Source organism: Solanum verrucosum, unplaced genomic scaffold (assembly GCF_900185275.1).
Source record: "Solanum verrucosum unplaced genomic scaffold, falcon-dt-bn FXZP01000302.1, whole genome shotgun sequence".
NCBI lineage: Eukaryota > Viridiplantae > Streptophyta > Magnoliopsida > Solanales > Solanaceae > Solanum > Solanum verrucosum.
The window spans coordinates 1,093,231-1,165,319 of record NW_026019914.1 but is presented as its reverse complement, the minus strand read 5'-3'; the positions used below and the strand labels follow the sequence as shown (position 1 = coordinate 1,165,319).

The following is a 72,089-nucleotide window of genomic DNA, read 5'->3' as shown; positions in this document are numbered from 1 at the left end:
GTGTATTCTTATTAATTAGATAATAATACACAATATTGATAACTAACTCAAACTTTTTGAATTAATAAATGTTGATTAAAAAAATAAAAAACATAGTCTGACCCGGCCCGTTAGCCTGGCTAGCCAAAATTTAGAACCAACCCAATAGGCCCATAAGCATTGGCTCATGATTCATAGGCCGTTATTTTTCTCTCAAAATAATGCTCAGATCGGTACATACCCCACCGTTTAGTGGGGAACCCGATCCGATAAATCTGTAAGACACAGCCCTAAAGCAAGGGAATCCGCTCTGAACCACCACCCTGGAAGGAATTGCCAGATTTACAGTTAATGAATCCTTGAAATACAAGTTCTTTCCTCTAAGGATGGCTACGATCTATGCGAACTGAACTGTCAAGGCTTTCAAACCAAGACTGAGAAAGCTCAATCAATAAAGAGTATTTTAGTGGAATGGCTTAACTTAACAATCAATTTTTTTATTTTTCATTTTTGAATATTCATGTTTGAATCGAAGTAAGATTCATATGACTTCTGACCGCATTTAAGTTGATCATGGTGGTATTCAACATATGTATCATTTTAGTTTTTACTTTTATGCATAATAGTTAATTTAGCATCAAATTTGCAACATGTTTTAGTATCAACTTAAAAGCTGTTACTTTTTCTTTTGTATGTTTTGATTTTATTTTAATAGTACAAATAAATTTGAATAGTATATGTCCCATTTAAATTTATCATTTGCAATAGAAACATTAAATCAAGTATTTTAAGCTAAACATGCAACGAACGTTATGAGAAACTAGTTTATTGATACGTTCAAACTTACACTTCAATAAAGAAGTGTAAACGGTCGATATCAATTTATAGAACTCAACATAGTTGAAGTCGATCCCATAGAAAATTTGCTTACAAAATAGCTTTACTAATGCTTTTAGTCAATTGTTGTCAGTATTTCCAAAGAAAAGTAGTTGTTGAAAGTAAACATGGGATTTATTGTTGTTATGAGTAACTAATGTTTAACTTAATGATCATGTAAACAGGCGTAACAATCTGTTAACTTCAAGATTTTATTAATTAATGAATGAAACAAGGATTGTGTTTCCCATGATGTCTCTTAAGTGTTGGATCGTAAGCAAATAATGATTAATTATTAACATTGCATGTTCCTAGCAAGTTAAGTGCATCTAAACACTTCTCAATCTTATTAGATGATTTTCACTCTATTCCTCTCGGTCTTAGAGTGTATTAAATTTTACCTTGCATGTTTGTTATTGAAAATCTCTTCTCTCAAACATGACCTTTCATTACAAACTGATGGAATTTGACTTTACTTTTTCCTAATTACCACTTTTCTCTCGAACAAGTGGTAAGTACATGCAAGTTCCAATTCGTGCACACACTAAAAAGAACGAAAAACAAAAGAATCGCATGCGCAGTTACCAATCGTACTTTACTTAAATTTCGAATTCATAACTAGATTTTCGTCATGGTTCCCACAACCCTAGTTGTGGTGTTTAGCTACTCATGTTTTCACGAAAATAAGCAATAACTATCATTGAAAGCATAAAAGAAATCACTTATAATAACTGCAAATTCCAAAGAAAGATTGATTATCAAAAGCTTAATCACAATCTCGAAGTCTTGATCCGTAAATAGTCAACAAAACCAAAGATAAAATATAGAAATTATCGCTTCCTCCCATACAATGACAACTAGTCTTCCAAAATATACCTAATTAATTCAAATAGTCTAGAAAAACAAGTCCTTAACGAAGTAGGACTAACTTATCGCACTTCTTCACAACCCAGATGATTGCTCGTCGTAGGCATAGACTGCCCATGAAACGCATCGTTGTCCCACACTTAGACAGTGTGGAACTTCTTTTACTGAAAGGCCTCATGAGCAGCTAGACGGCTCGTCTTGGGCATTTCTTTCCCTTTTTCCTATCTTCCATGTCCAAGTGTTTTACATGTTCAAGCATCAACAAACACATTATATCCATATAAATACACTCAAGTTCTTACACTAATCCTTCATTTTGAGCATCCAATGTGTCATGATTTCATGGCACATCAACACCCTAAACTTAGAACCATTGCTTGTCCTCAAGAAATGAATAACAAGTAACACTCGACGCTCAAAATTCCAGAATACATAACTATCATGAAGCAGCTATCTCAATAACAACCCTATCCAAAATTGTCTGTCTAACATGAAAGGATCAATGTACGACATCCCATTACACACAATCGATCATGCTTATGCCAGTACCAACTATGAGCTAACACAATTAACTATCAACTGTAAATATAGTGCCCTCACACCAAGAAGTCCCTTCGCAAATGATAATTTGGGACTAACAAGTAAGCTCACGCTCTAAAAGAACTTCTATTAATGAAAAGATAAAGACTATAGGCTTGCCCTTGTTTTCTACGCTTCATCTATCAAACAATTGGAATAGGATCACTGTAGGACTTTTATTGGCTTGTAACGCTATCTCAGGATAGCGAGTGGAACATTTGGTCTTATGAATGATTAACTTACTGTCACGACCCAAGCCTAGGGCCTAGACGTGACATGGCGAATGAGGAACCCGAAGGAACCCCAAACAAGCCTCTCAAACTTGTCATCACACTTCATCGGTCGCGGAAGTACATTCAACATTAATTAACGGGAAATAGGGACTAAGGCAAACCATTTCAAAATGACATCATAGAATAAGAGTCAAGCTCGTTTACAAAATACTTGTCCAACGCACACCTCTACATACATAGATAGGACGGGGGCCATGACATATTACCGGCTCCCCTCATAGTTAAAATACAATTGCAAGCTAAAGTCTCAAAACATAGGAGTAAGAAACATAACATAGCCCTCGAATTATTGAGGACTCACCAACAAACTCGGATAAGCGTCGTACTAGCCACGTGAATGGAGAGAAGGATCAAGAGTAGCTCCGGTCCCTACATGGTGACATCATGTAGGCAAAATATGCGTTAGTACTTGGAATGTACTAAGTATGCGGGGTGCAACACAACAATAAACAAGGACACAATCGAAATACAAGAAATAGTTTCATAGGCATTATGAATAACAATATGAGGATGCATGATCAAAGTGAAGTCAAAACATGTTTAAGTAAATCTATACTAATAGTAGATATCATATGTGTATGCATGATGCAACCAATCTATAACCCCAACTTAGGATGGGGGATGCCGTTCACACCCGGACACCCTGGTGGCAAGGTATAAACCCCTCACATGGTTGATGTTGGTCACACCCCAAGCATCCTAGGTGGTGAGATATAAACCTCTCACATGGTTGATGTTGGTCACACCCCAAACATCCTAGGTGGTGAGATATAAACCTCTCACATGGTTGATGTTGGTCACACCCCAAGCATCCTAGGTGGTGAGATATAAACCTCTCACATGGTTGATGTTGGTCACACCCCAAGCATCCTAGGTGGTGAGATATAAACCTCTCACATGGTTGTCCGGTTCTTTTCCCCCGGACCGGGCATGGTCATGCAACACTTTATATAGGAAATTCTCATTAGGCTCTAATGCAATCTCACGTATGGAATGAACATATACACAAGCTTAGTTTGTCATCAACACATCTTTGGAGTTCCATACATCTCATAACTCAAGCTTTAAAGCATCAATTTATCAATTCTCCATAGTTGGACATTTTGTCAAACACCTTGAAGGCATGTAATGGAATCAAAGAGCATGGGAAATAGGGTAGTAATTATGCAGCCAAACCAATGGACAACCTACAACAACACCTTTTTAACACCCACAATACCACATGAAAATCTCCACATCCATTCCAAATTTAGGTTCAAGTTCTAGGGTCACAACATGTTCAAAACAATCACTTTTCATGTTTAAAATTCAATGTGTAGGAAATTATTACAAAGAACAAGACTAATATATGAATCTTAACTTAAACCATGAATTAGTGAGTAGAATAGAGTCTAGGCACTATGGGTGGAAGGACCCATGAGTTCAACACCACATACCTTGAGTTCTTATGAAGGTCTTGAGAGTGTCTTCAATGGAAGCTTGCAACTTGGAACAAGAGTCTCTTCAATCTTGAGGAAGGTTTTGGATTAGGGTTCTTGAGAGAACTTGAGAGAAAATGTGTCTAAGTATGGGAGAGGTGTTTTGGAAATGTTTTAGAGATGAAATTTGAACTAATGCTATATAGGAAATAACATATGCCCTTTGGAAGAAAATCGTCCAACACTTAGAAAAAAAAAATGGGGCGGGTGAACAGTAAAATTAGCTACTGGAAATTGTCTTTTCCTGCCGGACAGATTTTACTAAAATGGGCATAACTTCTTCGTCCGAACTCCGAATGAGGTGAAACGAAGTGCGTTAGATAGCTAACTCAAAGGGCTTTCCATGGATATATTATTGCCACCAAATAATTTGTGTGCTAGGAGATATGACCCTCCAAAGTAGACCCTCGAAAAAGGCTTCACTTGGAAATTTTGGATTTTGATACGGTTGCTCTAAAATTTGGGTTAGACCCATTTCCCACTCAATTTGACCCCCTAAACAAGAATATGAAGTCGGATTTTCGAAAAACGAAACGGATTTTGAGATATATGGAAATTACAATTATAGGTGTTTCCGAAGCACATTTTCGGGCATTTTTGGGGTCGTTTCAATATCTCCCCCTTGGGAACATTCGTGCCCGAATGTGGAAGAGACGTACAAGGCAAGACTTAGTAAGAACATATCAGCCCCAACATGAATGCAAAAATTTTATTTAAACATCACTTCAAGATTTCAAAACTTAGTGTAAAGCGTCCATAACTCATCAATTTAAACATGTATGCACATTAATGATTCAGAGGCTGAAATGTAAGACTCGATGGAGTACAAAGGACTTGATTTAATACCTTAGGCTTGAGTGGAGTTGAATAGATAAGGATAACGTCTTTGCATGTCCGCTTCGGCCTCCCAAGTAGCACTCTCCGCTTGTTGATTTCTCCAAAGCACCTTAACGGACGCCACTTCTTTGTTCCTCAACCTTTTAACTTGTCTATCTAAGATCTGAACCGGGACTTCTTCATACGTCAAATTATCTTCTACAACACCCACAACCTCAAGAGGTACAATAGCGTTAGGATCACCAACACATTTCCTCAACATCGATACATGGAATACCGGATGAACTAATTCCATCTCCTTGGGCAACCCCAACTCATAGGCTACTTTACCAACCCTTCTTATTATCTCATAAGGACCGACATACCTAGGACTTAATTTTCCCTTCTTACCAAAACGAACCACACCTTTCATTGGAGAAACCTTCAAATAAACCCAATCACCCACTTTGAATTCAAGATCCCGTCTCCTCACATCGGCATAAGACCTTTGACGACTTTGGGCTGTTTTCAACCTCTCCCTAATCATCCTTACCTTCTCAAGAGCATCCATGACCAGATCCGGACCCAACAAGGCCACCTCTCCGACTTCAAACCACCCAACCGGTGACCTACACCGTCTACCATAAAGTGCCTCAAAAGGAGCCATACCGATACTAGAATGATAACTATTGTTGTATGCAAATTCAATCAAAGGAAGATGATCATCCCAACTACCTTTCAACTCCAATACACAAGCTCTAAGCATATCCTCCAAGGTTTGAATTGTTCTTTCGGCTTGGCCATCCGTTTGAGGGTGGAAGGCCGTGCTAAGCTTTACCTTTGTACCAAGACCCCTTTGGAATGACTTCCAAAAGTGAGAAGTGAATTGGGCACCACGATCCGAGATGATAGACAAAGGAATCCCATGCAACCTTACCAATTCATGAATGTACAACTTGGCATACTCTTCAGCCCCGTAAGTAGTTTTAACCGGTAGGAAATGAGCCGACTTTGTCATCCGATCAACCACCACCCAAACCGAATCAAAGCCTCTTCTAGCCTAGGTAAGCCCACTACAAAATCCATGTTGATTTCTTCCCACTTCCAAGTAGGTATCTCAATGTCTTGAGTTAGGCCACCCGGCCTTTGATGTTCAGCCTTGACTTGTTGACAACTATGGCAACCCGAAACAAATTTTGCAATGTCCTTCTTCATACCGCCCCACCAATACACATCCCTCAAGTCTCTATACATCTTTGTTGACCCCAGATGAATAGAATAAGAAGAATTATGAGCCTCATCAAGGATTCTTTCCCTCACACCATCCACACAAGGAACACATAATCTACCTTGGTACCTAAGGGCACCATCTCCCCCTTGGGAGAAAACCTCCACCTTACCACTACTCACCGAAGCCTTTAATTCTACCAAAGAAGGATCAAGATCTTGCTTGACTATCACCTCATCAACCAAGGAAGACCTTGAACCATCAACAACAACTACTCCTCCACTATCCACCCCTTCTAACCTAACTCCCAATTTGGCCAACCGATGGACCTCCTTAGCCAACTCTTTACTACCTTCCTCCACATGAGCCAAGCTACCCATGGACACTCTACTCAATGCATCCGCCACCACATTAGCTTTCCTCGGATGATAGTGAACACTCATATCATAATCCTTAAGGAATTCTAACCACCTCCTTTGTCTCAAGTTAAGATCTTTTTGTGTGAACACATATTGGAGATTCTTATGGTCGGTGAAGATATCAACATGCACCCCATACAAATAATGACGCCAAATCTTTAAAGCAAAAACCACGGCGGCCAATTCAAGATCATGGGTTGGGTAATTTTTTTCATGAACCTTAAGTTGCCTAGAAGCATAGGCTATAACCTTACCACTTTGCATCAACACACAACCCAAACCAATATGGGAAGCATCACAATAAACAACAAAACCTTCTAACCCATCCGGAAGTGACAAAATAGGAGCGGACACAAGCCTTTCTTTCAAAGTTTGGAAGCTTTCCTCACACTCATCCGACCACACAAATTTAGCCTTCTTTTGAGTCAAGTTAGTCATAGGAGAAGCAAGAGAAGAAAACCCTTCTACAAATCTCCTATAATAACCCGCTAAACCCAAGAAACTCCTTATATCCGACGGGGTCAAAGGTCTAGGCCAATTCCTAATAACATCGGTCTTCTTAGGATCCACCTTAATACCATCCCCCGACACCACATGGCCTAGGAAAGCAACTTCCTTCAACCAAAACTCACACTTTTCATATTTAGCGTACAACTTCTCTTCCCTCAATCTTTGGAGTACCACCCTCAAGTGACCCTTGTGCTCTTCCTCACCCCGAGAATAGATCAAGATGTCATCTATAAACTCCACCACAAAAGAATCAAGGTAGGGTTTGAAAACCCTATTCATCAAATCCATAAAGAGAGCTGGAGCATTAGTCAACCCGAAAGACATCACCACAAACTCATAGTGCCCATACCTAGTACGAAAGGCCGTCTTGGGAATATCACACTCCCTCACCTTCACTTGATGATACCCTGACCGAAGATCAATCTTAGAGAAGTGACTAGCCCCATGCAATTGGTCAAATAAATCGTCAATCCTTGGAAGAGGATACCTATTCTTGACGGTGACCCTATTAAGTTGTCGATAATCAATACACATTCTAAGAGACCCATCTTTCTTCTTCACAAACAAAACCGGAGCACCCCAGGGAGAATGACTAGGTCTAATAAATCCCTTCTCTAACAAATCTTTTAATTGCTCTTTCAACTCTTTCAACTCTGCCGGGGCCATACGGTAAGGGGGGATAGAAATAGGTTAAGTATCGGGAAGGAGGTCTATACCAAGATCTATCTCCCTTTCGGGAGGGACACCGGGAAGGTCTTCTGGGAAGATATCTAGAAACTCATTAACAACCGGAATAGACTCAATAGGAGGGAATTTAGACTCCACATCATTGACTCTCACAATATGGTACAAGCACCCTTTGGAAATCAACCTATGGGCTTTAATGCAAGAAATGAATTTCCCCTTCACCACAACATCCCGGCTCTCCCACTCAAGGACGGGTTCATTAGGAAATCGGAACTTGACTTTACGAGTCCTACAATCAATAGAAGCATAATATGCATGCAACCAATCCATCCCAAGAATAACATCAAAATCCACCATGTTCAACTCAATAAGATCGCAAGGCAACAACTTATTCAATATGCAAACCGGACAATTTCTATACACTTTTCTAGCAACAATAGAGACACCAATGGGAGTAGATACTTCATATGACTCATGCAACAATTCCGACTCAACATGAAATTTTCTAGCAACTAAGGGGGTAACAAAGGAAAGGGTGGCACCCGGATCAATCAAAGTATAAACATCAAGATCAAAGATTTGCAACATACCGGTCACCACATCCGGGGTCTCATTAACACCTTGTCTACCATGCAAAGCATAAAATCGATTGTTCCTTGGGGCACCACTTTGAGAAGCACCTCTACCCAAAGGAGTAGTGTTAGCACTTCGGACCTTGTTGCGGATCTTGGGACATTCAAACCTCTTATGACCCACTTCTCCACATTCAAAGCAAGCACCCGAACCCTTCATGCAAGGACCACCATGCTTCCTCCCACACTTAGGGCATACATCCATAGAACCCACTTCACCTCCCCCTTGAGGTCTAGGAACATTGATAGCAAATCCCCGGTTGACATGAGGGTTTCCTCGGCCTTGATGAAATCTAGCACCCTTAGGGAACCTATTCTCCAATCGGGCCCTCTTGGCCTCGTGCCCCCTTCTCTTCCTCAATTTCTCCTCCTCCATTTGCTCGGCATAAGTCATCAACCGAGACAAATCCATATCTCCAATGAGCATGGCGGACCGACACTCCTCACTAACCAAGTCGGATACACCCATCACAAATTTGTTCATCCTCGACCTAGAGTCGGCCACTAAGTGAGGTGCATACTTGGAGAGTTGGACAAATTTGAGGGCATACTCCCTCACACTCATAGCTCCTTGCTTCAAGTTCATGAACTCCACCAACTTTGCCTCCCTAAGCTCAAGAGGGAAGAACCTATTAAGGAAAGCAATTTTAAACTCCTCCCACAACACCACATAGCCATTACCTTTCTCACCCTTCCATTGATCAAACCAAATTTGAGCAACCCCCTTGAGTTGGTAAGCCGCCAATTCCGCCTTCTCACAAGCACCAACATCCATAATGGTCAAGATTTTGCATACCTCATCGATGAACTCTTGTGGGTCCTCATCCACCTTTGAACCATGGAAGACCGGAGGGTTCATCCTCATGAAATCTCCCACCCTTTCCCCCGGGGTGGTAGTTCGAGGAGCTTGGGCTCCTTGTTGCACTTGGTTAGATACCACTTGTGCAAGCATGGTGAGTGCATCACGGAGCTCACCATTGGTGGGTGGCTCTTCCGGTGATCGGGCCCGTCTTCCCCTCATGTTTGGCATGATGATCTAGCAATCAAAGAACAAGCGTTAGGGAGGAATCACCTTATCACACTCTAAGCACGACATAGAACATGAAGAAGGGAAACCTTTCCTAAAACGTTTTGTAGCCTCCCATTCATAGTCGTGGCGCGCTTCACAACCATGATTAGGACTCTACCCAACGCGGTGTGTTGGACTCCGAGGATTTAACAACCTAGTGCTCTGATACCAAGCTTGTCACGACCCAAGCCTAGGGCCTAGACGTGACATGGCGAATGAGGAACCCGAAGGAACCCCAAACAAGCCTCTCAAACTTGTCATCACACTTCATCGGTCGCGGAAGTACATTCAACATTAATTAACGGGAAATAGGGACTAAGGCAAACCATTTCAAAATGACATCATAGAATAAGAGTCAAGCTCGTTTACAAAATACTTGTCTAACGCACACCTCTACATACATAGATAGGACGAGGGCCATGACATATTACCGGCTCCCCTAATAGTTAAAATACAATTGCAAGCTAAAGTCTCAAAACATAGGAGTAAGAAACATAACATAGCCCTCGAATTATTGAGGACTCACCAACAAACTCGGATAAGCGTCGTACTAGCCACGTGAATGGAGAGAAGGATCAAGAGTAGCTCCGGTCCCTACATGGTGACATCATGTAGGCAAAATATGCGTTAGTACTTGGAATGTACTAAGTATGCGGGGTGCAACACAACAATAAACAAGGACACAATCGAAATACAAGAAATAGTTTCATAGGCATTATGAATAACAATATGAGGATGCATGATCAAAGTGAAGTCAAAACATGTTTAAGTAAATCTATACTAATAGTAGATATCATATGTGTATGCATGATGCAACCAATCTATAACCCCAACTTAGGATGGGGGATGCCGTTCACACCCGGACACCCTGGTGGCAAGGTATAAACAACCTCTCACATGGTTGATGTTGGTCACACCCCAAGCATCCTAGGTGGTGAGATATAAACCTCTCACATGGTTGATGTTGGTCACACCCCAAGCATCCTAGGTGGTGAGATATAAACCTCTCACATGGTTGATGTTGGTCACACCCCAAGCATCCTAGGTGGTGAGATATAAACCTCTCACATGGTTGATGTTGGTCACACCCCAAGCATCCTAGGTGGTGAGATATAAACCTCTCACATGGTTGATGTTGGTCACACCCCAAGCATCCTAGGTGGTGAGATATAAACCTCTCACATGGTTGTCCGGTTCTTTTCCCCCGGACCGGGCATGGTCATGCAACACTTTATATAGGAAATTCTCATTAGGCTCTAATGCAATCTCACGTATGGAATGAACATATACACAAGCTTAGTTTGTCATCAACACATCTTTGGAGTTCCATACATCTCATAACTCAAGCTTTAAAGCATCAATTTATCAATTCTCCATAGTTGGACATTTTGTCAAACACCTTGAAGGCATGTAATGGAATCAAAGAGCATGGGAAATAGGGTAGTAATTATGCAGCCAAACCAATGGACAACCTACAACAACACCTTTTTAACACCCACAATACCACATGAAAATCTCCACATCCATTCCAAATTTAGGTTCAAGTTCTAGGGTCACAACATGTTCAAAACAATCACTTTTCATGCTTAAAATTCAATGTGTAGGAAATTATTACAAAGAACAAGACTAATATATGAATCTTAACTTAAACCATGAATTAGTGAATAGAATAGAGTCTAGGCACTATGGGTGGAAGGACCCATGAGTTCAACACCACATACCTTGAGTTCTTATGAAGGTCTTGAGAGTGTCTTCAATGGAAGCTTGCAACTTGGAACAAGAGTCTCTTCAATTTTGAGGAAGGTTTTGGATTAGGGTTCTTGAGAGAACTTGAGAGAAAATGTGTCTAAGTATGGGAGAGGTGTTTTGGAAATGTTTTAGAGATGAAATTTGAACTAATGCTATATAGGAAATAACATATGCCCTTTGGAAGAAAATCGTCCAACACTTAGAAAAAAAAATGGGGCGGGTGAACAGTAAAATTAGCTACTGGAAATTGTCTTTTCCTGCCGGACAGATTTTACTAAAATGGGCATAACTTCTTCGTCCGAACTCCGAATGAGGTGAAACGAAGTGCGTTAGATAGCTAACTCAAAGGGCTTTCCATGGATATATTATTGGCCACCAAATAATTTGTGTGCTATGAGATATGACCCTCCAAAGTAGACCCTCGAAAAAGGCTTCACTTGGAAATTTTGGATTTTGATACGGTTGCTCTAAAATTTGGGTTAGACCCATTTCCCACTCAATTTGACCCCCTAAACAAGAATATGAAGTCGGATTTTCGAAAAACGAAACGGATTTTGAGATATATGGAAATTACAATTATAGGTGTTTCCGAAGCACATTTTCGGGCATTTTTGGGGTCGTTTCACTTACCTTGGTCCTCCAATGTTCTCATTAGCACACAACAAAACTCGACCAGCTCCTACCTATGTTTTTCTAGCACATCTCGGGCACCTATCGTTTATTTTCTTCTTCTTTTTAGTGTTTTTGTGCTGCCATTTTATTTGAACCATGCACACTAAACTTGTTCAAGCAAAGCATTTTGATTTCGTTCCTTCAGAATGACCAAGGATACAATATTTTTACGCTCTTCTTTCTACTCCAGATATAATCACCCTCAACTTAGGCTTTTTCCCTAAGTTGTGGCATCGTTCCTTCGGAGAACCAATGATACAATATCAATAGGGTGAGAACAAAATCAGCTTCAAGGCTCAAATAGGGTTCAGGGGTTCATGATTTCATTTGGTAGTTATTTTTGGTTTTAACTGGACTTTAACAAAAATGGCCTAAGGATCTCTTCCTATCCAGTTATTCTAAGACTCTAGCAAGACTACTCGGGAAAGTTCTAGCTTCTACAATCAGTGTTAGACTTCACACAAACCTCACACTCCCATGGCACATGCTTACACTTTCAACATTTTGATCAACCAATTTATTTACCAAGCTAACAGTGATCAAAATGTGGGTATCTAAGATGTTGCACAAAGAGCCTAACAAAAAAAACTTTTAGATTAAGTATATTTTTCAAAACACGAGATTCAACTGCTGCTAGAAAATATTTTCTCATCATACAAACAAAAACTTTCAACCTAGACTTCACAACAACTTCACAATCAATCAAAACACAAAAATATACAAACAATCACAAAGATATACCAGCATCAGAGCCAACCTATATACACTCTAACAACTAATGGCAGGTTTCTCACACCACCCTCTCCCCAATAAAAGGTACTTTGCCCTCAAAGAATAAACATAACCAAACAAGGGCGATGAGAAGGGGTCATACCTACGGCATTCTAGGCGCCAGTTGTTGGAATGATGTCGGCACCCTTATCAATGGTTGCACTATCAGGTGTAGGGACAAGGTCTAGCTGGGTGCCATCAGCAGGAGTCGGCATCATACTACTAGAAACACCAGACCTCTCTGCATCATGCCTCTGCTGCTCTAACGCCTCTCTCTTTTTAGCTAACCTCCTAGATTCTTTCCTCGCCTTTTTACGTTGTATCATTTTCTCCTTTGAAAGATCCACTTGTTGTTCATCATCAGAGCCCAAACCCTTCTACTTTTTCTTACCGGACTCAAGTCTAGCCAAGTCACCCCATATGTCATTAATCGACTGAGTGGCAGGGGTGCACTAAATAGACTCGTCAAAGAGTCCGGCACAAGTGGAGGGGGCACAGTGACTAGCTTCTCGGCCAGTTTAGCAATGTCAGCTCTCATCTAAGGCATGTGTGCTTTAAATGCAGAACCATCTATAGAATCCACATTTTGTAGTTAGTTGTTCACATGGGCCTTTAAACCGTCCATTCGGTTCTTCAGAACTGCAAGATCCTGCCTCATTTCATCTCGCATCTGCTTTTTTGCTGCAAATACATCTCTCTGTACTACCTTAGGTAGTTTGAGAACTATATGGTCGACTATGGAATGAGTATGCCTCTGCTCTGCAACCAATCGCTCCAAAATCATAGTTGGTATAGACATTAAGGTACTTGTAGCTTGTGAAAATGCAGATGGTGGTGGTTGTGCTCCCGCCGCTGGTTGTGATGATTCACCCTGCTCATTACCTCTCTCAACTCTCAAAATCTCAATCATCACATATGGTACAACTTCCAAAGGTCCTACAGGCGCTACTTTCGAACCATAAAGATGGTTTGACACATATTTTATCTTTGATGTTGCGCTGACCTTGGATGCTTCTACCCACTTGTCCACCAATTCATTTGGTGGGATATTTGCCTGCAAACAGAGTTTCCCTATCATACAAGGAAATGACAAACTTTCTCTCTTATTCAGTGTCATGTCCCGCATTTCTGTGGCGATTATCTGGCTCACATTCAATGGATACTCCACAAGCTAACTCATACGCATCAAAACATGACATAAATCGACCAAAAGACATCACAACATACACCTTTCACAATCACCAAGGTATCAATTCTCCAACAATGTAACTAGTGCCCTCATTTCAAAAGAAATCCTTTTCACACACAATAGATATGTCTTTCAAGTTTTTTTTAGGATTCATTCAACATTCACGCTCAGAAGTGACTTTAAGTACAGTTAGTGTGCAATACCATAGGCTTGCCCTTATTTTCACTACTTAGACTCTCCAAGCTAGTTGCTAGGATCACTATAGGACTTTATTAGCTTGTAACGTAGGCTCAGGGTCGGGTATGGTACATTTGGGTACTTTTTAGTGACTTTCTGCCCTCCTTGACATTACATTGGCTTTTTACCTCTTTTCTCAACCTATATTTTACATCCTTTCGTTATATTTTCTTTCTCTTGACTTCTTTTGAGCACAGATGTGACTTTTGACTTTATGGCTCTTATTTTTCACTTTCCTCTTTTACTTTCACTTTATTTTTATTTATTTCTTTCAGCACTTTTGTCTTTTGACCTTTTTGCTTCTTTTGCACATAGTCACATCCTTTTTCTTTTCTGTTTCTCTCTTCAATACAAAACTATTTTCATACCCTTTTTCTTTCGGTTTCCTTTTTCACAACCACCCTCAACTTATATGTTTAGTATGAGTTAACGTGCACAATATCCGATGTCGGACCAGGGCCAAGATCAAGGTAACTTTTGAATTAGCCACCCTCAAGTTAGGCTTTTGGCCTAAGTGAAGGTGCACATGTCCAAGGAGGGACCGAGGCTAAAACAATGATTTTAGGGAAGGTGAGTTAGATGAATTGAAAGAAGTGGTCTATATTAGGCTCAAATATTTGGATCAAAGGGATCATTTATTTCATTTGGTTTGGATCATTTTAGGATTTAGTAGACTTATTTGAACAAGGGTCTATGATCATTTCCTAACTTCTAGCCTAGATTATCTTAGCAGGACCAATGGGACAAGCTCTAGATTGGCAGACACTGTATAAACATTCAAGCTTTCCTCACACACACTAGGCACATATATTTCATTATCAGATTATTCGATTACCCAGTTCAAGTATTAGCTTAAGTCATGAGGTCAAATCTATTCCTTATCATGTCACATTGAGATCCAGCACATTCAACTTATCAAGCCTAAAGATCTAGCACATTTTCACACTTTTTGGATAGAGATCATTTTTTTCATTCTTTTTATGCCATCATGCTTTCATTTCTCTACTTACTTATACACATACATTCCTAAAAATGCTGGTTCAAACGAAATTAAGACAATCTCTTTGGGGAAAAGAACACAAGAAAGAAAACCCCAAGAAAGGATTATGAGTTAGGTTACTCAGACTTCACCCTATCACTTACAATCCATTTACCCCACTCCTAACAAAATAAATTGCATTTGTCCCCAATACACAAAAACAAAGGTAAAACAGAGGGTGAAGCAAACCCATGGTGCATATGCACCGAAGCCATCTCAAGAAGTTGGTGGGTCCGGTTTCCCAGAGCCCGTTGGATCAACACTAGGAATACCATCAGTAATGCTCCCATAAACTATCCAATCTCCCTCAGTATTCCTCACACTGCTGGATAGGCTAACACCTATCTCTCTAGCCCGTTGTTGTCTCTTCTCCTCCTATAGTAACGATGCCCTCATGGACTCCTCTAACAGTTGGCACTATTTTTTCCTGAATCTGCGGGCCTTTTCAGTGTCAACAGCACGGTCGGATAGGGGCGCTTCCCAGTAGCAAGGGAAGAGTCTGATGGTGGCATGGAATCACCAAATAGAGAAGACATCACCATGGTATCATCCTTCTGCAGGGGCAGCTTCTGGTGCAGACTCGGGATGGGCTAGAAGGGTATCAAGATCAGCACAAAGGCTGGCCAACTCTGTCTGGAAGGTAGACAAATCAATAGTCGGGGTCGGCCTCTCAAAGACTCACAAATCGAACGAATCCAGGCGCTTATGAATGGCCTGAGTCTTCTTTTCTATCAGTTGCTCCATCCTGGCCTCAAACTGCTCAATTGAACATTGCATGCACGGCCTAATATGCTGCAGCAGTGTGACCATATGTGTCTCCAGCTTCAGAAATTGAGTTAGAGGAACAGGAATGGGCTCGAACGGGGGAGTGGCTCGAGAGGAGCTAGGGGCATGGCTAGTGGTCGAAGAGGGAGTAGCTTGGGGATCCGTTGTAAGGGCTGGAGAGGTAGTGTCATCAACTTGTATCTGCTCCATATCCGTAGCAAGATCATCTCCCAACGGTGGTACCTCAACATGTGGCTCCCTGCGAGGTACAGCTACATTGGCATCATCCCGAATAAAGCCAATATCTAGAGTCTTGATTGCATTAAGCAACCGGTGATAGTGCCAAACGGGGACAGAGGCATCCCTTCGAAACTGGAAGATGAGGCATGGGAAGGGCAGGGTGGTTGTGGCCTTGAAGACCGTCTTATGAATCTCCACAATCAGGATGTGGACATAGTCTATCTCCAAACTACTACCATGGTTGCAACCATCACGGCCCGATCCCATGTGACCACATTGTCCACTTGAGTCGGGGACAGTCTATTCTGGACCAGCAACCAGAAGAATTTTGCAACAAACCTCAATGTAGCCTTCTTGATACCCATGCTAGCAGTCTGAAGCCACTCATCACGCTCTCCATCTGTAGCAATATGTCGTGCTAGCCATCTCACAAGGGATTCCCGTTGCTCGGTATTCCTCTGAATGCCTCGCTCTGAATGATGCCCATCCTATAGTCGAACTATGTTGTATTGATGGGAAGAGTGTGGTTTGGGCCATATATAAACATGTGAAGGGTGACCTCTGATATATCGACCATGAAACCTCACACTAAGGTGGACACGAATGGAGGCTGAGCGGCAGGCTTGGCCCATTCGGAGATGGAATTTTTTATGTGGCCGCATAGGAAGCATAGAACTCCCAAACTATCTCTTCGATGTAAGTCCCTGGGCTTCATGCCATCCATTCACATATGTGTCTCCGGAAAAGCTAGTGGATGACTGGAGCGGTGTGGAGGCTGCCTGTGAGAACACGACGCTCCTTAGTGACAAGTCTGGCCATCTTCTCGTGCTCATTGAATCTGTGTATATTTGATATTGGCCTATCACGCACCACCTGTTTGGCTCTGTAGCCACATGTCCAGGCTCAGAACTGGGGGTACTGGAATGTCTCATGTGCTATCAGCCTCAGAATAGGAAGCGGTATTGTTGGTAAAACCAGAGCCGGACTGCGACTCAGAGTCAGCCTGTGATCCGATCGGTGTGGCCCCCTCCTCAGACTAGGGGGAAGTGACCTCATCGTAACTCACCTGCTGGGCTCTGTTCCGAGTAGTGCGTGGAGTAGTAGGGGAGGTCCTAGTGGCTGGAGGAATGTACTCATCATCATCTTCATCGATCAGACATCGAGAAGGTGCTACGGACTTGGACTGGCCCTTTTGTGGCGTATATGGGAGTTTTCGTAGTAGCCATGGTACCTGTGGAAGCTTAGTTAGTACCAAAACTAGACAATAAAACACATGGCAGAATTTTAGAACAAGAAACGAACCTAAACAAAAAATTAAAAAAATTTGGACAGTAGCTGAACTGTCGACCCACGGTGGGAACCTATGGTCCGTCAATGGAACGACGGTCCGTGGGTCCCTTTTGTAGGTCAGATTATCCAAAATTAGGTTTTTGATGTGGGAACCACAGATGTGCAGAACATTCCATCGATGGAACGACAGACCGTAGTCTACACCGTGGTTCTACACTTGGTTAAAACTTTGTGTGCAACTGACCCACGAACCTCGACCTACGGTCTGTGGGTTGGAGTCGTGGGTCAGTACTGTGCCCAGTTTCAGACTTGGACTCACACTTTATCCCTTGTTTAAACAATCATTCATTTAACCTAGATCTAATCATGCATTTCAACATAATATATGGTAGTTTATCATCCTTAGGGTTCCGATTACATATAATTCGACTTTTTAACATACCGAAACTATGATCCCTAAGTCAAAACATCCGATAGACCTATTTATTGGTTTAGTTCAATTTTTTATTAACTACACATTTACATACTGTCATCCCAAGGGTTTTTCTAAACTAACATTATTGTTTGAACAAGTAATTGATCAACCCAAGGTCGAGTTCATTGTTGTGACTTCAATTGAAACCATGAAATACTAAATGTTTAGGTGAAATCATCATACCTTACAAGTATGCAACAACGGTGAGTGTGTGATAGACTCCAAGACCAACTTGGACACCGAACCCTGACTGAGAAATCATTGTGCGGGGGGATAAGCGTGGTGGAATGAGTTTTGGAGAGAGAGAGGGGAGATGTGTGATCTGTGGGATGATTAGGGGAGTGATATGGAGGATATGAAAGGAATATAGTGGGTATATGGATGGGTAGAAATGGTTAGGAGAGAATTATGGAAGTGGGGAAAGTTTAAAATCAAAGGGTTTTTATTTGTAAGAGGTTCGGGCCCTAACTTTGGACCCACAAGACCCCATCGACAATTTGTGGGTCGACCTACGGACCATAGGCCTGGTCCGTAGGTCACTCTGACACTTATAAAAATTTAGAACACTTACCTCGGATATACGGATGTCATTCACGGTCCGTGGATGGGCCAACGGACCGTCGATGGGGTCCATAGACCACTACACAACTATTTTTCTACAGATTTTGCCTTTCGTCTCTGCACACGTAGCAACCATTAGGACATTTCTTTTTACATTTTCTGGACACTTTTTCGGCATGGACCCTATTTTATATCTAGTCAACACTAATACAAAAATAAACACCTATCTAGCTGCGAAAATCAAAATACCAGAAGAAAACTCCTATATCAAAAAGAAGAACCTATAGTTGGATAGATTGTACATCTTGGGTTGCCTCCCAAGCAGCGCTTGATTTAACGTCGTACCACGACGTAGAAACCTTGATTACTCACACTTCATCAAGATAGTAGGCCTATAGCAATTCTTGTACACTCTCCGACTTCCCCATGTAGACCTTGATTCTTTGCCCATTCACTTTGAACCTTGTTCCCTCCTTGTTCTCGAGCTCGACCGCTCCATGTGGAAATACTTGAGTGACTCTCAATGGCCCAGTCTACTTGGATTTTAGCTTGCCAGGAAACAAGCGCAGCCTTGAGTTGAATAAAAGCACCAGATCACCCACAACAAATTCACGCTTTTCAATTTTTTGATCGTGATACTTCTTCATCTTCTCCTTGTACAAGGCTAAACTTTAATATGCTTTTAGGCGAAACTCATCAAGCTCAGTCATGTCATTCACCCTTTGACTCGATGCGGCGCCCCAATCCAAATTCAACTTCTTTAGCGCCCACATGGCCTTATTCTCTAGCTCTACTGGCATAACTTCCCATATACAAGTTGGTAGGGAGACATACCTATGGGAGTCTTGAATGCGGTGTGATAGGCCCATAGAGCATCATCAGGCCTTCTTGACCAGTCCGTTATGTTGGCGTTCAGTCTTTAAAAGGATTTGTTTTATCTCTCTGTTTGGCACTTCAACCTGCCCACTAGACTGCGGATGGTAAGGAGTAGCTACAATGTAACGAACTCCATATTTCTCTAGCAACGCCTTGAACAACTTATTACAAAAGTGAGAACCTCCATCGCTGATAATTGCCCTAGGTGTACCAAATCTGGAGAAGATACTATTTTTCAGGAATGCGGTGAAACTCTTACCCTAATTGTTTGAAAGCGCAATTGCTTCCACCCATTTTGATACATAGTCAACCGCAACAAGAATATAATTCATCCCATGTGTACTCAAAAATGGACCCATGAAGTCAAGGCCCCAAACATTAAATAACTAAATCACCAATATCATATTCATCGGTAGCTTTTGCCTCTTTGAAATTCCTCCTTCTCTTTGGCAACGGTCACAAGAATTGGCGAAATCATGAGCATCTTGGTGAATGGTAGGCCAGTAATACCCACACTGCAAGATTTTATGAGCAACCTGAATACCACTATGATGCCTACCAATAAGCGATGAATGACATGCCTCTAGTACACTCATCATCTCAACCTCGGGTACACAACGACGAATAATCCCAATAGCACAAATACAAAACAAGTAAGGCTCATCCCAAAAGAACTTCTTCACATCATGCATAAACTTTTTCCTTTGGTGAAATGACAAATTCGATGGAACCAAATCGCTTGCCAAATAGTTAGCAAAATTTGCAAACCAAGGGATAAGATCAAAGGAAGCAGTCAATATATGTTCGCCTAGGAATGCATCATTAATTTCAGCCCCATCTCCTAACTTAAGCATAGCTTTCTCCTCTAATCTGGAAAAATGATCGGCAGCTTGATTTTTTTGTCCCCTTTCTATCTTTCACCTCAAAATCAAACTCTTGCAGCAACAATACCCATCTGATCAACCTCGTTTTGCATCCTTTTTATCCATTAGATACCTCAATGCAGAATGGTCAGTATGCACTATGACCTTAGTACCAAGTAAGTAGGATCATAATTTCTCGAATGCGAAAACCATAGCAAGGAGTTAATGTTCAGTCACCGTATAGTTCTTTTGAGCCACATTCAGAGCTTTGCTGGCATAGTAAATCGGATGAAGAATCTTCTTTCACCTCTGTCTCAATGCCACACCAAGTGCTACTCCACTCTTATCACACATAATTTCAAAAGGTTGCCTCCAATCCGGTGAAATAATGATAGATGCGGAAACTAGCCTTGCTTTCAACTCCCTAAATGCTCTCAGACAAGCATCATCAAACTCAAATCTACACTCTTTTTCGAGCAGTTTGCACAATGGGTGTGCAATTTTAGAGAAATCCTTGATGAACCTCCGATAAAAACCTGTGTGCCCAGGAAAACTTCTAACACCTTTAACAGAGATAGGTGGTGAAATCTTTTCTATTACCTAAACTTTATATCTATCAACTTCAATACCCTTCTCAGAAATTTGATGACCCAAAAATATCCCCTCTTTCACCATGAAGTGGCACTTTTCCAATTAAGCACAAGATTGCACTCTTCACACTATTTCAGTACCTCAGCTAGATGCATCAAACAACCATCAAACGAGTCACCTACCACAGAGAAATCATCCATAAATACCTTAATAGTATCCTTCACCATATCTGAAAATATAGACATCATGCAATGCTGGAAGGTTATTGGAGCATTATACAACCTAAATGGCATCCTTTTGAAGGCGATAGTCCTTTAAGGACAAGTGAAGGTGGTCTTCTTTTGGTCTTTCGGAGCTATGGAGATCTGATTATAAACCGAATACCCATCAAGAAAGCAATATCAACCCTTACCAGCAAGACGATCCAGCATGTGATCTATCAACGACATTAGGAAGTGATCTTTTTTAGTCCAAGCATTAAGCTTGCAGTAGTCCATGCATACTCTCTATCCTATCACCGGCCTCATCGTAACAAGCTCATTTTACGCATTAGGCACCGCAGTAATCCCACATTTCTTAGGTACACATTGAACATGGAAGACACAACTACTATCTGCAATGGGGTATATGACTCCAGCATCCAACCATTTGATGATTCCTTTTTCACTACCTCTTGCATAGGTGAATTTAGTCTCCTTTGGTGCTCGATACTAGGCTTGTTGTCTGGCATGAGTTGGATTTTATGAGAACAAATTCCAGGAGGAATCCCAATAATGTCTGCAATAATCCATCCAATAGTCCGCTTGAACCTCTTCAATATAGAAACCAATGAATGTACTTGTACCTCACTCAAATCGGCCACAATGATTATCGGTAAAGTGCCGTCTCTTCCCAAGAATATGTATCTCAAATGCGATGGTAGAGCCTTGAGCTCCAATTATGTAGCTTCTTCCACAGACGGTTTTGCGGGTGGACAGTCACGATTCTTCATATCTAGCTCCAATTTCGTTGGTTTGGGACGGAATTTGAACCTATCAAGTGCGGCAACTAATTCATCATACTCTTCAATACCATCATCCTCAAAATTCATCATTACCTCTGTTAGTGCATCAACACCCATCCTCACTTCAATAAACACTTCAGAACCTCACTCCACAATATGATTCACCACTGATATTGGCTTGAGATCGCTTTCCTACTTCATAGACCTACAGTTATTTAAAGTTACCTCTTCAATATTCAATCAGAACTTCAGCTGCCCTTTCTCCATATCGACCAAGGCGCGCCCGGTAGCAAGGAATGGTCTCCCTAAGATGATGCGATTCTCAAAATTAACCTCACAATCAAGTATCACAAAATCCGCTAGAAAAATGAACGACTCCACTTTCACAAGGACATCTTGGAGAACACCAATGGGCTTCTTCACAGTTCTATCGGCCATGAGTAGTCACATCGCAGTCGGTTTTAGTGCCACTAAACCTAACTTCTTGTAGATAGACAATGGCATTAGATTAATGCTGGCACCAAAATCACACAAAGCCTTCACAAAATGCAACAAACTGATGGTACAAGGAATAGTGAAAGCACCAGGATCCTCTTTCTTCTGCACAAGTGACCTAGTAGCAATAACACTGCAATGTTGTAACCTCTCATCATTCTTGAAACTGACGGCCCTTTTTATGGTCACCAAATCCTTCATAAACTTCGCATACCCAGGCATTTTCTCCAAAGCTTCTATCAACGAAACATTGATGGAAAGTTGTTACAACATAGTAATGAACCTGTGGTATTTTCCTTCTTCGGTCTTCTTCACAAATCTCTGTGGGAATGGCGGTGGAGGTCTACGCATAGGAAGAACTTTTTGGATCACCTTTTTCCTTCTCTATAGCATTCTTAGACTCTCCAATAACCTTAATCTCATCATCATCTCTTCTTACCACAATTGCAACCTCAGACGGCATAAGGGGATCAATGGTCTGTTTACCTCCCCGAGTAGTGACTGCCATACAATGCCCATCATTCTTCGGATTTTGGATGATGTTGCTAGGAAGTGTGACAGGCTGAAGTGGGTTCAAAGTGGTGGACAACTAACTAAATTGTTGCTCAAGTTGCTTGATCGACACTGCATGGGCATCAACTTTTTGACCGATTCCAGACAAGTCGTTTCGCATATCTTTCACATTCTCATTAGTTGCATCAAACCTCTTCTGCATCATATCCTCAATGCGTGACATACTACCCCCAGCTTCTCTATTGCCAGATTCCCGATTTATAGGTGGAACATAAGGCGCAACTATCTCATTTTTGTTTCGATAGTTATTTTGGTTTTAGTTGTTATCGCGATTGAAGTTCTTATCCCGGACATAGTTTCCCTCTCGATTGTAGTCTCCATAGTTCTAGCCTAGGTTTCCTTGACCTTGGCGCCAATTATCCGAGTGAGAACCTTAGGTGTTGGCTCGGAAACCCCCGTCTATTCATTCACCAAATATGAATCCTCCTCATAATAGCATTCCTCAACTGGTGGTGGTGGAGTTCTAGTTAGATAATTTACTGCATTCACCTTTTCTGCATTTCCACTCACATGCTTCAATACCAACCCAAGTTTTGTCCTCATCTGAGCCATCTCCGCACGAATGTCATCACTAGATTGATCTGCTGCGGTTTGGACAACGAATGTGCTTCTTCTAGTGTTAGCTTTTCTAGTGCTCCATGCCTGAAAAGTGCGCTCACCATAGGATCCTCCAGCGATAGTATCTAGCACACCCTTTCCATTGTCAGCCTTCCCTCTGTAGAAATACTCCTTCAATGACTCTTCATCTATGCAGTGATTTGGAACACTTCTGATTAACGCAGTGAATCTATCCCAAGAACAGTTCACAGACTCTCCAGGTAGTGCAACGAAATAACTCAACTTTTCCTGGAGGTTAAGCTTCTTAGACACTGGGAAATACTTTGCCATGAACACTCAATGCAATTGGTCCCATGTATGAATTAAATTATATGGAAGCTCAGCAAACAACACTGCAGCATCACCGATCAATGATAAAGGTAAGACTCTCAAACCTATGATATCTATATCCAACTCCGGTTGCCCCACACAAATATTACAGACACTTCTCAATTTATCCATGTGACCATGCGGATCTTCAGAAGCTAGACCAGAAAACAACCCTCTCGTTGTAAGCATCTGCATAAGACTGTTCGTCACCACAAATAGATTCCATGGAGGGAGAGGAGGAAGAACAATGGGCCCTTCTAATTCAATGGTATTGAAGTCAACCCTGTAGTTATCACGCAACCTCGGTGCTAGAGGATTCTGCACCCTCTCTGCATCTCCGATAAGATTTCCACCATGAACCTGAGCGTGCATATTAACAACCCCAGAAGGCTGCAATTCGATTCAATCACCTAGATTCTCTCTATTGGATTGATTTGGACCCCTTGATTATTAATATTTCTCAAAGTTTTGCTCAACTATGGATCGTAGGGAGTCAATGGTTCACCTCGACTCCGTGAACTTGGCATAAACTAGAGTAGAAACCTGTAGAAAACAAAAACAAAAGAAAATGTAAAATCAGGAAATACTTGACTAAAGTTCAATAGTGTAGTTAAACTTAATCTAAAGGACTTATTCCCTGGCAACGGCGTCAATATTTGATATGCTCAAATTACACCTTCCTAAAGAAGTATAAGTGATCGCTGTCAAATAAGAACCCAACTTGTAGGTTAGCGTCGAACCCAACTTGTAGGTTAGGGTCGATCCCACAAGGAATATGGTTCAGACTTAAACTTAACTCACTATTATATTCGTTTAGTCAAACTATTTCCGAAGCAAGTAAATAAAAGAGGGGGAGGGGGGTTTGTGTAAGCAAATAACCAATTGTTGATCAAGTAATAGGTGAGCAAGATTCAAACTTTTGATTATTAATATGAGAGAGAAACTAGGTTGTATGTGTTCCCCACAAGCTTTTAATGCAGTAATCCTAATAATAGTAATACTTTCCTAGTGTTTTACATGCAATGTTTGTTAAATAGGTATCCCTAGGTGATTGGTCCTCTAGATAGGGAATTTCACTACGCACCTTGGTCCGGCTACTAGTGTATATATTCCTAACCCTTACCTTTACCTAATATTATACATCACATCAATATATGGCTTAGTTTTCTCCCTCACACCAATTGACATTAGACTATTACATAGCATCCACCAAATCTTTGTTAATAATTGTTTTCTCATTAACTACCTCCTTGTTCCAGCAAGTAGCAACAAGACTAGTTCTAACGCGTGCACTCGTTAAAAAGAATTCTAAGCGAAAGAATTACCAATACATGCATAAACACTATTCAATAATTATTTAATTATTATTCATACGTTGTTCATTGTTCTTGGTTCACACAACCCTAGTTGTGGATTTAGCTACTCATGCTTGAAAGAACATAATTCATAATTGGGTAAAAAGAATTCATGAAATTGCGATTAGAGTAGAAGAAACCCGAAATCTCCAATTGAATTTCAAAGTCAAAATCTTGTAAAACGAAATTTGAAATTCAAATTGCTAAAGTTGCAAGTTAATTCCACAAAATACCAAGAACTAAAAGTAAACAAAATAAGGAAATAGATGTTGAAATGCGGCATCAGTCGACGACTCGACCTACGGACTGTGGGTCGACCTACGGTCTGTAGGTCCCCTTTCGTGGCTCCACACTTAGAATATTTCATCAGGTACTAGAACTTCAACTCTCTGAATCCATCGACGGATGTGCAGGACGACTTGTGGGTCGACCTATGGTTCGTCAATTACTCCATAGTTCCACACTTAGTCAGAATTCCCTGATGCTTCATCTATGCCTGCCAAATGACAGTCCGTCAAAGGACCTACGGTCCATGGGTCTCTCCGTGGGTGGCTCCTTCTGCATATTTTTAGCTCTCATCTCCATCAACTACGTTCCAAGCTTATTTCCTGCAAACATGATACAAAATATATTATTCCTAATAAAATATATAGCTCTAGACACACACAACTTCTAACTGAAATGCATCAACAATATCATAAACTCATGTTATATCAATAAACATATTGCATCATTGGTTCCCCTGATATCTTATAATCATTATCCTCTTGGCCCTCATTGTCTTCCTCTACTCCCTCCTCTGGATGAGGTTCTTTAGTAGATGCTCAAGACTCATCATCAGACCATTTTCCCACTCCCAGACTCACTCTCTTCCTCTTTAGACTAGGAAGAAGTGTGCTCAGCAGAAGCCCTGGCTATTCGAGATTTAGTAGCTCAAGGGGAGTGATCTTCGAGTGCAGTGTTTACCCAGACCTCAAAGCTACTAGATTCTTCTGCATTTGAACTTTGAGCGGGGAGAACTTTGAGTTGGGGACTTTGGAGCGAGGAAAGAAGGTGGTGAGACGTGAAATTGTGCAGTTTTCGCCTTGGTCCCATTATTCCTAAAAGCAGTGTGTTAGTACTCACATCCATCAAATGATGAACTAACGGGTACTCAGACTTCCCATATGTAAGTATACAACGTGACTCCTTGCCTTAAGAATGTCGCCACCCAATCTATTATTGGGAAGGGCCAATGAACAAAAATGAACAAAACATAAATAATAAAAGACAGAACAAAACTCTTTTTTTAATAGACAAGGACCTGTATGGTCCATGGTGGGTACCATGACCCGTCTAGGCTTTCCTGAACCTAACACACTGAAGACTCAGTGCAGACCACCTCACTGGTTACAGTTCAAGGAAGGCTTCACGGTTTGTGTTGGTTACCACGAACCGTTTAGGCCTTCCTGAACTTGGCCACTGAATATCTATCACCTAAGTGTGGTTCACGAGAGGTATCATGACTCGTGTCTCCTTACATGGTTCGTGAATCCCCTCGTATACTTACACTTATGCAAGATTCATAGGTAATGTTTCACACAACACAATTTTATCAATCACAGACATTAAAAAACGAATCGTGGAGCCTTTTTATAACATGATTTCAACCTCTTAATTCAACCCTACAAAATTTAAAAACCAATTTTAACATCTACTCATAACACACATGAATTTCATACAAACCTACAACCTATTACCACCTATTATATTTTTTTCTAATTACAAAAACAACCCATGACAAATTATAAGTAAGATTAACCTCGAATCATGGAAATCCATCATTTAAACTCATACCCACAACAAATAATCCATAAAAAATCAATCATCATGTAAATATACTAAAATGGGAACAATAATTAGTTGTTCTAACTTGATTTTAGATAAGACCAATCTTATATCAAGTGGGTAAGGGAACTTACTTCAAAATTTGCTCAAATTTTCGCACATTACTGAGAAGATGAACTTGAATCTAGGGTTTCCTTGCAATGTAGACTTAGGGCTTGGATATCTCTTTGATTTGGAGTTATAGATGATGAAAAATCATTTTAGTATCCCAAAGAGACGTTACAAGTGACAAGAAGGGGAAAGAACATGACCTTTGGTGCTAGGAATGCTTTTAAAACAATTAATTTTGGGTTTTCAGTCGCGTGGGCCGATTTGGGTTCCTGAATGTAGACTTACCCCTAATGGGCTCTGAAGTGGCTCGTGAAGAGCACCACGGCCCGTGTGAGTGCTCTTGAATCTTACTTTGAAGAAAACTTACATATAGGTTCACCAGACTCTAAACGGTCCGTCTAAGGTCAGACAGACCGTAAACACTTATGTGAACCATTTTTCTTCATTTTCCAGTGGCTACTGTTTGTGGCCTTTTGACTTCACGGGCCATGAAGTGGCTCGTGAAGAGCACCACGGCCCATTCTGTGGCTTGTGAAAGCCTTCCAAGCTTCAACTTTTCTCTAACTTTCCCAAATCTTTCCTGCATGCATGCACACACTGTGACACTATAAGAAATAATGAACTTCTATAAAAGTGTGAAATTCCTATTATAATTAAATCTTGGGTTGCCTCCCAAGCAGTGCACAATTTAACGTTGCAGTGCGACGCAGGTTACTTGATTAGTCAGAATTCGACAAGCTTGCATTCATCAACTAGCTTTACCTCTTCGTGAACTCCCAAGTATGCTTTGACTCGCTGGCCATTTGCCTTGAACCTCTCTCATTTTGCATTCTCGAGTTCAATAGAATCCGACTGAAATACCTGAGTCACTGTGAACGGTCCAGACAATTTGGACCTCAGTTAATCGGGAAACGGGCGTACCCTTAAGTTGAAAAGTAGCATTGTTGACACCCAATTTTGACCGACCTTTAACCCTTTTTGGGAATGCTATCCGATTAAATACTTATTTTAAAATATATTTTGAGTTTAAAACTTTAGTTGATTTTGTCTAAAAATTATATATTTTAGTATGCTTGCTTTATAAAATTATCGTAAATATTAATAAAATATTTTAAAAAAATTATTAGTAAAACTCAAAATAATTCAAATCTTTTAAAATTTAAGTGAATTTAATTATAATAGTACTAGTATTTTAATTGGATAGCATTCCTTCAAATTTCCTCAAAATCGTTTAAATTGTAGCCTATTTTATTCTACTTCCTTTCAATTCTAGCCTAATCAATTTCAATTGTATTTCAATAATAACCACCCTTTAATTTCAATTCTAGCCAATTCCTATTTCAATTATAACCAATTTTAGATTCTAATCCAACTCAACTTTTATCCTTAGCCATTCATCTCACACTGCTTTAATCTCAACCGTTCATCATATTTGGATCTAACGGATCGGATCAAATCTCTCAATTTTCCTATTTTAAATTATCAAAAGACCAAACCCTAACTTCATTCTTCCACACTTTTCATCCAAAAGAATCAGCAGTAGCCGCCTCTATCTCTCTTCTCCGGTGAAACCAGAGGAGGCATCGTCGCCTTCTCTTCGCTGCTCTCTCCCCCTCATCTTCCTCTTCCCCTCTCCTTTCTCTCCTCCATCTCGTCTCTCCATTTTCTAGCAAAACGAGCGGCGACAGCCGCTATCTTCCTCCCCCAGCAACCGGCAAGGCAGTACAGCAGCAACAACCGGCGAAGACAGCCAGCCAGGCGAGCAGCTGCTCCAGCCAGCAATAGCCGCCAGCAACCCCCAGCGCCCTCGACTACTCTCTTTTCCAGCGACAACAACAACTCCGGCCAGTAGCTACAAAACCACTAGCGACGCCCCTCTATTTTTTTGGCAAAGATCTGGGGTTTCAAATTTTTGTGATGACGGATCTTAACCGATCTGTCCAGGTACTTTCTTTTAATTATTACCTCACTCTTGAAACAAAATTTTCTAGTTTGATGATGGCATTATTCATTTTTATTTTTTATGCTTGCTTTATGTAAATGAAAATCATTTGCGTGTTAAAACTTGAACTACTTATTATTTTCTGATGTGGAACATGCTCTTCTTTGTGATGATTGGATTGTTGAATGCATATTGTTCTAACTTTGCTGAATTTTATTCAAGTTTGATTTAGAATGTTAATTTTTCTTTTAGTTATTTGCAAACACTAATATGTACTTGATTTTGATATTATTAGAACTGTTATGTCTTGATGTGAATTTCCTCAATTCTAATTGATTTCTCCTTAATTAGTGTTGAGGAATTTTCTATTATTAGGTTTATTTCGTTTATTGTTTAGAATCGCCTCCTTCTTTGATAGAAATAAAATAAAATAAAAGTTTATGCTAGCTTAGTATATGAAAGCATATTGTGGTAGATGATTTGGATCCGAATTGTTCTCTTCCCTTAAATAACTATTCCCTTGCTTGATATTATATATTGTCTAATTTATGGGTTGTTGCTAGTCAATCTTCCTGGTCCTAGTTAAAGGGTAGACAGATCTTATATGGTAAAAATATATTCGGGGGTTTGTAAACAATGTTGGTTGATTTTACATGTTTATCTGACTAATATTGATTGATTTCTTTACCTTAATTATAGTGTGTATTGATGTCTACTTATTTATTTTTGGTAAAGGCTCCCAGTTAAGGTAAATAATTTTGTTGATTATATTTCTTGGTTAAGGAAATAAAAAAAAATTCAAAATTGTTCTTAATTTATTGTATTCCGTATTACATGCTACTATTTTTGCTATATAAATGAGACCACCTTTTGCATCATGGACAGACTTTACACGCTCATGCTTGAACACTCACTCTGACACACTCTAACAAAATAGTAAAAAAAAATACTCTCTGCTCTTTAAAAATAATTTCCGGTGAATTCTAAGGAGTACTTATCCACTTAGTTTTGCTGTGTACGGGTCGAAAGTGGATTATGGGGTCTTCATTGCTGATATTTTCTTGTATGCTTAACTGGTTAGTATTCTTATTTAGCATTTATATTACTTTGCATCCATACATTTATGTAAGTTTTATGGAAGCATCCAGGTCAGTCCCTTTATTTTTATGCGTATACCATTTGTTGTCAGTTGATGTTTGCCAGTATTTGATTTAACTTGTATTGTTAATATATGAAATTTATACTATATTTATTGGTTATATTTGTGGAATGTTGTTTCTTTTAACTTAACAGGTTTCGAACTTAAAGGTTCAAGATGTTGAAGATTCGCTATGGGTTGAAAGCATTAAACAAGCTAAATTTGATTTAATTTGTGTGTTTTTGTATATTATTTAGGTTCCATTATCATCTTGTAATAATTTGTAGACTCTAAACTCGCTATCATATATGAAATGTATTTGGGAATCGCCTAAGGGGGGAGGGATTTACATGATATTTGTTTATTTTATCATAACTTATTTAGAAAGCATGCCTATAGGATTGTGATTATTTGATAGTTTGTAACATCGCTTTAGGTCTAAGTAAAACAAAATAAAATTACTATTGCCATTAATCCCATATCCTGTTTAATTATTGTTCAAAGTTTATCTCGTGTTTAAACTTTATTTGTCCGTTAGAATATAGTTAGTTGATTTGCATGACCAATTCTCAATTATAACAAATAATAAATGTGTGGTTGCTCATTGTTTCATCAAATTCAACCAAAGCTCCATTTATATAAAACTGAATAAATATTCAAATTATTATCATAATTTGTTTTGTATGGGAATATTCTGCCATTTTAGATACCATGCCTATAGGTTTTCTTAATAATATCATGATCATAAGGTTATTTTTACTGTATTTGTCATTTGGGTTTTTTAGAAAATCATGCCTATAGGAGTTATGCAATATAATTCTATAGGCGTTATGCAATATGTTTGACCTTTCAGTCACTTAGAAATTATGTTCTTAGGTATTATTAAATAATTCTAGCATGTTTAAAATTAAGATAAATCTCTACATATTTGCTGCCCGCTGGTAACTATTTCTGCATTACAATTGTTTTCGGTCACTTAAAATAAATCAATTAATTGTTAGCATGTTAAATAACTGAGTTACTTTTATGCATTTTCCTGCCGCTGTTTCATGACATCTTACCTAAAAGATGAAAATTAATAATTTCCTGCATCTGCTTTAAATATTTGTTGCCCCGATTAAATTCGCTCAAAATAATTAATTTTTCTGCATTATAATAAATTGTTTTGCTTTTTCTTAAAAATAAAATAAATTATTGTCCTTTTCTAGTATGTTAATCAACATGATCCGGTATGCTACTAATTAATTAACTAATCTGTAATAATATCTCTGCCCCTTTGAAAATATGTTAATAAACTAAAATTTGCTTTTGTAAAAAAAAATTTGCTATATTTTTAAAATCAAATTGCTAACATCCGCACCATGTCATAATTTTATGCCCTCTTTAATTGGTATTTTAATACGTGTTAACTTGTTCGTATGCACACACTTAGCATGCGACCTTTTCACGCTATTTGTGTTTGCCGGCATGTTTAATAAAACCTAGAGGCTAATTTAAGCCTTTACATGCTAAATGAATGTCTTATTTGTTTGACTTGGTGTCCAGGTGGGCCTATTAGGAGTTTATTTCAGTCTAAACCCTTCCTAATAGTAGTTCAATGCCTCTTGGACCTTAAGCAGAGACGCTAGGCACCTTGTAGAGACGAAAAACATGCGGTGGTGGGGTAGGGGTAGTTTAGGCCCTATGGATATGATGACATCGACTCAGGCTTAAAGTGACAAACCTTGGTTTTGTCTGTCCCTACACGGAAGCCTATCGAAAAACTAAAGAAAAGTCGAGTGATGATCCGTAAAGTCCTTCACAGTCTCCCTTTCCTTTTGTCCATTTATTTGTTTATAATAATAATAATTTGGGGTAGCTTGAATAAAATAAAAATTGTTTATTCTATTTGATTGTGCAATTTCTGTCTCCTCGCTCCTCTTTTTATTAATTGTTTAAATATTTATTTCTTATTTATTATATCCCCTAGTCTTGCATGCTTAATTAATTAAATAAATATTTTAAGTAATCTTAATCGTCTAATGCTAGTTATTACCTAGCGAGCGTGTTTAATAGATAATAATAAATGAAGCGACCTTAAATGCTACTTGTAACCCTCACATAAATTGCATGAGATACGGTCGGGACCCACATTTGTGGACCTCGAGGGATGTCTAATTTGAACCCATACCCTGATCTCTGGTTTGTTGACCTTATTTAGATTTAGGTAGGTTAGATAGGTGCCCTTACGCACCTTAATTCGTTAGGTGACGACTCTTCAATCCTCCAAAGCCCAAAAGAGTTATTAGGTCGTGCACCAAAACTTGTTTCGTGAAAAACGAGGCGTGACAGAATGGCGCCTCTGCTGAGGATGGTCTTCAAATTTGTGGATTTTGACTTGGCACCAACGATTGAGGAGGTAAGTGATTTCATTGACATGTCATACCACGAGTGTGAAATGATAGTACCATATAAGTCATCATCAAGGGAGTTCTTACAAAGTCTCGAAATTAAGTCAAATCCAACCATACCTTCTTTAGACCTTGGGTGGATTCATTTCGACTTTCTATATTCACGCTTTGGCCGAGTGGATAGTTATTACTCTTTTATTGATGAGTTTGAGTGCTCTGTCGAAGAATGGGAAACATATCATCTATATGCCTTTGCCATTGCCCTATTAGATCCCTGGTTTTTCCTATGATAAGGGGAAGAATTGACACAAGCTTGGGTTATGTGGTTCGAGATTTACCCCAAAGAGAGGGCGAACCTAGGAAAACCCTAGTACCTATGATCTTGGTAGAAATAATGAGGAGTCTGTCAGCATGCGTCGATGGTCGAATGTTTTTCAAGGGATGCAACATTTTACTGCAATTATGGGCTATTGAACACTTCTACATACGCTCTGACGCGGTAGACATATTTCTTGGTTATGGCAACAAGATTGATAATCATCCAAGAAGAATGGTAGCTTTCGCCGCCCCTGTAGGATTCGTGGACTGGCAGATATTTTTGACAGAGCTCGAGAGTCGCCACATCCAGTGGAAGCTCCATTGGTTGTCCACCCCTCATGCAATAATAAGAGGCGATGACTGATACTTCATTGAGCTTATTGGCTTAAAGGGCGTTCAACCATACACTCCTATTCGAGTACTCCGCCAATTTGGGCGAACTCAAGTAATACCACTCCGGTCTGACATGGAGCAGTTTAAGTATGAATTTGGATTAGATAAACCGCAAGTCCACATCATACTTTGAAAATAGGAGCGGGTGTTGACCATTCCTATGGGTGCACTACAAGCCTTATGCACACGTGAGTATTACATATGGATTCTAAAAGAGGTTAAAGACAAAAAATTGAGTGGAGAAGGATACTATGGGCACACTGATAAAAGGGAAAACATATGGGCACACAACGTGTTGAAGATCGAGCAAGAAGTCACTCCTTATACAAAAAGTCAATTGGCACCAAGCTCTTGGAAGCGATATCTTCAAGATTTTCAAAATTTAGGATGACTTTCCCATTGTTACCCCCATTTCCCTTAGTTTATTTCAGTTTTTTTTTTTTTTCAATTATGATGTATTGTTCGAATCTTATAATAAATAAAGTTTGCTTATTTCCTCTAATCTAAACTCCAAATTGGCAAATAAGGCTTGGATTAATTATTGTGCATCACTTATATGTCGTCCTAGGCCTACCTCTGGCTCAATAAGGCTCCTTGCATTTAGGGCGTTTATCTTAAAACAATATGTTTGTCATCTCGATTTATACATGTTCTAACTTGGGTTTTCTTTTGCTTTTACTTTTATTTTTTACCTTTCCCTTATGGTTGATCTATAGACCATGGTTTACCACACGCGATCAAAGGACACTCTGCCTTCTCTTCCAAATGAGAACCTCAAAGGGAAGAGGAAAGCAACTAATGAGAAGGTTATGAGTAAGACTATTGAAAAGAAGCATCCTTCAGATGAGTTGGTCTTAAGCCTGAAAAAGATGATAAGAGAATTAGAAGAAGAAGTGTCTGATATGCGCGGGTGGGCCAAGTTGTTACTCTCTGTCGATCCCACTCTGGAGACAAACATATATAAGCCACCTGTCACAGGTCAAGCCACTTTCCACAATAGTCCTCCACCAACTCACCTTACTTTTCATCCTCCACCAACTTACCCCACTTCTCAAAATCAACCAAGCTCCATTCAAATGCCTCCAAAGAACACCTACTTTCCAAATTACCCATATCCTCCTCAACATCATGCTTATGCTGCTAGACCTCCATAGCTCACTCCGCGCCTACAGAGTCCTGCCATACAAGCTCCTCCATACCAAACACCTCTACACCAAGTCCCTTGGTATTGTGCGCCGCTCATACCATTTCAAATTCCTCCATATCAAATGCCTCTATCCCAAAAGCCTCATCTACCATATCAAAAGCCTACTTATCCTGTTCACAATATCAAAACCCTCACTCAAAAAAAATATTCGCAAAAATCTATTCAATGTTGAGAAGAAGCCCATCAAAATTTACACTTCTTTGACTAAGCCTATAGATCAATTCTATGAAAAACTAAGGCTTGCAGGTCATATCGCTCCTATCAGTGAAATAAGGATGAATACACGTGCAAGGTGGTTTGAACCCTCTAAGGTTTGCGCTTATCACTCTAGATTGGAAGGACATACCATAGAAGAATGTCGTGATCTGAAAGACAAGATTCAACAATTGATTGATACCAATATCATATGCTTGGAGGAATTCGCGCCAACAGTGAACGTGCCAAAGTTTACTTGAACTAGTTTCCAAATAAGGCCTGCACCATTTAAGTTCAAGTTTTCTACATTCAGATAAGGAAAGTACCCATGTTAACATATGGGTAATAAAGTTGGTCAAAATCTTTCATTTCAGTATTACTTAAGAATGCTCTATTTAATGAATTATGCTCTTTGTATTGGAACTACGTCAGACCTGATTCCCATTTAAGAGAGGATACATAGGGGCTCCTATGGAGTTCGGTCTTATCATAATAAAAATTCCATTTTCCCTTTTGACTATTAACTGGGGCAGAATTTTTGAGAGGGTCTCAAAAATTCCATCAGAAGGACATTTTTTTGCAAGTGATGATACTGAAGCAGAATTTTCTGTAGGGAACTCAAAATTCCTACAAAAGCATTCCTTCGCACAAATTAGTATCTGGGGCAGAATTTTTGAAAGGGTTTCAAAAATTCCTTCAAAAAACATATTTTCTTGAAAATCAAGACTGGGACAGAATTTTGAGAGGATCTCACAAATTCACAACAATCAAGCTACAATCTACTCCAAAATCAGAATAGCAGAAATTCTACACTGGGGCAGAAAATTTTGAGGAGGACCTCATAATTTTCGACAACATTTCAAAGGACATACGAGCAGACATCAGAGGAGCATATTATGCCGAATCAGGGATACAAATCAACCTCCCCTTTAACTAATTATTTTTCTTTAAATGCAGAAAAGACAGGTGCATATACAAGAAGCAACTTCAACACCACTTGAAGGATCAATGCGTCGACATATCCGACAAATCGCTAATCATGGCATTCCATCCTCTCAATAGGAAGAGTGATCAAGCTACATTATTCAGAGCTCGAAAGTCACCAACGAATGGTATATTGACCTTCCAACAAGAGGAAGGACCAAGCTACTCTATACTGAGCCCAAATTGCCAGTCAAATGGCATACTATCCTTCCAGCAGGATGAAGGACCAAGTTATTCTGAGCCCGACAATCGCCAGTCCAATGCCATACTATCCTTTCGGCAGGATGAAGGACCAAGCCATTTTGAGCCCGACAATCTCCAATACCCTATCCTTCCAATCAGGCAAAAGGATCGGACTACTTCATATCAAGCCCGACAAATCAACATTCAACTGCACCCACTTCTTACAATAGGACGAAGGGCCAAAGCTACAATATTCTGAACTCGAAAATTGTCAACAAATGACACTCGACCCTTCCAACAAGGCGAAGGTCCAAGATATTTTATGCCCTTAATCGACTATTATGCATGTCCTCGAGATTTACATTGTGCCTGAAATTGCATTGTACCCATGATCGCATTGTGCCTGTGATCGCATTGTGCCCGATATTACATGTGCCTGAGAATTACATCATTTGCATGTGCCCGAGATTGCATTGTGCCCGAGATTGCATTGTGCCCGATATTGCATGTGCCTGAGAATTACATCATTTGCATGTGCCCGAGATTGCATTGAGCCCGAGATTGCATTGAGCCCGAGATTGCATTGTGCCCGAGATTGCATGTGCTTGAGAATTACATCATTTGCATATGCCCGAGATTGCATTGTGCCCGATATTGCATTTGCCCGAGAATTACATCATTGCATGTGCCCGAGATTGCATTGAGCCCGAATTGCATGTGCCCGATATTGTATTATGTCCGAGATTGCATTGAGCCCGAGATTGCATTGTGCTCGAGAATTACATCATTGCATGAGCCCGAATTGCATGTGCCCGAGATTGCATTGTGCTCGAGAATTGCATATGCCCGAATAAACTCCAAACAAGCTATAAGTATCAACAGATGCCCGAATTACAGATACGTTTTCTTTACTCATTACTTATGTTCTGAATGCGCCATGGTCTAAAGGCATCTTTCATGGCCTGCGAACATCATATCATGGCCTAAGGATTTACTTTCTGCTTATCATGATCCGAAGGTGTCATAGTCTAAAGGCATCATTTTTCATGGCCCGTAGACAACATTTTCATGACCTGAGGATATATTTTTTGCATATCATGGCCCTAGACATCATAGCCTAAGACATCACTCATAGTCTTAAGGCAAACATCATGTCGATATGGGAAATTGCATCATGTTTACTTTTACTGTTTGTTCGAAATATTTGCTCTAATCATATTACAAGATACAGACTTGCAGAGACTAACATTTTGCAGATAAGACATTTTTCACCTCTCGGCTACAATTATCGTGCTTACATCTATCGCAACGAAAGCCCTACCAAACTCTTTGCTACTCGTATCACCATTTTCTATTTAATCCTTGGTTACTCATATTACCTCCTCTTCTTCAGATTCTGCACTCTTAAACTGAAAATCTCTATGTCATGCCTTTCTCGCTACTCTAATCTTATCCATTCCAGCCAATATCGTTCCCGTTCGAATATCGTAGCATTCTTTCAATCTTTAGGAGTTTCGTTTGCTCCTGAATCTAGAACTAAACATGACCTGATTCTTGTAAGACCAAAGATATGTATGCGGCTTAATACCAAAGTCTCGGTCGTACCCCTTTTCAATTCTACATCGTTTCAATTGATCCCACTGACATCTCTCGTCGATCGGACAAAATCAGCTACTAAGTCAACGTTGGTTGCCCGACAATTCATCATTCATTCCCAATCAACCAAGGGGCAGCTGTTGACACCCAATTTTGACCGACCTTTAACCCTTTTTGGGATTGTTATCAGATTAAATACTTATTTTAAAATATATTTCGAGTTTAAAACTTTAGTCGATTTTGTCTAAAAATTATATATTTTAGTATGCTTGCTTTATAAAATTATCGTAAATATTAATAAAATATTTTTAAAAAATTTATTAGTAAAACTCAAAATAATTCAAATGTTTTAAAATTTAAGTGAATTTAATTATAATAGTAATAGTATTTTAATTGGATAGCATTCCTTCAAATTTCCTCAAAATCGTTTAAATTGTAGCCTATTTTATTCTATTCCTTTTCAATTCTACCCTAATCAATTTCAATTGTATTTCAATAATAACCACCCTTTTATTTCAATTCTAGCCAATTCCTATTTCAATTATAACCAATTTTAGATTCTAATCCAACTCAATTTTTATCCTTAGCCATTCATCTCACTCTGATTTAATCTCAACCGTTCATCATATTTGGATCTAACGGATTGGATCAAATCTCTCAATCTTCCTATTTTAAACTATCAAAAGACCAAACCGTAACTTCATTCTTCCATGCTCTTCCTCCAAAAAATCAGCAGTCGCTGCCTCTATCTCTCTTCTCCGGCTAAACAAGAGGAGGCATCGCCGCCTCCTGTTCGCTGCTCTCTCCCCCTCGTCTTCCTCTTCCCCTCTCCTTTCTTTCCTCCCTCTCGTCTCTCCATTTTCTGGCAAAATGAGCGACGACAGCCGCTATCCTCCTCCACCAGCAACCGGCAAGGTTGTACAATAGCAACAACTGGCGAAGACAGCTAGCCAGGCGAGCAGCTGCTCCAGCCAGCAATGGCCGCCAGAGACCCCAGCGCCCTCGACTTTTCTCTTTTCCAGCGACAACAACAATTCCAGCCAGTAGCTACGAAACCCCTGGTCACGCACCTCTATTTTTTCAGCAAAGATCTAAGGTTTCAAAATTTTGTGATGACGGATCTTAACCGATCCGTCCAGGTACGTTCTTTTAATTATTACCTCACGCTTAAAACAAAACTTTCTAGTTTGATTATGGAAATATTCATTTTGATTTTTTATGCTTGCTTTATGTAAATGAAAATCATTTGCGTGTTAAAACTTGAACTACTTATTATTTTCTGATGTGGAACATGCTCTTCTTTGTGATGATTGGATTTTTGCATGCATATTGTTCTAACTTTGCTGAATTTTATTCAAGTTTGATTTAGAATGTTAATTTTTCTTTTAGTTATTTGCTAACACTAATATGTACTTGATTTTGATATTATTAGAACTGTTATGTCTTGATGTGAATTTCCTCAATTCTAATTGATTTCTCCTCAATTAGGGTTGAAGAATTTTCTATTATTAGGTTTATTTCGTTTATTGTTTAGAATCACCTCCTTCTTTGATAGAAATAAAATAAAATAAAAGTTTATGCTAGCTTAGTATATGAAAGCATATTGTGGTAGATGATTTGGATCCGAATTGTTCTCTTCCCTCAAATAACTATTCCCTTGCTTGATATTATATATTGTCTAATTTATGGGTTGTTGCTAGTCAATCTTTCTGGCCCTAGTTAAAGGGTAGACAGATCTTATATGGTAAAAATATATTCGGTGGTTTGTAAACAATGTTGGTTGATTTTACATGTTTATCTGACTAATATTGATTTATTTCTTTAACTTAATTATAGTGTGAATTGATGTCTAGTTGTTTATTTTTGGTAAAGGCTCCCGGTTAAGGTAAATAATTTTGTTGATTATATTTCTTGGTTAAAGAAATGAAAAACAAATCAAAATTGTTTTTAATTTATTGTATTCCATATTACATGCTCCTCTTTTTTCTATATAAATGAGACCACCTTTTGCATCATGGACAGACTTTACACGCTCATGCTTGAACACTCACACGGACACACTCTAACAAAGTAGTAAAAAAAATACTCTCTGCTCTTTAAAAATAATTTCCGGTGAATTCTAGCGAATACTCATCCACTTTGTTTTGTTGTGTACGGGTCAAAAGTGGATTAAGGGGTCTTCATTGCTGATATTTTCTTGTATGCTTAATTGGTTAGTATTCTTATTTAGCATTTATATTACTTTTCATCCATACATTTATGTAAGTTTTATGGAAGCATCCGGGTCAGTCCCTTTAATTTTATATGTATACCATTTGTTGTTCGTTGATGTTTGCCAGTCTTTGATTTAACTTGTATTGTTAATATGTGAAATTGATACTATATTTACTGGTTATATTTGTTAAATGTTGTTTCTTTTAACTTAACAGGTTTCGAACTTAAAGGTTCAAGATGTTGAAGATTCGCTATGGGTTGAAAGCATTAGACAAGCTAAATTTCATTTAATTTGTGTGTTTTTGTATATTATTTAGGTTCCATTATCATCTTGTAATAATTTGTAGACTCTAAACTCGCTATCATATATGAAATGTATTTGGGGATCGCCTAAGGGGGGAGGGGATTTAAATGATATTTTTGTATTTTATCATAACTTATTTAGAAAGCATGCCTATAGGATTATGATTATTTGATAGTTTGTAACACCGCTTTAGGTCTAAGTAAAACAAAATAAAATTACTATTGCCATTAATCCCATATCCTGTTTAATTATTGTTCAAAGTTTATCTCGTGTTTAAACTTTATTTTTCCGTTAGAATATAGTTAGTTGATTTGCATGACCAATTCTCAATTATAACAAATAATAAATGTGTGATTGCTCATTGTTTCATCTAATTCAACCAAAGCTCCGTTTATATAAAAAAGAATAAATATTTAAATTATTAGCATAATTTCTTTTGTATAGGAATATTCTGCCATTTTAGATACCATGCCTATAGGTTTTCTTAATAATATCATGATCATAAGGTTATTTTTACTTTATTTGTCAATTGGGATTTTTAGAAAATCATGCCTATAGGAGTTATGCAATATGTTTCTATAGGCGTTATGCAATATGTTTGACCTTTCAGTCACTTAGAAATTATGTTCTTAGGTATTATTAAATAATTTTAGCATGTTAAAAATTAAGATAAATCTCTACATATTTGCTGCCCGCTGGTAACTATTTCTGCATTACAATTATTTTCGGTCATTTAAAATAAATCAATTAATTGTTAGCATGTTAAATAACTGAGTTACTTTTATGTTTTTTTTTGCCGTTGTTTCATGACATCTTACCTAAAAGATGAAAATTAATAATTTCCTGCATCTGCTTTAAATATTTGTTGCCCCGATTAAATCCGCTCAGAATAATTAATTTTTCTGCATTATAATAAACCGTTTTGCTTTTTCTTAAAAATAAAATAAATTATTGTCCTTTTCTAGTATGTTAATCAACATAATTCGGTATGCTACTAACTAATTAACTAATTTGTAATAATATCTCTGCCCCTTCGAAAATATGTTAATAAACTAAAATCTGCTTCTGTAATAATTTTTCTGCTATGATTTAAAAATCAAATTGATAACATCCGCATCATGTCATAATTTTATGCCCTCTTTAATTGGTATTTTAATACGTGTTAACTTGTTCGTATGCACACACTTAGCATGCGACCTTTTCACGCTATCTGTGTTTACCAATATGTTTAATAAAACCTAAAGGCCAATTTGAGACTTTACATGCTAAATGAATGTCCTATTTGTTTGACTTGGTGTCTAGGTGGGCGTATTAGGAGTTTATTTCAATCTAAACCCTTCCTAATAGTAGTTCAATGCCTCTTGGACCTTAATCAAGGACGCTAGGCACCTTGTAGAGACGAAAAACATGCGGTGGTGGGGTAGGGGTAGTTTAGGCCCTATGGATATGATGACATCGACTCAGGCTTAAAGTGACAAACCTTAGTTTTGTCTGTCCCTACACGGAAGCCTATCGAAACAGTAAAGAAAAGTCGAGTGCTGATCCGTAAAGTCCTTCACAGTCTCCCTTTCCTTTTGTCCATTTATTTGTTTATAGTTATAATTATTTGGGGTAGCTTGAATAAAATAAAAATTATTTATTCTATTTGATTGTGCAATTTCTATCTCCTCGCTCCTCATTTTATTAATTATTTATATATTTATTTCTTGTTTATTATATCCCCTAGTCTTGCATGCTTAATTAATTAAATAAATAATTTAAGTAATCTGAATCGTCTAATGTTAGTTATCACCTAGCGAGCGTGTTTAATAGATAATAATAAATGAAGCGACCTTAAATGTTACTTGTAACCCCCACATAAATTGCCGAGACCCATTTGTGGACCTCGAGGGATGCCTAACACCTTCCCCTCAAGGTAATTTGAACCCTTACCCTGATCTCTGGTTTGTTGACCTTAGTTAGATTTAGCTAGGTTAGATAGGTGCCCTAACGCACCTTAATTCGTTAGGTGGCGAATCTTCAATCCTCCAAAGCCCAAAAGAGTTGTTAGGTCGTGCACCAAAACCCATTTTGCGAAAAATGGGGCGCAACAAACATCAAGTCACCAGGACTGAAGTTCCACTTCTCAATATGCTTATCGTGATACAACTTCATCCTTTCCTTGTATAGTGCAGATCGCTCATATGTTCTCAAACGAAATTCATTCATTTCATTGATCTGATCTAGTCGCATGTTCGTTGCTTCACTCCAACTCAAGTTTAGCTTTTTCGACGCCCAAAGTGCCTTATGCTCCAACTCTACAGGCAAATGACATGCCTTTCAAACACTAACTTGTATGGTGACATACCAATGGGTGTTATGAAAGTTGTCTGATATACCCATAGAGCATCATCTAACTTCCTCACCAGTCTGTTCTTTTGGCATTCGCTGTTTTCATCAATATTGATTTGATCTCCTTATTTGACACTTGCCTTGACCACTTGTTTGAGGATTATAAGGCATCTCCACTTTGTGTTGTTTCACCCCATATTTGGCCAAAAGTGTTGCAGAAGTGCAGGCCTCTATCGCTGATAATGGCCCTAGGTGTGCCAAATCTTAAAAAGATGTTCTTCTTCAGAAACTTGCAAAACTTTTACCATCATTTTCTGCCAAGGCAATAGCCTCAACCCCCTTAGAAACATAATCGACTGCCACCAATATATAATTCTGCCCATATGAGCTCACAAACGGTCCCAATGAAGTCAATCCCACATATATCAAATAATTCAACTTCCAAAGTAGGAGTCATTGGTAGCTCATGACGACAGGGATAGCTCCTTGTCGTTGACAAACATCACAACCTTTAACCAAGTCAAATGAATCCTGATGGATTGTAGGCGAGTAATATCCACTTTGGAATACCTTGTGGGTAGTGCGTGCACCCCCATGGTGACCACCTACCGGAGATTAATGGTAAGCTTCTAGGATACTAAGCATTTCAGCTTCAGGTAAACATCACCTGATGATACTGTCACCACACACCCTGTATAAGTAAGGTTCATCCCAGAAATACATACCCACATCATGCAAGAACTTTTTCGTTTGTTGAAATGTTAAGCCTTCAGGAATCAAGTCGTTGACAAGGTAATTAACAAAGTCAACAAACAAAGGAATTACATCAAGAGTAGAGGCTAATACCTGCTCATCCAGAAATGAGTCATTAATGTCTAACTCAACCTCTTCCTTCTTTTCTTCCTCCAGTCTGGGCAACTGATCAGCCACTTGATTTTCACAACTTCTTATGTCATTGACTTCAAAATCAAACTCTTGGAGAAGAAGAACCCATCTTATCAATCGTGGCTTTGCATTTTTTTCGCCATTAAGTATCGCAGTGTTTCACGGTCAGTGTGAAGCACCACTTTAGCCCCCAGCAAATAGGCCCTGAATTTCTCAAAGGCATATACCACTGCAAGCAATTCCTGCTCAGTGATAGTGTAGTTTCTTTGTGATCCATTAAGCGCCTTGCTACCATAGTAGATCGGATGAAAGATCTTATTTTGCTTTTTCCCTAACACAACACCTAAGGCAGTACCACTTGCATCACACATTACCTCACAAGATCGAATGAAAGATCTTATTTCACTTTTTCCCCAGCACAACACCTAAGGCAGTACCACTTGAATCACACATTACCTCAAATGACTCCGAACAATCTTGACCAATGATCACCGGGGCTGATACCAACTTTTCTTTGAGACATTCAAATGTTGTGGTGCATGTTTCTTCAAATATAAAGTTCACCTCCTTTTCTAGCAACTTACACAGAGGATGTGCAATTTTCGAAAAGCCTTTGATGAAGCGCCAGTAGAAACCTGCATGACCTAAAAAAAATTCCTAATCCCTTTTACAGAGATAGGTGGGGGCATCCTTTCATTTACCTCAACTTTCGCTCTATCCGCCTCTATCCCTTTTTCGGACACCTTGTGGCCTAAGAGTATTCCTTCCTTGACTATGAAGTGGCATTTTTCCCAGTTGATAGCATCCAAGGAAGCTCTACTCCATTGAAGGACAATGATGACGCTTTAGAAACTCCAATGAGGCCCATAACAAGATCTCAAACCAAGGAGTTCAATGATAAGCTCAATGGGCTTCAATCGCTGATCCAAAGGTTTCTTATTGGGGAAGAAGAGCTCAAGCCCAAGGGAGAGGAATTGTCCAAATGCTACAATTATTTGGTGGCCCAAATTCAAGCCCAAGATGAGGAATTTTAAGGTCCAATTTCGTGCAAAAAAGGTCAAGAAGAGTCCAAGAATCAGCCACAACAAGAGTTGCTTTCTGCCCAAGTTTTGAGAGAAGACTAGTCAAACTTTCCAAGATTGTCAAGATTCTTTTCCTAGTTGGGATTTACCTTATTTATTTATTTATATATAGGTTATTAATATTTTCCTTAGTCTATTTATGGTCTCCTAAGTACCATTTAATGCTTTCCTAGAAGTACTAAATTTGTTCCTAGTTAGGTTACTTTATTTCCTTTCTAGAGTAGGATTCCTTGTAATTGTTTTTTTTAGGGTTTGGCTTCTTGGACGTTTTTCCCTTCTCCTATATATAGGAGTCCTTTTCATTCATTAAAGACAATTTAGATTGATATTAATAATATTTGGGAGAGTTCTTTGAACCTTTGTGACTTGTTCTTTGAGAATTTATCTTTAAACCTTTACTAGTTTCATAGTTTAAGGTATAAAGTAACTTCTTCTTGTGATATCTTTGGTTTCTTTTTGGTATTCTTTAGAAGGTGATTAGTTTCTACATACTAATTATTGTCTTTAGTTACTCATAAAGCGGTCAAGATCCGAATCTATCGTTTTGATTCGTTTTCTCAAGTAAAGGCGTTAGATTTCTTCCATAAATCTATACGTTGTTACTTGGATCTTTTCAAGGCCTTAGAACATCTAATCTTTGGAAATTCGTGGATCTTTCCTTCGAATTTCCCATATCTTTATTTAGTTTTTTTGTTTCTTTTCTTTGTGCTTCCGCATTCTAATATTTAATTCTCTATTTGTGATCTCCCTTAACCTTGCTGTTATCACCAGTTTAGCACCAAGTTCGCCTCTTCACACCTCTACAATGTATAGCTAAGATTGAACAAACAGTCATCAAAGTGTCACCTACCACAGAAAATTCATGCATGAACACTTCTAAAGTGTCCTCAACTATGTTAGAGAAGATGGACATCATACACATCTAAAAAAGTTGATAGTGCATTACACAATCCAAACAACATGCGTTTCAATGCAAAAGCACCATAAAGACATATGAAGGTGCTTTTCTCGCCCCCAGATAACATAGGACCTTCGAAAACTCGAAAGCGCCAATAATGCATGGTATAGTGAATACACCTAGGTCCTCCTTTTTTTGCAACAAGGACCTTGTAGAAATAGAACTACAATGATGAACGTTATCGATTGGTTCGAAACTTGCAGTCCTTTATGAACTTAGCATAACCAGGCATTTGCTCTAAAGCTTCTACTAACGAAATGTTCACTAATAGTTGCCGAATCATGGTTATGAACTTTGCAAATTTTCCATCTTCGGCTTTTTCTTGATCCTTTGAGGAAATGGAGGAGGAGGTCTCGGTATTGGTTGTAGAGGCATGATGACCTCTACTGCAACTCTTTTCACCTTCAACGGCTCCTCAGTTTGTTTAACTATATCTGCATCATCCACTATTTTAGCATCTCATTATACTTCCTCTTCTCTGTCTGTGCTCTGTTCCTGCTTAATACCTATAGGTTTTGGTTCAGGAAGGGACTTACCACTTCTAGTAGTAATCTCCATGCAGTGCCCATCCTTCTTGGGGTTCTAAATAGTATCATTAGGTAGTGATCCGTTCTTTCTCGAATTTAATGAAGCTGACAATTGCCCCAACTACTACTCCAATTGTTTGATGGAAGTTATATGTGAGTCTACCACCTGACTCATACTGGAAAAATTACTTCTCATTTCATTGACACATGTATCACTAGATGCAACCTTTTGAAGAACATTAACTAACATATCCTCCATCCTAGACCCACTGGAACTACTACCTGCTCGATCTCTATTACCTGGAGGCACGTATACACCACTGCGATCGTTTCTATACCCCTCTTTGTTCTTTTTGTTACCTTTATCTCGGTGACCTGGCCTTTTATATTGCCCCTCTCTTTGATATTTTCGACCTTGATTTCAGAATTATATCCTTGGTTTCCCGAGTTATAATTCTGAAAACCCCTTGATTACTCAAGTATTTGGCCTCCTCATCTAGGTCAATATCCTTCTCTTCATACTTGTTGACAGCACCTACAACATTTACCTTTTCTGAACTTGCCAAGATGTGTTTAGTGAGCAAATCCATTTGCGTCCTCATGTGGGCCATGTCTTGGTCGCTTTCTTCTTCTTCTTTTTTCTTCTCAGCTAAGAGTTCAAAAGTGAACTCGAGATCTCGTACCTCTGCATCTATGGTGTGCCAGGCTCTGTTGTTCTTGGAGACTCATCCATCACTACCATGATCTCTGGGAATGGCTTCTTCATACATGATCCTCCACACACTGCATCAATAACAAGCTTAGTCACAAAATTAAGTAATATGTAGAATACCTGCTTTAAATGTCTTTCAGTGAGGCCATGGTTTGGGCACTTCTACAGCTTTTGACTGAATCTCAACTAGGTGTCATGCATTTCATCCCCTGGTAATTGCTTGTAAGCGCCTATCTCGTCTTTCATTTATAGCTCTTTTGATTCAGGGTAGAATCGTTCCAAGAATGCCTCCTCCAGCTCAACCCAAGTCCTGATTGAGTCATTTGGCAACTCATTCAGCCAATTTGTTGCCTCCCCAGTTAGAGACAATAGAAACAACTTTAGTCTCATAGCGGTTTGACTAACCCCATGAATCTCTTGTGATTTGAAAATCACCACAAAGTTCATCAGATATTGGTTGACATCATCACCAACAACTCCTCTAAACATTCCCTTCAAGTTCAGTAGTTGGATCATGGTGCTGGTGATAGTGAACTTCACTCCTGGAGGTAGTATGGGTAACATTATCGCTTCGGTAGCTCTAGCCCCATCTAAATCCAGGTCATCTTCCTCAAAGACCATATATGCATGTTGTTGCACTCGACCCCATGGAACTAGTGGTTGTTGGTGAGGAGGAACTATCTCTTCTAATCCTTTAAGTTCCTCCACCACCCTAGGTGGGTCGTTCACAGCATAAGACTAGGCACCTCTAGCAACGATCTCAGCCTCAAGTCCCGATCTCTGTCTCTGGGCTTCATGTTCTTGTGCTTTCACCATCTTCCGTATCGTCTTACTTAATTATGTTTGTATAACTATAGTCACATAAAAGAAAAAAGAAAAAAAATTCTTTATTAAGTTTCTCTTTTTCCATCTTCGTATTTGCCTTATTTATCATTTTATTCTCTTCTCATAACATCATAAAAATACAACTTTAAGAAAAAGGAGAATGTAAAAAGGTATAATTAAGAGAGTTTTAATATATATTTTAAGTTCTTCAATAAAGTACATAAATGAAATATAGAGAAGATGAAAGAAAAACTTTAAAAAAAAGTCAAATTACTATAATAATATTTTTATTGTAAGACTCTACATCATCTTCTTCCGAAATTCACAATTTTCTCTAACTTTGTATCTTCCTCAACCTTCTTCTTCATTCCTACAAGCACAAATTAAGAATATAATTATATGAAATTGTTAGTTACTCCATAACTTTATTTGTATTGAGTTTATTCAATTTGGTTTCAAAGATGAGTTAAATTGACTAAAAAAAAATCACATAAATTATTAAAGTAAAAAAATACAATTTTAACTAAAAGAAGCATTTTTACCTCACAATTTTCTCTACTTTTGTATACCTCAACTTTCTTCTTCATCCCTACAAGTACAAATTAAGAATATACTTAAATGAAATTGTTACTCACTCCATAATTTTATTTGTATTGTGTTTATTCAATTTAGTTTCAAAGATTAGTTACATTGACTTAAAAGGTAAAATGATATCACATAAATTATTAAAGTAAAAAAATATATAATTTAAAAAATTAAAAGAAGCATTTTTACCTCACAATTTTCTCTACTTCTGTATCTTCCTCAACTTTTCTCTTCAACCTTCAAGCACAATTTAAGAATATACTTATACGAAATTGTTAGTTACTCCATAATTTTATTTGTATTGAGTTTATTCAATTTAATTTCAAAGATTACTTAAATTGACTAGTAAAATAAAATAATATCACATAAATTATTAAAGTAAAAAACATAATTCAAAAAATTAAAAGAAACATTTTTACCCATAGATTCTTTCCGAATTTGTTGAAAGAAACCATATGATGTGACGATTAACATTTTCTTCTCCACCCTAATGTATGATATGGTGATGGAAAAGTGAAAGAAATAACTTTGAATGAAAATTTTCTTGATACAAAATATGAATTTATATTGAAAAAGAGAAGGAATACCATAAGGTGTCATAAACTAATAAATTTAATTTTGGAGGTTATGAAGATTAACAAAATGGAGTTATAAATATTATTAAGATTATATAAGTTGAAGATGTGTGCGTTATTAGTAGTTATTTCTTATTTTTATTAAAGATATTAAATATATATTATAATGGTAGGTGAAAAATTGAGTAATTGAATGTGAAGATTTTTTGAGATATTAAAAATAAAATAATTAAATAATGAAGGAAAAAAATTGTCAAAAAAGATAAATATGAATGGAGGCCATAAAAATGTGTCACATCACATTATCTATGTTTCTCCTTTAAATATATATAGATTCTTTTTTGCTGGATTAGGCTCATCAATAACAACTGACACTTTTACTAGTTCAAGTTCTTGCCTTTTATTTCACTATTGTCGTATGTTTTTTTTTTTAGGGAAAAGGGTCAAAAATACCCATCAACTTTGTTTTATTGGTTGACTATTCCCTTACCGTTAAAATAAAGTTATTTTTACCCACGTCGTTACTAATTTCACCATTTTTACCCCTCAATTGGATGGAAAATCCAAATCAACTAAAATTATCCAATTTCAATTAAATGACCCGATTTTCTCTTTTAATCCGAACGCGACCTATTTATATCAAATTAAAACCCTAAACCCATCTCTCTAATCTTCTCCATATCCTTCCTCGTTGAAACACATGCTACTAAAATTGACAGGAAATGTTCTGTAGTTAAATGAGTCAAAATGTAGCAATGATCACACAATCAATCAAAATTAGCACACTAGTGTGGTCGGAGCTTGGAGCTCGTTCAATCATCAATTTTTTCTTTCCTCCGGGCATATATGAAACTATGATATTGCTTACTTGTTGAGCCTAGTCGGATATGAAGTTGTGGCTGTTGTTTTCGAACCTTGATGCTCGCGTGATTGTGTTGTTGGTTTGATCTGTTAGCAGTGCTTCAGTTGTTTTCCGGTGGGGTTTTGGTCGGGGTTTTGTTCGTTGGTTGTTTGGAGGTCGGAGAACTGGTGATCTGGTGGTCATTTGCTGGTTGTTTTAGCTTGGGTGATGGAGGTCTGGGTTCTGGTGGGCTGAAGTGTGGTTTTACCACCGGATTTTAGCGTGGAGAGGGTGGTGTTTGAGAGCTGTTTCAGGTCGGTTTCGCAGCTATTTGAATGATTCTGGCGGTGGGTGGTTTGTTTAATGTTGTTTCATCTTGGATCTGGCCGGAAATAGACAAGAAAGGTCTTGTTATGGTCACCGGAAAGTAGAGGAAAATGGGTTTGTTGTTAATGTTTTCTACTTGGTGTCGTTTCTGGTTTTTGGGGCTTTTGAGTGGTGGTTTCAAGTGGTGGTTTGGAGGTTGTTTCAGTGGTGTTTCGCCGGAAAGAAGAGAAAATGAATGGCGATTATGGGTTGCCGGAGCTTGATTTTGGGTTTTAATTTGATATGAATGGATTGGGTTCAGATTAAAAAGAGAAAATCGGGTCATTTAATTGAAATTGGGTAATTTTAGTTGATTTGGATTTTCCATCCAATTGAGGGGTAAAAATGGTGAAAATAGTAACAGCAAGGGTAAAAATAACTTCATTTTAACGGTAAGGGCATAGTTAACCAATAAAACAAAGTTGAGGGTATTTTTGACCATTTTCCTTTTTTTTTATATTCTTTTTTGCTAAATTAGGGTTATCAGTAACTGTTGACTCTTTTACTAGTTCAAGCTCTTGTTTGCTCTAGAAAAGCTTAGCTATATATTTTTCTTCTTTTTTCCAAAAGAATATGGTGTGGATTTGTGCCAAGGACATCTCGATAAAATTAGTAGTCTAACACCAAATTTTAACAAGGGGTCTTATATATTTACAAACATGCCCAAAAATATTATTAATTTAGGTTAAATGTTTTATTAAACTGATATTAATTATTTTAAATAATAAAATTTTATTAGATAATAAATTTATTTTGTTTAAATTATTTTTTATAAAAAATATTTTATTAATATAAACTTCCAAATATAATTTTATTTGAATTACATATTGATTATGCTTATATAATGGTGAATTATTAAAAAACTAACTGTCTTAATCATTCAATGTTGAGATTAGTGGTGGCAAATGGGCGGGTTGGATCAAATTTGGGCGGGTTGAAAATGGGTCAACATAAAATGGGTAATAATTCAACCCGCCCATATTTGATATGGGTAAAAAAGGATTGGGTAATAAATGGGTTGGGTAAAATACTAGGTGGTTACCCATATTTTCATTTATAAATAGTACTCTACTTAAGAATTCAACATGGAGAAAATATTTTAGTCTTTTTTTGATGAAAAATGTTGAAAATACTTCATTTAGTTTTATTGTATCATAAAAGTAAAAAAAATCCTAACTTTTCAATATAAAATAAATTTATGTAATAACAATGGGAAAAAAAATTTAATTTCAAAGTAAATGAATAGTTGCATTTTAGGACAAAAAACATGCTTAATTCACTTTAAGCAATGTCAATACTAATGCATGATTTGCTTATTTTAAACTATTATTTATTATCCTATATAAATTTGAAAAAATAAAAAAATATAATTATAATTAACAAAAGAAATGTACATTTAAATATATTTTTTGGAGGGGCAAAGACTTCACATTTTCAATTATAGAGAAAAAAAATCAGTTCTATAGAAGAACATAATTAGGAAGAGAAGTTACAATTTTTTTTAGTGAAATCATAAATTTTGAGTGAATAAAAGTTAGAAGTTTAATCCATTTGGCTAATCCATACTTTACCCATATTTTACCCATATTTTTATGGGTTGAATATGGGTACCAACCCATATTTTACCCATGTAAAAAGTCACTCATCCAACCTATTAAAATATGGGCGGGTTGCCAAAATATGGGTTCATTTTGCCAACACTAGTTGAGAGCTAGAAACAATATCTTAATCATTTAGACGTGCGTTTGTATTCAGATGTCTTAATGTTAATGAAAACAAATAAGATATAATTTGATGTGAAATTAAAAAAATAAAAAATAATTTAGAGGGTGGGCTGGCCGGTTGAAGGAAAGAAACAAGGCAACGGGATGTGAGAGGGAAAATCCGGTTTAGTAAGTGAAAGTGAGGTTGAGCAGAATTGTGTTGGGCTGTGAACCAAACCGGTCGAAGCGATAGTGAAATAATCGGGTCGACCCGATCTTTAGAGTCCTAACCGGTCATCTTTCGACTCTCTGTTTGTGTATAAAATAAAAGAGAGAAAAAAACCCAATCTTCAAACCCTAACTCGGTTGGTTTCTTTCTCCCATCTTTCGACCGTGGACGAACAAGTAAGTTTTTATATTATTCAGCTTTGTAATTATAAAATAATATTGTGGCGGTCTTTTATATAGATTGAAGGGGTGATTGATGGGTTCTAATTTGGAACCAGTGCCAGTTACTTCACAAAAACATGACCCAGCTTGGAAGCATTGTGAAATGTTTAAGAATGGGGAGAGGGTACAGTTGAAGTGTATTTATTGTGGCAAAATATTTAAGGGTGGTGGAATTCATAGGATTAAAGAACATCTTGCAGGTCAAAAAGGTAATGCATCTACGTGTTTGAGAGTTCAGCCCGATGTTCGCCTTCTAATGCAAGATAGTTTAAATGGTGTTGTAATGAAGAAGAGAAAAAAACAGAAACTTGCTGAAGAAATAACAACTTATAATGCTGGCACTGCCACTAGTGACATTGCTGCTGAATTTACTGATACTTGTGGCCTCAATACGGAAGTTGACTTGCTTCCAATGCCGCAAGCTATTGAACATACCTCTAATTTATTTTTGAATCGAGACCAAGGACCTAATAATATAGGTGCAAGGAAGAAAAAAACTAGGATTAGAAAAGGGGCATCTTCCTCAAATAATAATGCTATGCTTCTGCCAATTAACCAGTCCAAAAGAGTGAACAATCATGTGCATATGGCAGTAGCCAGATTCCTTTTAGATGCTAGGGTTCCTCTTGATTCTGTAAATTCTGTTTATTTCCAACCCATGATTGATGTGATCGCTTCCCAAGGAGCACAAGTTTCTGCCCCTTCTTACCATGACCTAAGAAGCTGGGTTCTAAAAGCTTCAGTTCAAGAAGTGAGGAATGACATTGATCAATGTTCAAGCACCTGGGCAAGGACTGGTTGTTCTGTTTTGGTTGATGAGTGGATTACGGGAAAGGGTAAAACACTGCTTAACTTTTTGGTCTACTGCCCCGAAGGGACAATGTTTTTGAGGTCTGTCGATGCGTCTACCCTAATTAATTCCACGGATTATCTATATGAGTTGCTTAAGGAAGTAGTGGAGGAAGTTGGTGTGAGAAATGTGTTGCAAGTAGTAACTAGTAATGAGGAGCGATACATTATTGCTGGGAAAAAGCTCACTGATGCTTACCCTACACTCTTTTGGACACCTTGTGCTGCTCACTCCATTGACTTGATGCTCGAGGACTTAAAGAAACTTGAGTGGATCGATACAATAATGGAACAAGCCAAGTCAATATCAAGATTCATCTACAATAATAACATTCTCTTGAGTATGATGAGAAAGTTTACCTTGGGAGTTGACTTAGTTGATTTGGGAGTTACACGCTCTGCAACCGACTTTTTGACACTAAAAAGAATGGTAAATATCAAACACAATTTGCAATCAATGGTTACTTCAGTGGAGTGGGCGGAGAGCCCATATTCAAAGAAACCAGAGGGGTTTGCCCTGCTAGATTATATTAGTAATCAGTCCTTTTGGTCTACTTGCAGCTTGATTTGCCGCTTGACAGATCCCATCTTGAGGATTTTAAGGATGGTCAGTAGTGAGGAGAGGCCTGCGATGGCGTACATTTATGCAGGGGTCTATCGAGCAAAAGAAACAATTAAGAAAGAGCTTGTCAATAAGAAGGATTACTCAGTTTATTGGAATATTATTGATCACAGGTGGGAATCACTTCAGCGTCATCCTCTTCATGCTGCAGGGTTTTACCTCAATCCCAAATTTTTCTATACTACTGAGGAAGATGTGCACCTCCATATCAGATCACTTGTATATGATTGTATAGAGAAATTGGTTCCTGATCCTAAAACCCAAGACAAAATTGTGAAAGAAACTACTTCTTACGTCAACAGTGCTGGAGATTTTGGGAGGAAAATGGCAGTAAGAGCCAGAGACACTCTTTTTCCAGGTTAGTGCCATTTCATAAAATGAATGCCTGTATACACCTTCTCTCTGTGTGGTTTGAAATCTTCAGACAATTAGTGATTCAGTTAAGTTAGTTTATCTTAACTTGAATATTACCTCTTGCCTTCCATTCTGGGATTTCCATGCTGATAGTGTGCCTAATGAACAATATCTCCATCCCTCTTCAACTTAACCTCTCTTTTATAGTCTAATGGTGACCATCACTGTAAGAAATCAGTACATTCAAAATGAATTTACATATTTTCATTTCTATCTCTTGTTTAGTTCCCATATCTTTCTAGTGTGGTCAGCTTATGTTGACAGGCTTTTATTTGTATATGCATGGTAGTAATGGGATGGATACTTATTTTCTACTCAAGATCCTTTTATCAGAGAAATATTTTCTGTTAATGGCCACAAACTAGTTCGAATCATGCACTATTGCATAGTGTATTCCTTCTAGTTGCAAGAGACCATCTAAACAAATTTGCATTTGCTTGGATAGGATGCTGGTCAAGGTTTCAAGCCGCGTGAGTCGTTAACTAGTTTCTCTTGTTGATTTTGCTAGTTTCTCTCCCATTGATTTTGCCATTTTGTTTGCTTGAGTTTTGACTTCAAAGACTGGAGAAAAATTCTTGTTAGTCTAAGTATGAATTATTCTTTAGTTCAGGAAATTATTAGAGTTCAGCAAAGAAAATTAACAAGTACTAATGTTGCGTCATGCTCCTAGTATACTGTATCTTTGTCTGTTTCAGAAAAGTAACTAAAGTCATTATGTTGTAATTCTTGCAGCTGAGTGGTGGTCAACATATGGTGGAGGGTGCCCAAATTTGGCTCGCTTGGCCATCCGTATTCTCAGTCAAACATCAAGTTTGATTAGGTCTAAGCCAGGTCGAGTTCCTTTAGAAGAGATGCATGAAACAAAAAATTGCATTGAACATCAAAGACTTAATGATCTTGCTTTTGTTCAATACAACCTGTGGCTGAGGCAAAGGTAAAGGGAGAAATTGATATTGTTTTCCTTTCCTTGAGATGTAAAAGAGTATGCTTAATTTATTGCTTATGGCACTAGGAAAAACCTAGTGCCGGATTGTATGGACTCCATTTCCTATGAGAAAATGGAACTTGTCCATAATTGGGTTTCTAGGAGGGAACAAATTTCGGAGGACTTGGAAAGTTCAGACTGGATGACCGTTGACCCTCCTTTGGGAAGCATAGCTCCCTTAGGTCCATTAATTGATGATATTGAAGCCTTAGGCGCAGGTAACTTATGTTTCTCATTTAGGAAATCTTTGTGAACTGCAATTTTTGATGACCATCAATACTTGCTGCAGGTTTTGATGATTTTGAAATTTTTGGTGGGCCAAAAGATAGTGAAGAAGAGATTGTAGAGGAGAACACTGTAAATGAGTAAACTTTTGCTGTAGAAGATTTTTTGTTCTGTTGGAAAGAAATGGGAAGATTACGCTTGAGTCCCACATGGAGGCTACCTGGAGTTTAGCTTTAAGCCGTGACACATTGCAATGAGCAATATTGAGGATTTTGTGCCGATGCTCTGCGTCCATATGCTATTCCTTTAGACAAACTTGGTTTCTTCGTGACTTCCCCTTACTCCCCGATAGCAATCTCATGTAACATATGGCATAGACATTAGTTTAAATATTTTTTTTGAAGACTGTTGCTTGTTGGAGAGACCTTGTTTGTTGAATGGTATTGACCAATTGAGGGCCTGGGATCATTCAGAGAAGTGATTTGTGTCTCAAAATGCAAAGAAGCTGGTATAACTTTTGCTATAGAAGAATATATTTGGAGGGAGGAATCTTTTTTTTTCAACCTCGTTCTGTTTTTCTCTAGTTTCCTCCTGTATCTTGTTGAAGCTCCAGAGTATACAGGTGAAAATATTTCTTGCATATCTGGAAATTGTGTCAAAGTTTGAGAGTCTGCAAACTGAGCGTGAATTTACATGTATCTTATGTAAGGGTGGCAAACGGACCGGTTTTTATCCGGTCCGGTCCGGTTCCCGTACCGGTAAGACCGGTACCGGTTGAACCGGTAAGGAACCGGTCTTATAGGTACCGGAACCGGTACCGAAACGGAACCCGGATTTTTATCCGGTTGATCCGGTCCGGTAAGAACCGGTTCCGGTCCGGTTCAACGGTCAATTTGAATTTTTTTTTTTTTTTTTTCTTTAAAAGAAATGTGAACGTTAAAGGAGCCGTTGGGCCCTTTTAGCCGTTGGGCTGGGGCCCAAAACGGCTCCAAACAGCCCCCCCACCCCTCTCTACCCCTTAACACTATAAATATATCACATTTTTTCATTTAAATCACAAATTCACAAACTATAAATATCTTATAAAATCTCTTAATTTTCAATCTCTCATAAATTCATAATTATTATTTTGTGATATTGACTTGGAGTTCGAATTTCGGAGATTTATTTGAAGTAAATCGGAAGCTTCAATTGGCATCTCTCAATTCCGGCTTTGGTTATACGTCTACTTTTACGTAGACGTTCGGTACATTCGTTCCAACTTTAATTTTTTATTTGTTTATTAATTAAGTTATCTTATTTTTTTGTTATATTATCTTTGCTTGTTTTTCATAATATTAATTATTTTAAACTTGAACATGAATTTTGAAAAATATAGTGGTAAAAGACCAATGTCGGAAAGAAAAAATAATAGGGGAGGAGGAAGTAGTTCTAATTCTAAAAATTTGCCACCTCCTAGATTTAGAATTAATACTAATGATTATACTCATGTTGATGAAACTTCTTTTACACGAGACTCACGACCTATTGAATTTAATTTCGAAAATGAAGTAGATCATGAAACTTTAAATAGATGTTTTACTAATTTTGAGGAAGAATTAGATGAGGAAGTAGAAATAAATGAGGAAGATGATGAGACCCTACCCCTACTAGTCCGGCTACCGAATTACCGGAACAAGATGAAGTCCCCTCTTTACCTACTTTTTCAAAGACCGTTGTACATGTTAAAAGATCTTTAGTATGGAATTTTTTGGTACAAAATGAGGAAAAAACTACTGTTACTTGCACGAAATGTAAATTGATCATGAAACATGTAACTACGGGTACACAAGGGGGAACGGGACGACTAAGAACACATTTGAGAAAGTGTAATAAAGAATTTGCTCGCCTAGATGATATAGAAAGGGCTAATAGAAATGGAATACCTCAACCTGAAAATTCTATGGGAGCTGGAGGTTCTAATATGGTTCAAAGTGTATTAAATATGACTAACCCGGCTAGCCGAAGCACACACCGCACATATAGTAAAGAAAAAGATCGTAGAGAATTAGCTAAAATGGTTGCTGTTTGTGGTTTGCCTTTTTCATTTCCTTCACATCCTGATTTTATTCAGTATATTCGAGAATTGTATAACCCAGATTATAAAGGTATTTCAAGAAGTACAATTAAAAGTGATCTTTTTAAATATCAAAAAGAATATTGTCATTTTCTTCGTTGTTTATTTGTTTATTATGATGGTAGATTATCTATTACTTCTGATATGGGACGTAGTCTTAATGGTAATGATTATTTTACAATTACTGTCCATTGGATTGATCATGAATGGAACATGCAAAAACGAATATTAGGATATAAATATGTTGAAGAAACTAAAACCGGTGCTTATATAGCAACAAAAATAGGCCTTGTTTTACAATTTTATGGAATATGTGATAAAATAATGAGTGTCACTTTAGATAATGCTTCTAATAATTTGAAAGCAATTGATTATTTAAAATGTAGACTTTGTCCAATTGATAATGATTCTTTTCATATTAAGTGTGCCGCACATGTGTATAATTTGATAGTAAAAGATGGTGTTTTTCAATTTGGAATTTCTTGTGAAAAAATTAGACTTGCTTGTAATTGGATTTTTAAAGCTAAAATAAAAGCTAGAATTACAGAATTTAAAAATCGTTGTAAAGAATGTGGACTTGAATATAGAAAAGTTCCAAAAGAAGTATGCACTAGATGGAATTCTTTATTTGAAATGCTTCAAGTTGCTTATATTTATCAAGAGCCGGTACAATTAGTTTTTAATGCTCATAATGCGGACCCGAATTTGAGAATTGGCTATGAAGATTGGGAAAATACAAAAGAACTTATTGAATTTTTAAGTGTTTTTTATAAAGCAACAAATGCTGCTTCTGGTCAATATTATCCAACTATTTCTTCTGTTTTAGTAAATATTTGTGCTATTTCATCTGAATTTGCAAAATATAAAGGAAAAGATCGATTTGAAAATTCCCTTGCTTTTATGATTGAAAAATTCAAAAAATATTTTTTTCCTATTCCTCAAATCTATTTGACTGCTACTACTTTCAACCCAAATTACAAATTAAAAGGTGTTGAAAGAATGGTTGAAAAGATTTATGCAAATTTAGAAATTAGAGATGATGAAACTCCTAGTGTTGAAGATTGTAAAGGTAGCATATATATAAAAGCTAGAGAGTTATATAATACATATAAATCTATGGAAAAAAATATTCCAATAGTTGAACCTCCATCTTGTAAACCTAGAAGCGATGATACGGATGATTGGATGGATGATTATCTTGAGCTTGAATCATCTACTAATAATGATTTTGATTTATATTTCAATCAGGCACGAGAAAAAATTAGGCATGAAGAAGGACAACTTCAAGCTCCAATATTAGTATGGTGGAAGAATCGTGAAAATCAATTTCCGACCCTTGCTAGGATTGTTCGAGATGTGCTAGCGATTCAAGCATCATCGGTCGCTTCGGAGCAAGCCTTTAGTGCGGCGAGATTTATGATTGGAGATCATCGATATTCATTAGCAAAAGATAGTTTGGAAATATCGGTGTTGTTTCGAGATTGGGTCAATGCCGAAAGAAGAAATACCGGACTACCACAATTAAATAGCCAAATAGAAGACGAAATAGATGAAATATTTGGTGATAATAGTGATGATGGTATGGAAGCAATGGAAGAAGAACGACAAATACAAGTTCCAAAAAATGTTTCTTTTGAAATGATACAAAAGTTACGAAAAGATTTTAAAAAGAGTTTCAATTGTTAGTACAATAATTAATATTCAATACCTAGATTATGTACTCTTTGTCTCTTTCTAATATTTGTATTGTACAATTTATTTATTTGAATAAATATACGGCTATTCGCCTTGATTTTCTTTTAAAATAGTCTCTTATATTTAATCCAAGTCATTTTAGAAATTTAATTTTCAACTATTTTAATATTAGTTTAAAGTTTAAACATTAATATAAAATTGAATTTTAAGATTTAAACTTTAAATTCAATATAAACTTTAAACTTTAAACTTTAAAGTCAATTTTAAACTTTAAATTCAATATAAAGTTATAAACTTTAAAATTTAAATTTTAAAGTCAATTTTAAACTTTAAGTTTAAAGTTTAAACTTAAATTCAATTGAAACTTTAAAGTAACTTTAAAGTTTAAAGTTTTAAATTGAAGTTTTTTAATAATATAATTTTATTAATTAATAATATAATATTATATAATAATTAAAGTTAATAAAAAAATAAAAAAAATTACCGGTACAAAATGATCCGGTAAGAACCGGTACCGGTCCGGTCCAAACCGGTTCCAATCCGATAACTAAGGGACCGGACGGAACCGTTGGAAATTTCCGGTAAAACCGGTTCCGGTAACGAAATCCGGTAAGGAGGTCCGGTTCCGGTAAAACCGGTCCTGTTGACCCGGTCCTGTCCGTTTGCCAGCCTTAATCTTATGTTCATAATTGTGAATATCAACTGCCTTTGAGGTTATAAATCCCATATTCGTTGGTTTCATTAGCTTCAGGTTTATTGGCGTGTAGACGAAATGGTATTACTGGCCACTTCGTTTTTCTTTGTCATCCTTTCTTTGAGCTTTGTCAATGTTTGCTGGACATATTGAAAAAAAGAGAAGGATCAACAAAGTTGTGGTAATCGAATTTTATATACCGTGGGGCTGCCTGATATGTCCAAATTACACCTCTTAAATGAGATATAAAGTAGTCGTTGTCAAATATAGAAAACGAGGTTGAAGTTGAATTCCACAGAGAATATAGTGTGGAATATGTCACTAGTGGTTATTCGACTGGTAATTTTTTATTTCAAGGGGATTTCAAACATGTAAAGTATTAGTATTTGCGTTGTCTTATAAGTAACCACATTGATGGTAAGTTTATTTGTTTGTATTTAGATAATGAAATGAAGCTAGGTCAGTGTTCCTCATTGTAATCATTTAAAATTTATTAAATATAAATTAATAAAAACGATTTGAAATATATTAAATTCAATAGATATTAGTTTAAATAAATATTATGGATTAATATAATTGATTTAATTATTTAAGTCCAATAAATATGGATTTAATTAAAGTCCAAATTAATTAATTTGGGCTACAATAGATGAACCCGATTTGCTAAGTCCAATATCATCTTCATCCTAGAGACCCATTTTGGTGCCACGTGGCAAATGACGTGTCATGCCAAATCAAACAAAGAAGCCAATATGATCATGCCAAGTGTCAAGATGACAAGCCCGTTCCATAAAGCTCATATGCAATGTCACTTAAGTCTGATTGGTCGAAGGGAATCATGTTCCAATCACAACTCCTCTAATTTAAAACTATAAATACGGTTCCTCATAATTCTGAAAAGGAACCAAAAATTCTAAACAAGAAGCTAGAGAAAGCTCGTGGTACAAACGCCATTAATTTCTCTATAAGCTACAAGTTTAAGAATTCAAGCATTCAAGTTCAAGAACGATCAACATCAAGACCATCAGATTCAAGAACAAGCTTGAAGCCCTTGAACTCAAGTAAACATTAAGATCAAGTTCAAGTTCAAGTTCAAGTTCATCAAAGATTCAAGAACAAGCTTTAAAACCCTTGAATCCAAGATCAAGTTCAAGACAAATTCAAGATCAAGCTCAAGAGCCCTTGAATCTATATTTGAAAAGGCGAATTCAGAGGAATCATAGAGATTGTAACACTCGCACTTTGAAATAATAAATACGATTGTTGTGATACTTTTCCGTTCTTGATTATTATTTTCTCGACATGAATTTTATTGTCTATTTTGGCACGCCAGTGGAATAATATCTACCTCTCATCTCAACTTTTCAAGTATCAAATAATATCAAAATGTCTTCCACTATAGAAGAACAACTAGCAAGATTGACGAAAGCAATTGAAGACTTGACAAAGTGCGCATATGAACAAGATGCTAAACTTTCCAAGCTAACAAATAAGATGGATAACATGATTGAGAAAATATTGAGTCAAACACGTATGAAGCTTCCTAAATTTCAAGATGAAGGAGAGTCTTGCATAAAGCAAACGAAGATCAAACATATTCATCTCTCCGTTGAAGGTTTGATTCTCATTAATCAATTGAAGAAATTTATCATAGAGGAAACTGAAGACAAATCTAAGTCTTCATCCAAATTTTCTCTCACATATTCAAAGCCATATACACAAATGGTTAATGACTTGAAAATGCCTTGAGGGCTATCAACCTTCTAAGCTTCAATAATTTGATGGCAAAGGAAATCCTAAATAGTATATAGCACACTTTATCGAGACTTGAAATGATGTTGGGATATATGGTGATTATCTCGTTAAAGAGTTCGTTCGATCTCTCAAAGAAAATGCCTTTGATTTGTACACAAATTTCGAACCTAATTCTATAGATTGTTAGGAGAAGCTAGACCAAGAGTTCCTCAATCATTTCTATAGCACAAGACGTGTCGTTAGAATGATTGAACTTACAAAGGTCAAGGTGAAGATGAGCTAGTTATTGACTTTATCAATTGCTAGAGACGTTTGAGTCTGAATTGCAAAGATTGCCTTAATGAAACTTTTAGCATTGAAATGTGCATTCAAGGCATGAATTGGGTTCTTCACTATATATTGCAAGGATTAAATCCCAATACGTTTGAAGAGTTAGCAAATCGTGCATATGACATGGAATTAAGCATGACTATAAGAGGAGATCAACGATCTTTTGTCTGTGGGTCTTACGAAGGTGAAGATCTAGAAGAACTCCAAAGTGGGGGAAAGTCTGCAGTTGAAGATGACTTTGAAGAGTCAATGTATATCTAGACGCTCCTTATAACATGAGCTTAAACTGCAAGTTACAACGCTTTTTATTACATGAATTTAAACTACAAGTTACAATGGTCCTTAACCCATAAGCTTAAACTTCAAGTTACAATGTTCCTCATTGCATGACCTAGACTGCAAGTTATAATGCTCCTCATCACATGAGCCTAAACTACAAATTATAATGCTCCCAGATGCACGAGCCTAAATCTGCATGTCAGAAAGCTCTTCAAATTTGAGTTAAATCTCTAAGTTTGAAAGCTCTTCAAATTTGAGCTACATCTCTAAGTTTGAAAGCTCTTCAAATTTGATTTAGGCCTTCATATCATAAAGCACTTTAAATTCAAGATAAACCTGCAATAGGAAATACTCCTTGAAACATGAGTTTAAATGGTATGTCACAAAACTCTTTATATTTGAGTTAAATCTTCAAGTTGAAATGTTTCTTGAAACACGAGCTTAAATTGTATGTCACAAATCTCTTCTAATTTGAGCTAAGTCTTCAAGATGAGATGCTTCTTGAAATACGAGTTTAAACTGTATGTCAAGAAGCATTTCAATTTGAAGAGCTTTTTGACATACATTTTATCTCAAATTGAAATGTCCTTGAAACACGAGCTTTGTGACATACATTTTATCTCAAATTGAAATGTATGTCACAAAGCTCTCCAAGTTTGAGATAAATCTTTAAGTTGAGATTGTCCTTGAAACACGAGCTTAAACTGTATATCATAAAACTTTTCAAATTTGAGTAAATCTTCAAGTAAAAATGCTCCTTAAGGTACGAGCCTAAATTGCATGTCACTCCTAGCCCGTAAGAGTATAAACTTTGTACGACACACCCAAAAAAATACTCTCCCAGAACTACATTGTGACTTGATCCTCTTCACTGAGGTACATATGCTCTTAGAACCATATTCTAAGTTCAGTTACATGAGTGTTAAAAAACCAAAATGTTCCCACTTGATCTATCACATGAAAGTCAAAGCTATAAGTATTTTGTTTTATCTTTTGTCTCATCAAACTTTAGTTTACGCAGCATTGATGGGTCAATGGAAGGGGAAAACCCGTATAAAAATATGAGCCTTTTGAAGTCTTGAAATTCTTCAAAGTTTGCAAGTTGAAGTCTTCAAATCCTCCAAATATGCAAGTTGAAGTCTTCAAATCCTCCAAATATGCAAGTTGAAGTTTTCAATCCTCTAAGTATGCAAGTTTTAGTCTTCAATATTTTCAAGTATGCAGGTAGCAGTCCTCAAATTATCTAAGTATGCAAGTTGAAGTCTTCAAATCCTCCAAGTATACAAGTTGAAGTCTTGAAATCCTCCAATTCTGGAAGTTGAAGTCTTGAAATCCTCCAAATTAAATATGCAAGTTCTTAAATTTCCATGCCTTAAGGTGGACAAAATTATCCCTTTGCACCTTAAGCTTGTCTTTTCACGAATTTATCCTTCAACAGATCTTTGAATTCTCATGCCTTAATATGGACAAGACTTGTCCCTTTGCACCTTAAGCTGGCCTTTTCACAAATTTATCCTTCAAAGGATCTTTAAATTTCCATGCCTTAAGGTGGACGAGATTTGTCCCTTTGCACCATAAGCTGGCCTTTTCATGGATTTAGGATCTTTAAATTCCCATGCCTTAAGGTGGATGGGATTTGTCCCTTTGCACCTTAAGCTGGCCTTTTCACAGGTTTTTCCTTAAAAGGATCTTTAAATTTCCCTACCATAAGGTGAAAAAAATTTGTCCCTTTGCAAATTAAGCTGGCCTTTCCAAGAAATTTATCCTTAAAAGGATCTTTAAATTTTCATGCCTTAAGGTAGAATTTTTTTGTCGTTTCATATGTGCTCAAGTATTCGGGATCTTGAAAAGCCTCAAGTTAGTGATCTTCATGGTGGGGGCATTAAACACATCCCTTCACACCTTATGCTTAAGTACTCAGGATCTGGTAAAGCCTCAAGTTAAGTGATCATCAAGGCGGGGACGTTAAGCACATCCCTTCACCCCTTGTGCTCAAGTATTCAGGATCTTGTAAATCCTCAAGTTAGTGATATTCAAGGCGGGGATGTTAAACATATCCCTTCACACCTTGTGCTCAAGTATTGAGGATCTTGTAAAGCCTCAAGTTATTGATCTTCAAGGCGGGGATGTTGAACACATCTCTTCACACCTTATGCTCAAGTATTCTTGATCTTGTAAAGCCTCAAGTTAAGTGATCTTCAAGGTGGGGATGTTAAATACATCCCTTCACACCTTACGCTCAAGTATTCAAGATCTTGTAAAACTTCAAGTTAGTGATCTTCAAGGCGGGGTCATTAATCACATCTCTTCACACCTTATGCTCGAGTATTCAGGATTTTGTAAAGCCTCAAGTTTGTAATCTTTAAGGCAGGGATGTAAAGACATCCCTTCACACCTTATGCTTAAGTATTTGGGATTCTTATAATGCCTCAAGTCAGTGATATCAAGGCGGGGATGTTAAACACATCCCTTCACACCTCAAGATCAAACTCTTGTGCGATAAAACTCTCTAGTATATGGCCTCCACGAAATATAAATATTGCTTATGTTGATCTCGAGGCGGGGATGTTAAACACATCCCTTCACACCTCAACATCAAACTCTTGTGTTGTGATAAAGCTCTCCATTTTGTAGCCTCTGAAAAATACAGAGATTGCTTCCATTGGCCTATGAAAGAAACAAATAATAAAAGGAAAAAAAGAACAAGAAATGAGAGCAAAAGAATGAGGAATATGCGCCTATATATAGATTAGTAACAACTGAGGTTCATGATGTTTTGCGTAATCAACGACACAACTTCCAGTACGAGTGTCTATGATCGTGCAATAGTATAGTAACCCAACCAAGGGTTGGGGTCGTGTCCCAAGGGAGTGGTTTCGAGAATTAATAGAAAAATAAAATTAAGTTCTAACTAGTCGTAGCTAAAGACATTAACGATGAAAAATATTGTAAATTAAAGAGGGGGACACAAAAGTGTCAAATAACAATTTGGGGGTTTTGTCACAAGTATAGCAAAAACAACAAAAATAACAAAAAAATCAAGTATGGGGAAGAGTTCTTAGGGTGTGACCGCAATACAAGTTGAGATAAATAATTGAGTACATGCTTTCGATAGGAAATTTGCAAGATAATAGTTACTAGGCTAAGCTTTAGATGGAAATAAGTTCCCTCTCGGGGAACTTACTCCGTTTCAAATGCGTTCCTCTCGGACACCCATTTGCCGCATGTAGACCAACCTACACCTTACCCCACTCACTCTCTCGAGCTGAGTGTTAGGATATGGGACTAGGGCTCACCCTCTCGGGCAGAACCTCATGTCGACCCATTCCTTAGGCCATCAGTCTAGTGGTCTTGGTTTCGCGACCTCCCTTTCGGGCAAGCCGAAAACACATGGTGTGGCTTTGTATTTGCAACTACAAACCCATTAAATTAAACCACAACCACTAGGTGAAATCACAATTAAACTACATCTAACCTATCAGCAAGCAAGACCCAACAGTAATATCAACACATATTTGCTAAATCACACCCCAAGAATGGGGGGTTTTAGCCACACATCAAGAGATAGAAATTTATACCTTTAATGATGTTGAAATCAAATGGGTATAGAGAAACATGTCTTGATTTGAGCAAAGAAAGAAGAATCCAAGAGACCTACTTACAAATTGGAAGAGATGAAACCCTCTTCTTCTTCAAGTTTTACAACACCCTCTCCGAACTTGAGAGTAAAATAAAAAAAGTACTAAAATTACATTAAGAATCTGATATTATCTAATAACACTGCAAAAATTGATACTAAGTTATAACTCTCAATGAGTATTTATAGTTTTCAAAAATCTGTGTTGTAGCGGATCATTCGGCGACATTAGTCAGAATCGCCGATCAAGTCGGCGATTCGCCCTTTGGTGTAGTTCATCGCCGTCTTGCACCATCCTTCGGTATTGTCGTGCTCTAGGTCATTGGGCGACATTGTACTGTATTGCGGAACTCCTTGGTGATGCGCCGACTGCTCCTATTTTTTGCCAACTTGACCCTTTCCTTCAGGGTTCAGCACACTGGAACAAAAGGTGAACTGAGAGCCTTCAGTGATTCGCTAAGTGAACTCGACGATCCTCATGCCTTCATTTTCTTGTTCTTTTCAGCCTTTTCGTTCCATTTTGCGAAGTGGTGTCCATGCTTTCCTTCAAACTTCAAATTCCTGAAACTTAATGGTTTTCATCCGATATTGAGATAAAATAAGCATTTGAGGACATAATTTCTATTAAAATATAGCCCTACATGAGTTCAATTTGTGGACTCATCAACACTCCCAACTTAAACTTTTGCTTTTCCTCAAGCAAACTCAAGTTTAGCTGTTCAAAAAGGGTGTCTCAAACAGTGCTACACAGGACTCAATCATGAATGTACACAACAAGACTTCAAACTACTTATGCTAAGACTCAATTGTGTACTCAAAGATTCAAGTTGTGACACACCATTACCAAAGATTCTCATGCTCATAATAATTGATACTTGTGCAAGTTCAAGCTCAACAAAAAATATGTAAATGCCCTCACATAAAGCATGATTCCATATTCACACATAGAGGTTAATCAATTCAAGATTAGGAATCAGATGCAACGCTCACACTCAGAAAAAGGAACACAATGCATGCTTTCACCCATAGGTTTGCCCTTATTTTTCAATCGACTTTCAAATTTGCTTACTCAAGATGAAAAAGGTCTTTTCAAGGCTTTTTATGGGGCTTAGTGCAAAGGTATGGTCATTTTAGATCAGTGACTTCTTCATCCTCGTGAGGTGTGGTGTTCTCAAACGTCATTTTTCCTTCCTTTATCAGTTTTTCTTCTAGTGCTTCTAAGTCATCCTTTTATTCTCTCTCTCCATGTATTGCTTGGAAACCCAATTCCTTTTTGCAATTTTTATTCCACAAAATTAATTTTTTTTGAAGGATTTCCATTTTGTTTTGAAATACCATGGGTTAAGGGAGACTTTTCTTGCACATCTTGACTTCTCCTTTTCCTTTTCACCACACCTCCAACTTAGGCTTTTGGCCTAAGTTGGCTATTCACTAAACCACAAATCAAGAGGATTATAGGTAGTGGGTCAAGTAAGGTCTAGGGTTCATCAAGGTTCTTCCAAAGAAAGGCTTGCTCAAGGGGTGTTCAAAAGAGTTTCACACACTCATGGGTATGCCACAAAAGAGGTATATGTCAAATTTGGCTCACACTCTTTAAAGTTGCCTAAGATCATTTCAAGAGCACACCTTTCTAAATCAATTAGACTAACGGGGAAAATTCTGAGTTTATTCATGCATAGTTCAAAGTAAGTTAATCACACAAGGCATCGCCACTTAAGTCAAACAAGACTACACATTTTTGCTAGTGTGCACCAGTCATTACAAGAGAATCAATTCGATAAATGGCTAATCACAACAAGATGTAAAGAGTTCACATATTGTCTATGCAACTTCATTTGGTCTCGTCATAGCCGCGCATTAATGTTTGTTTGATTGATAGCACTATTCAAGTCATCAGTATTGATCGGGATTAAGACTTAAATTTTGCAAAGAACAACCACTTTCAACACATGAGAGGTGGCAAAAATGTGCGAAAAATTTAAAAGATTTCAGAAAGGTCAAAATCATTTTTGTAATTTAAAACAAAAGAGAGCCATGAGCTCAAACATCCACAAAAAGCAGTAAATAACACAATTAAAACAGAACAACCCAAATATATACAAAACATGAATCACAAATAGCACATAAAAGGTGAGCCTCACCCCACCACAAATAAAAGCAATTTGTCCTCAAATGCAATTAACGCAGAGTATGAAAGGCAGAATAAAGAAAGATAGAGAGAGAGGTAAAGAGGGGATCCTATCTACACGTTTGCTCCATCTTTTGGGGAATCGTTGCCCAATGCATTAGCCTAGAATGCAACAATGGTTCCCGGACTATCATTCCTAGCTTCTGCAGTGATATTACCCGCAACCATTCTGTCCACTTCATAGCCCTCCAAAAAGAAGTCTATGGCCATGTAGAATCCACGTTTCCACGAAGGAATAGTGGGGTCAATGGGGGTCCTCCTGTTGGCACTTTCTTTGGCCAGTTCTGCTTTCTTTTCTTTCTTTGGCCAGTTCTGCTATCTTCTCGTCTCTTTTAAACTCTAGTGCTCCTACATGTTGGGGTGGCATGTCCCTTCCTGCAACTTTTGGTCTAGCCATTTCTGCAAAAGACTTCGAGAAAAGTTAGACAATATTTTAAACAGTGGTAGAGGAATTTTGGGTGTAGAATAGCTTCACCAAACCTGTTGGCAAAGTACTCATCCATTTAGGCTATTCACTAAAAATGATGCACAAAAGGTGCAAGGGTGCAAACAAAGGGGCGAACAAGGAGTCCTTCACCGAGTCACTGAGTACGCTTAGCGACATTAGGCTCATCGCCGAAAGTTATAGATCGATTAATACATATAGCATTCAGTTAAAGGCGGAATGAGGGCGTTAGGCGAACCGCTGAGCATTTCAGTGAGCTCTACTCGGCTCACCAAACAGCTCAACGTGTCTAATTTTAACCCATTTCTTTCAAATTCAACCCAACAAACCCTGATAACCTCGGTTAAGCTTCTAAGGCATGAATTCAACGAAGAGTCATTGCAAAATTATTTTTACACACCCATACCAACACAATTTCAAATCAACGCACGATCTAGTGGGATTCTACTAGTTACTCAGTAAATCGTAATTGGTAATACATGCAATCCCATCAACTTAGAGACTCAACAATGGTTTTCAATCATTTCAACATTATGCAAATGAGTACAATTTTAATAAATTAAACACGGGGTTCGGACTACCAACCGTTGATGCCGAACAGATACCAATGAAGTGCTAGTCAGCAATGCAATCAGAGTTCGAGCACAGATCAATGAAACAAAATATTCCAAAAGTGCAGGAAATATAAAAACTAGGATGTTGGTATGAGTTTGGATAGATGAAATGTGGGGGAAAATGAGTGAAGTTGAAACTTTTAAAACTTTGGCTTGCAAAGACCGTCCAGTTATTGCTCACTCAGCGATGTTAGTCAGGCTCGCCTACTCACTCGGCGGAACGCTTCCGCCGATTATTGGGTTTCTCCGCCGAAGTTTAGAGAACCTCTAGTTTGCGAGGGTCCAAACAGTGGTTTCCATCGAGGTCACCGACATGATCAGTGATTCGCCAATGATTTCCAACACTCGCCGAGTTTTACAGACTCTAGTGTTGACGATGTCTAGAGTCAAACGACGGATAAGGTCGAATTCACCGACCCTTTCGGCGACTCACCGACTGGATTCATCACTCGCCTATCTGCACTTTTTGGTTCACCCTTCATACTTCTATCTACACAATTAACACACCATTATTTTATCAAAGAAAAAGAAAGTAATACATGGTTTTGGGTTGCCTCCCAAATAGCGCCTTAGTTAACATCATGGCACGACGCAAGTCAACCTTCAAACCTCTCTCTTGGGGTTAGCCATAGTATCACTAGGCAAACCCCCTTGTTGTCTTGGATTAAGATGAGACGAGATATGACCCATTTGGGTCTCTAACTACTTGATTGAAACTGAATGAGAGGTGACGGTCTGGTTAAGGTTAGACACATCTTCTTTCATGCCTTTTAGCATTTTGTTTGACCCTTCAACTTTGTTTAGGATACGCGAGAGCATATCCTTGGACCTACCACCTTCCAATTCCTTGGGCTTTTGCCGCTCGTAGGGAGGCACATATCTATCATTCTCCCTATCTTTCCAATTTGGATTCCGATCTCTCCATTCACAGTCTCGATCTTTCTATCATTCGTCTCTAGTCCAACCTCGGTTACCACCCTGCCTTGGGTAGTTTGAATGATAACCATCGCCTTGGTTTGCTAGAAAATTTACCTCATCGCTATACAGAGCTTCAAACTTCATCTCTTTAGGATTCGTGCTCCCAATCCCCACGACATTGACACCACGAGTACCAGCCCCTATGACATTCTTAGATAGAATATCAAGCTGTGTCATAATCTTAGCCATGTTTTGGTCTCTCTCATTGTCTTTTTCAATCTGCTCATTAGATTACTGGAGGGTGACAGTGGAGACCTGGTCCTCACGAGTGTACCACACTCTGTTGATGGTTCTCATGCCATCTAAAAGTTGGGCTGCTACCGCGTACAACTACTGCATTAAACCTCCGGGTGAGAGTTGGTCAGCGACATCCTTGTTTATCGAGTCTAGACTCCGCTAGAAGTATGAAGGAGCACGTTATCAGGAAGACCATGTGTTGGGCATTGTAGCACCAATTTTTTAAATCGAAGCCAAGTTTCGTGCATAGGCTCTCCATTCAGACACTTGAAGCTTTGGATGCTATCCCGAATAGTCATCATCTTCGAGGGTGGGAAAAATCAGACATTAAATGTGGTGACTAGCTCCTCCCATGAAGTGATCGAATTTTGTGGTAATTCAGCTAACCACTTGCAAGCTTCTCCCATCAGAGAAAATGGGAATAATCGCAGCCTGACTGACTCTTGACAGATGTTCTTGAAAGAGAATGGCCCACAAACGTCTACGAAGTTTTGAAGATGCTCATGGGGATCCTTATGAGCCAATCCACTGAAGAGTCCTTTTAGTTGCAAGAGCTGCAAAATAGTGCTCGTTATATGGAACACTGCATTCCCCTCGGCTGGGGGTAAGTGGATGGCTCCAACACCTCCCATGAGATAGGGGTCATTGATATTTGGCTCTTGGACATCGTTGAGGTTACCGATGTCATCTTGGTGGCCCACCTGGCTACCATTACTGCCGTTAACACTCATGCCTTCTGAAATACTTACACAATCAACCAAACAAGACTAAAAGTTAAGTTAGTAAAACTACACAAAAAAGAACTAAAATTCTACTAATCTAACAATTCTCAAGTAACACCACTCCCCGGCAGCGGCGCCATTTTGATGTTTTGCGTAATCAATGACACAACTTCCAGTAAGAGTGTCTACGATCGTGCAGTAGTATAGTAACCCAACCAAGGGTTGGGGTCGTGTCCCAAGGGAGTAGTTTCGAGAATTAATAGAAAAATAAAATTAAGTTTTAACTAGTCGTAGCTAAAGACATTAACAATGAAAAACATTGCAAATTAAAGAGGGGGACACAAAAGTGTCAACTAACAATTTGGGGGTTTTGTCACAAGTATAGCAAAAACAACAAAAATAACAAAAAAATCAAGTATGCGGAAGAGTTCTTAGGGTGTGACCGCAATACAAGTTGAGATAAATAGTTGGGTACATGTTTTCGATAGGAAATTTGCAAGATAATAGTGACAAGGCTAAGCTTTGGATGGAAATAAGTTCCCTCTCGAGAAACTTACCCTGTTTCAAATGCGTTCCTCTCGGACACCCATTTACCGCATGAAGACCAGACTACACCTTACCCCACTCACTCTCTCGAGCTAAGTGCTAGGATATGGGACTAGGGCTCACCCTCTCGAGCTGAATCTCATGTCGACCCACTCCTTAGGCCATTAGTATAGTGGTCTTGGTTTCGCGACCTCCCTCTCGGGCAAGCCGAAAACACATGGGTGACTTTGTATTTGCAACTACAAACCCAATAAATTAAACCACAACCACTAGGTGAAATCACCATTAAACTACATCTAACCTATCATCAAGCAAGACTCAAAAATAATATCAACACATATTTGCTAAATCACACCCCAAGAATGGGGAATTTTGGCCACACATCAAGAGATAGAAATTTATACCTTTAATGATGTTGAAATCAAATGGCTATAGAGAAATAAGTCTTGATTTGAGCAAATAATGAAGAATCCAAGAGACCCACTTCCAAATTGGAAGAGATGAAACCCTTTTCTTCTTCAAGTTTTCCAAAACCCTCCCCAAACTTGAGAGTAAGATAAAAAAAGTACTAAAATTACATTAAGAATCTGATATTATCTAATAACACTACAAAAACTGATACTAAGTTATAACTCTCAACGAGTATTATATTTTTCAAAAATCTGTGTTGCGGCGGATCATTCGGCGACATTAGTCGTAATCGCCGATCAACTCGCCGATTCGCCCTTCGGTGTAGTTTGTCACCTTCTTGCACCATCCTTCAGCATTGTCGTGCTTTGGGTCATTGGATGACATAGTACTGCTTCGCGGAACTCCTTGGCGATGTGCCGACTGCTCTTTTTTTCTGTCGACTTGATCCTTTCCTTCAGGGTTCAACACACTGGAACAAAAGGCGAAGTGAGACCCTTTGGTGATTCACTAAGTAAACTTGGCGATTCGCCGAGTGAACTCTGTGATCATCAGGCCTTCATTTTCTTGTTCTTTTCAGCCTTTTCGTTCATTTTTGCGAAGT

At 38.0% G+C, this 72,089-nt stretch overlaps 1 protein-coding gene across 1 annotated transcript; it reads left to right on the top strand.

Moving 5' to 3' along the window:
* Nucleotides 1-51,761: 51,761 nt before the first annotated feature.
* Nucleotides 51,762-55,228, top strand: LOC125822341 (uncharacterized). Its single transcript, XM_049501737.1, has 4 exons — nucleotides 51,762-53,575; nucleotides 54,364-54,565; nucleotides 54,644-54,834; nucleotides 54,906-55,228. The coding sequence occupies exons 1-4, from the start codon at nucleotides 51,781-51,783 to the stop codon at nucleotides 54,983-54,985; spliced, it is 2,268 nt and encodes a 755-aa protein (XP_049357694.1). The 5' UTR covers nucleotides 51,762-51,780; the 3' UTR covers nucleotides 54,986-55,228.
* The last annotated feature ends 16,861 nt before the right edge of the window (nucleotides 55,229-72,089 follow it).

Bases quoted from the DNA above. Each gene is read 5' to 3' on its own strand.
- LOC125822341 (XM_049501737.1), top strand. From the start codon at position 51,781: ATGGGTTCTAATTTGGAACCAGTGCCAGTTACTTCACAAAAACATGAC. The intron at 53,576-54,363 runs GTTAGTGCCATT...TAATTCTTGCAG, and splicing joins CAGAGACACTCTTTTTCCAG to CTGAGTGGTGGTCAACATAT. The intron at 54,835-54,905 runs GTAACTTATGTT...TACTTGCTGCAG, and splicing joins TATTGAAGCCTTAGGCGCAG to GTTTTGATGATTTTGAAATT.